The sequence below is a fragment of the Macaca thibetana genome, chromosome 14, assembly GCF_024542745.1.
Source record: "Macaca thibetana thibetana isolate TM-01 chromosome 14, ASM2454274v1, whole genome shotgun sequence".
Taxonomy (NCBI): domain Eukaryota; kingdom Metazoa; phylum Chordata; class Mammalia; order Primates; family Cercopithecidae; genus Macaca; species Macaca thibetana.
The window spans coordinates 60886299-60958387 of record NC_065591.1 but is presented as its reverse complement, the minus strand read 5'-3'; the positions used below and the strand labels follow the sequence as shown (position 1 = coordinate 60958387).

Genomic DNA, 72089 nt, shown 5'->3' with positions numbered 1-72089 from the left:
AATTTAAAGGATGGCTCCGTATCACATCCAAAGGACATTTGAGACTTCCTAATAATGGTTTTGCTTGCAGAATGTGTAGGGATTAGCTACATTTGAGTGGAGTGGCAAAGGGAGCACCAAAGAGATAGAGGATTGTCTACCACAAAGCTGAGAATGTCAGTGCGATATGATAGGAAATAGTAAACAGCAATGGAAGGCAGTATTGTTTCTCCCATAATTCTAATTATGGTTCAGGTCTGAGGGCCTCTTCTCTTAAGAGCTTCTCCTGAGACTAGCTTAGATGCACAGATTCTCCTATGACACCCAGTATAACTCTAACATTTTGTAATAACATGAGGACACATCCTTGAGGAGCATTCTTATTAACAAGTTTAACCTGTGTTTCTCTACTATTTCCAAAACCAGCTGCCTTTGGATAAATCTGATCCGTCCTCTTGTTGTTATTTAATGATGCAGAATTCTCATGTGACTATATTTGAATATTTCCTGTGATGAGGCACAGAAGAGAGTTAATTTAGTGAAATTTGTAAGTATTGCCAAATGGCTTCCAGCCTGAGAAGAAAATACAAATATGGGTATTGAGCACTTAAAATGGGGTAGTATGTTTTAACATGCTATGTCCTTAAATCCTCCTGGCAATGCAATTTTTGTTTATATAAATTATAATATACACAAACAATTTTTACAAGAAGTCAAATCACACATTGATGAATGTAACCTGAATCCTGTATACCTCACACCCAAATCAACTAAGAGAATAGGATTAGAACCTCAGAAATCCTGTCTACCTCATACTGCCTTCCCTATCCCACTTAGTGAAAATACTTTTTCTAATTAGCACAAAATAATTTGATCAAGTTTTGTATATTATACAAATGATAGCAATCATAATACACTATTTTGTCTTTACGAAAAAATAAGCACAGTTTGTGAGATTCCTCTATATTGTCCCTGAAGTTGTAGATTTTGTATTCTTATTGTCATATAGAATTTCACTATGGGAGTGTACCAAAATTCATTTAACCCATCCGATGGTGATGGACATTTAGATATTTCCAGTTTTAAGTTTTTCTACAAATCATCTTGCAGTAAGCATTCTAATTGATGAGTTCTGGTGATTGTATATTTATAGTTTTGTGTGAAATAGACCTGATGGTTATGCATATCTTTATCATTACAAGATATGCGAAAATTAGTTGGTCAAATTTATAACCTGCCAGTGGTGTACAAGGTTTCTAGTTGTTGTACATTCTCACCAATACTTCATATTCTTTATACTGTATGAATCCACTTAGATAAAGTACCTAATGTAGCAGAACACATAAAAGCAGAACAAAGAGCCATGGTTACCAGGAGCTAGGGGGAAAAAGAATGGGAAGTTACCATTCAATGGGCACAGAGTTTTATTCATGTAAGATAAAACAGTTTCAGAGATCTGCTATACAGTATGTTGCTTATAGTTAGCAATACTGTACATTTAAAAATATGTCAAGAGGATAGATCTCACACTAAAAACAGAATGTAATTGAATGGCATATTAAAAGTATTGAATAAAAAAATTACTTGCTTACTGTGACTTGTATATCCAGCAAAACTATATTTCAAAAAGAAGGTGAAGTAAAGACAATCCCCAGAGAACAATAACAGAATGTATGAAAACTAGGTGCTAGAATGACTGCTCTAGGAAATAACGAAGAAAAACTTTTAAGCTGAAGAAAATATGTCAATCAGAAACTTAAATATACAGAAAAAATTAATATAACTAGAAATGGTAAATATGTGGGTGAAATTAAAGAATGAATAAGTATATTCACTATGATATCCCAAGAAGGGAAAAAAAAGTAAGTTTTTTTTTTCACCAACGTACACTGAAACAATGGCTAAAGGAAATTCTTTTTTTTTTTTTTTTTTTTTTTTTTTTAAGTGAAAGCAAGCCTAATAAGAAAGTAAAGGAATAAAAGAATGGCTACTCAATAGGCAGAGCAGTCCCAAGGGCTGCTGGTTGGCTATTTTTATGGTTATTTCTTGATTTTATGCTAAACAAGGGGTGAATTATTCATGAATTTTCTAGGAAAGGGGTGAGCAGTTCCAGGAACTGAAGGTTCCTCTCCTTTTTAGATCATATAGGGTGACTTCCTAACATTGTTATGACATTTATAAACTGTCACAGTACTGGTGGAAGCGTCTTTTAGTAGCTAATACATTATAATTGGCACATAATGAGCAGTGAGGATGACCAGAGATCACTTTCATTGCCATACTGGTTTTGGTGGGATTTGGCTTGTTTCTTTACTGCATGTTGTTTTGTCAGCAAAGTCTTTGTGACCTGTATCTTGTGCTGACCTCCTGTCTCATCCTGTGACTGAGAATGCTTTAACCTCCTGGGAATGCAACCCAGTAGGTCTCAGCCTTATTTTACCCAGCCTCAATTCAAGATGGAGTCCATCTGGTTAAAATGCTTCTGACATATTTTCCCCCTCTCTTATACAAGGGCATCCTTAATTCTAAGGGTTTTAGAGGGAGGAAGACCCATCTTCTGTAATTCATTCAGGCTGAATAGGGGCAATGATATTTGTGCCTAGCTATTAGGGCCTCTTTTGTTCGGGGTAGAGAGGAGTTCAGTCAGAAACTATCAGTATTAGTATGTTGAGGGTCATTCATAACTTTGAGTTTGGAAAAAAAGGTGATATATGGAAGATCAATAAGTGTTCAATTTAAGAAATTTTTAGTAAGCTTATCCTGCATTCTTATGCAGAGTACAACAACAATATATTCCACAACAGTAAACAAAATAAGTAAAACTATCCCAAGTAAACAAAATTAGAAGGCTTTCCACGAACTAGGAAGTTGTTGAAACCAAGCTGATATGTGGTTGCTAGCTGATTTCAGTATGTGCCCAGAATTAGAATATTGATCCAGATTTTTCCATTACACATCTCTCTTGTTTCCTCTGAGCTGCAGCCAGAGATCACTGGATGATTCACATGAATAAGAAGTCAGTCTAAATTGCAGAAAATAACTGAAAAACAACTGATGAGACTAGAATCTAATAACAGGTGTGCCATAGTTTTTGAAACATAATTTTTGTTTCTCCATTCTCATTTTTTTTTGTTAAAAATATATAATAATATGACCACTTTATTTGCAAAAATAAACTTTAATCTTATACTTGGCCTGATTATTTGTATAAAGTGTAGCAAGAATAATTATTTTTTTATATAAGCTGTTTCTAAATTGGTTTTGATGGAACTATGTTCCATATAAGGAATCTCAGATAGGAATTTTTAAAACCAAGCCCAGCCATGGGTTTGCACTGTCAAATACCTATATGAGTTGAGTAAATTCCTCTCCCCTTGAGATCCCAAGATAATCTGGGGCTCCTGGGGCCTGTTAGAAAGTCACATTCTTTACACACCACAGGTCAGGAACCCCTTACAGAGACTGTGCAGACAAGGTATGTGGCCAGTTTTCCCAAGGGGCTTTTATTAGCTCTACAAGTCAAATTTGATTCCTTATGGCACTTATGCAAATAACTATAGTTCTGTAAGTTAAGAATATTCACACATTGTTTCCAAATTCTGGAGAAATCAGGTAGAAAAAGAAATAAATATGTTCCAAATTTCACTTACTGGAGTATACTCAATTGCTACAAGCTGTAAATAACTTAGGAAAAGTTTTCTTGGCTTTGAGAAACAAAATAAACAATCAACAACGTTTTAAGCAAAAGGTAAAAAAAAAAAAAAAAAAAAAAAAACCCAGAATACTTCAGACTCCTATTAGTTTAGTCCATGCAGTTAATTTCTGTTCTGCTTGATATTTATGAACATTCCAGATCTCCATGATAGTCATGAAAATTTTTTCCTTTATTCTAAAGTCACAAATAACAATTTTTTGAAAGTCATAGATTCAGTTTATGTCTTTAAAACATTTAGCAAACCTGGTATCTGACCTGCCTAGTTTAGACCAAATGTCTAAATTTTGAAGATATTTTTATTTTACCAATAATCTTTAAAACTGTTTTTATTTCTCAGCACTTACTAAAGTCACATGGACTAAAAGCATTACAGTTTTACTTTTTCTGACAAAATATTTGATTTAAGCACGTGCTATTTTAATCACCACTCTAAATATCACTCACACAACACATATAAATACACAGACAGAAGATCCAGTACTTGTAAGATTTTTAATTTGACAGTTTCTTAATTGGATTACTGGCTTTGGGGTGGAGCCCTTGAAGGAACAGGGCCAGTAAAGCATTCATTTTCTATTGCCTAATAAGCAGGCACAGCTGGAAGGCAAAAGAGGTCCCAAAAGTTAAGGGTCCCATTTTTATGCCAGATCCTGGATCCCCAAAAAGAGGGAATCAGCCCATCTCCCACAAGAGTCTTATCTCTCAGTGGGAGGTTGGGAAAATTGCCATACCCTCCATGTGGCCAAGAGTGTGATTCTCTAATCCAAATGTGCAAAGAGCTGGGTATCTCCCCATAACTGCCATTAGCTATCCCCAAGAGTATATTTCCTACCTAGTTGTTACACACCAAAGTTCTCTCATAATATGAGGTAATTTCTGATTCCCCACAAAAATCAAAAATGTCAGACAACACAATGCAAAACAGACCAGAGCCTTAGATTTTGAGAGGGATCTATCCATTTCTAACTCCTGGGGATTCATGAGGAAAACAGAGGTTTTTTCCAAAAACGGAGTTTGTGGCTCCTCCTCTGTTTTTCCCAAGGAATCCCAGACTGTTAGAGTTTGAATATTCGCTTTTAATTAGTTGACTCTTAACCATAGCAGTCTTTTTACCAGACTGTAGCCAGGTGAAATAGCCAATGTTTCTGGATTTGAACTTTACCAAAAGTAACCTCCAAAGTGCTCAGAGAAAGAAAAATTCAAGATGGGAAGTCAGCAGTTGTACATGGAGGGGAAGAGAATAAACAAATGGTAAAGGTCATGCAGATATCAAGCAAAAAAGAACTCATTCTCTAAGCCAGGAATTGAACATGAACTCAGTCAGTGTGAAAAGATAAAGCCTTAGCTACTGAACTATAACATTGGACAGTTTCTATTTCCCTTCCCAAAAGGATCCTAGATAAGTCAGTTTTGAGCTTTCAAAGGCTTTTAACTGCTTGAGATAGTACTTACAGCTTCCTATGACTTGAGCCCCCAAAACTTTTGTCCTCCAGATGGCAGAGACCAAGAGAAAGTACCATGTGGTTACAAGGTCAAGCTCCCAAGGACAGAACAAGATGAGAGGGAAACTTCACCCAGTTTCCCTTTACCACAGTAAAGTTTGTAACTGACCAATTTACTGGGCAGTCATGAACAGCAGGCTTACAGAAGTTCTAACCCCAAATTCTTTCCTATCACGCCCCTTTTTCTGACAGGGAGATATAGAAAGACAAACTCACAGTACAAAGTACACCAGATTTGCTACAGCTTAAGACTAGCCTGAAAAATCCCTTTTCCCATTAATCAAAACTTTACAGAGGAGATAAACAGTGATTTTTACCATTCACTCAACCAGTTTGCACAGAGAGAGGGAGGCCAGAACTCTAACTGGAAAGAAATTCTCACCCTTTTGCCAGCATACCAGGTTTCCAGGTTCTCTTTCTCTGAGCAGCCCTAATGACCTTGCTCATGCATCAAAGACCTGAGGGCCAAGCTGCAACATAAAGAAAAATAATCTTTTTTCATTTCATGGAAACACAGACAAAAGCCTCTCAATGTTGTAAGATGCTGCCCAACCAGTTGCATGGAGGACCCAAATTAACATTTTCTATTCCTACCAGAGCAAAATACATGTGAGAAAACATAGACATTAGCCACTCCACTTAACACTCAAAATCGAATTGGCAAGCCTCAAACTTGCCCCCAATTTTGCTCTGTCATCTTTAATCCATTCAAAGTGGGGTAGAATGATCTTCTGACCAGAAGTTTCAAAATGTGTTCTCTGGGCAAGATGAGAGTGGACATTGCCCTGAGTAACAGAAAAGATATGACACTGAATCAAAAGTTCAGGCACCCACTTGTCAGCCAATTGCCAGCCACTTGTCAGAATCTTTGGGGAAGAAAAGCTTCCCCATGTTCCATAATCCTGTATATGCCTAATCCTTTCACTCATAGCCATCAGCAAAGAGTGCAAGGCAGATTACTCCAAACAGAATAGTGGTTAACATCTTGTAATGCCAAATCCATTTTTAACCAAAAGGGATTTTTCTGAGAGGTGCCTCTAGGGCCCCTCAATATTAGAAAGGGCTCTAACCTTCTTAAGTTGGGCTTTGAATCCAAGTTCAGTCAAATGTTCTTGCCTTTTGTTAACAGGGGCCTTTAACCTTCTCTGTCCTAGGAGAGACTCTAACTCTCCCAAGATGATCCTCTAACCCAGTCCCATCTTTTACTCGGGTACCCCACCATTTACCCAAAGTCAGCCAGTTAGTGCTGCAGTCTATTTTCTTTGAGTCAGGAGTCTCCTAAATATTGTGCCTTCACGGTTAGCCAGGAAGATGTTACTGGAAAGGGGCCCTGATCCGGACACTAAGAGGGTTCTTGAACCTCACTCAAGAAAGAATTTGGGGTGAGTCCATAGAGTAAAGTGAAAGCAAGTTAATTAAAAAAGTGAAAGAATAAGAGAATGGCTACTCCACTTGCAGAGCAGCCAGCTAAGGAAAATTCTATAAACAAACAAATCGTAAAAAAGGAAACTCTGGGACTTCAGAAAGAAAGAACATGGTAAGCAAACAATGTGGCTAAATACAGAAGTCTTTTCTTCCCATCTTGAGTTTTCTAAATTATGTTGCATGGTGAAGAAAAATTTATAACAGTGCCTGATATAATTCTAAATGTATGTTAAAATATGGAAGACAATTATATTCTAAACGGGAAGAGGTAAACAAGATAATGGGAGGTAAGGTTTCTATACTTCATTTGAAATGATAAAGGTAGCCTTTGATACATTGAGTGTACATAATATAAAATATACAGCAAGAACTAATAAAGCTATGCAAATAGATATCTTTTGAATGTAACACATAAATCAAAACAGAATTATAAAAAAGTTCAATAACACACAGTAAGCCAGAAAAAATAAATGGAGGAATAAAAAAGCAGAGTGAAAAAATAGAAAGAAAAATAAAATGTTAGACTCAAGCCCTAACATATCAATATTTACATTAAATGTTAACGTGCTAAATACACCCATTAAAAGATAGAGATTCTCGGAGCAGATGAAAAACATGAACCATGTATATGATGCCTATAAGGCTCACTTCAAATATAATTATATAGTCAGTTTGAAAGTAAAATGATTGGAAAAAAAAAGATATATTATGCAAACAATAATCAAAGGAAGGCAGGAGTGATTATATTCATAAGAGAGTAGACTTCAGATAAAGAAAATTACCTGAGACTGAGAGGAAAGTTATGTAATAATTGTCAATCCACCAAGATAACTTCAGATAACACAATCTTAAATATATATAGATACATAACAATCTTAAATATACATGCACAAACAAGACAGGATAAAAACATGGGAAGCCAAAACAAATTGAATTAAAATGAGAAATTACGAAATCCACAGCTATAACTGGGGACTTTAAGTTATACAGAAAGTTAGCAATGATATATAAGAACTTATAACACAATCAATCAACATAATCTGAAAAACATTTCTAGAACATGCTACTTAACAAGAGGAGAGTATGTTTTTTTTCAAGTGCCCGTGGAACCTACCCCTAAACCTGTACTGAACAGTGAAAGAAACCCAAACTTTTAAAAATAATTTCAGAGTGTATTCTACACATAAAATGAAGTAAAACTGGAAATAAATATATTATTCATTACATATATAACATATATATAATGGTAGCATATATATATAATGAAAATCTCCAAACAATAGAAAACTAAACAGCACATTTCTAAATAATCTTTGGGTCAAAAAGGAATTCAAGGGATATTTTAAAAAATATATCGCCGGTCACAGTGGCTCATGCCTATAATTCCAGCATTCTGGGAGGGTGAGGCAGGTGGATCATCTGAGGTCAGAAGTTCGAGACCAGCCTTAACCGACATGGTAAAACCCTGTCTGTACTAAAAATTTAAAAAAAAAAAAAAACACTTAGCCGGGCATAGTGGCCCATGCCTGTAATCCCAACTGCTTGTGAGGTTGAGGTAGGAGAATCCCTTGAACCCGGGAGGTGGAGTTTGCTGTGAACCGAGATCATGCCACTGCATGCCAGCCTGGGCAGCAGAGTGAGACTGTCACAAAAAAAAATTATATTGAAGAAAAATGATAATTCAACATATCAAAACATGTGGGACACTGCTAAAGTATTACCAAGAGGGAAATTCATAAAATTAAATAATTATATTAGGACAATTAAAAGTCTCAGATCAGTAAGCTCAGCCACCACTTCAAGAGTATAGAAAAAGTCAGACTATAAACCCAAAGCAAGTAGAAAAAAGAAAACAACAAAGATAAGAGTGAAATCAATAAAATTGAAAACAGAAAAATAATAGAAAAAAATCAATAAGGCATGGAGCTGCTTCCTTGAAAAAATCAATAAAATGTATAATTTCTCACAATACAGTCATCTGTCTGATTGATTTAGAGATATGAAAAAGCCTTGGAATTGTGTAGATAGGATCAGTGGGACATACTGAGCATGAGAATTCCAAGTTCAGCTGTAACATATACAGTGTGATATCAGGCAAGTTTCTTACAATTTATGTGCATCAGTTTCTTTATCTATAAGGTGTAAAAATATTGGTGCCTAACACAATGGAGGTATTATGAGTGTTAATTTTTAAAATATGTAACACACAAGGAATAATTTCTGTCATGTAAGAAGTACTATATAAACGTTTGCTATTTTTGTTATGAAATAGATAAAGTAGTTCTGAATATAGCTTCCATTAAAGGAAAGTTTTCTGTCAATTGTGTGACATGGTTGGGGAAGGCGTGCTGTGTACACTATGCATATGCATTGATAAGCTTAGACTATGGAATATTATAAAATCATATGGATTTCTTATTTGTGTATGTTCGTGTGAAGTTAGAAGAGGGAATAGGTAGGATGGAGTTGACAAATTGAATTCTTCTGCAAACTATTCCTAGGGTTACACAGAGAGAATCAGGCTATTCTACATCCTATCAGAGAGCTAAGCACCTCATCTTTCCTTCCTTTTGTGTAATGAAGCTCAGAGTACCTAAGCCAAATACAAGAGGATGCAAGAATTTCAAACCTCTATCCTATGGTGATTCATCAATTACTTAGTGTTATTTGACCTCTAGATCTCACTACCTCAGTTATTTTTGGAGTGCTTTCCTCAATATTGTACAAGTCCTAGAGATACAAATTGAGAGAAAATCCCTCTGAAATTTCTGTATGTATAAAACTTAAAAATGTAGGAAGAGGTTTTTTTTATTGTGCTTTTCCTTAAAAAAAATTAAAAAAATAAAATTAAAACTTTCCCAAAGCCTTCCTCAAAGAGAAAACTATCATAAAATTTAGATATTTAACCCTTTTATGCCTATATCTAATAAAAGCTAGCTCTACCATGCCCAAATTAAGATTTTTAGCAAAATGATGTGATTTATTCCTAATTACGTCTATGCCCTAGATTTGACTTGCTTCAGGCTAATTGGGTGTTACAACTCTAGGGAATAGACTTTTCTTCCACTTAAGCAGGTCCCCGAGTTTCTCTGCATTGGTCATAAAATCCTAGTCCATCTTCAGCGGCTGTAAACCAGCTCTAGGTATACTGAAGATCACTACATATGACAAGTCTTACACAGGACCCCACAGTAAGTACACAGCTGGGGCCAGAGTCAGTCTTTTTAATCTTTGCAGAGATTTGGGAATGCCATATAGAAGAGTAAGCCTCAGCCATGATAGAGGCATCTACATAATGCTTCTTTAATGACTCTATAGAAATTATGAAATACACGTCATGTCATATTAATCTGAATACTGGAAAATTTTATAGAACCTATTACAACAAAATGTTAGATATTTCATTACCACTGTATCTTAATATGTAAAAATAAAAGTGTATTGCCACCAGCATTTTTAGAATGATATTTCTGTTAATTTATTGTTTCATCATATTTTATTTTATTAGATACTCTGGAGCTTTGTAATCCTTCCCAAAATTTTTTGAAGCTCAATGTTTAGCTTTTGTATTAGACATTGTAACTCTCCAGCTCTGTTGTTTTTTTATACATATTCATGCACATGTCTTTCCTAGCTTGCTGATACCTAATATCTGGTACTAGTTTCATGGTATTAGGTATCAAAGGCCCTCATTTAAATTTACCACATAAATATTAATTATCCCATTTTGCAAGAATATTAATTAGGCATTTCAATAGAATTTGATTCTTAACACAATCCAGAATCTAGAAATGAATTATTATATTTCATAGAATAGAGTCAAGAATTCTAGAGGCTAAGACTTTTGTTGAAGTTCATAGGGCCACACAGAACTGCATTTTCACCCAAAGTATTAGAATTTTTGCTGAACTGTGAGAATAATATATTTGCATGTGTGTCTTTCAATTGGAAATACTGGAATTGGAAACACACTTAGAGTCTCATATACACCTGCCAAGAAGTAATATTAATGTTTAGCAATCATCAATATATAAATATAATCCATTGTAAGAATAAATTGTACAGTTTTCTTCCAAGCAGTTTTTCATCATAAAAGATTTATCTTAAATTTTCCTGGTATTTCAAGCTAGATCATTGTATTTTCTAAGATAGATGCCACATGAATTTTTCTTTACTAATCTATTGAACAGTGGACCCTTATTTCATTGAAGAAAAATAATTGATTTACTATATTCTCCAGCAATTGAAATAATTTTTCTCTGCAGGTGATGTCCAATACTATTTTATGTTTGATTCATTTATCATTTAATACCTTTGCTAAATTTTTCTAAATATATGAATGTCTATTGTTTTTTATGGTTTTTGATAATTTTGCATGTTGTTTTATGAAATTTATGGTATTCTTTGTTACCTCTCACTCATTACCCAAAACATCACTCATATTCGTGCATCTTCTTTATGTGTTTATGATTGGTAATCTCTTATTTTTTGCAAGGTATTTACATTTAACTCCTTTGGTACAAATATACAGTTATATAGAATAAATAAAACCTAGTATCTGATAGATCAGTAGATTGACTAAAGTTAACAATAATCTATTGTACATTTCAAAATAGCTGGAATAGAATGATTTAAATGTTCCTTGCATCAAAGTATCACATGTACACTGAACATCTGTACATTTATTACATATTAATAAAAAAAGACAACTCCTTTGGTACAAATATACAGTTATATAGAATAAATAAAACCTAGTATCTGATAGATCAGTAGATTGACTAAAGTTAACAATAATCTATTGTACATTTCAAAATAGCTGGAATAGAATGATTTAAATGTTCCTTGCATCAAAGTATCACATGTACACTGAACATCTGTACATTTATTATGTATTAATAAAAAAGACATAAATAAATAATTCACAAAAAAAATCTATATTACTACTAGTTTTTGTTTACATATTTATTTAAAGAAATATATTTAAATATACTTTACCATAACTATACATTGTCATTTTCAATTAGAATTTCAAGCTTAGGTTTTGTGTTTGGCTTCATGCTAGTCACAAATACTATATTATCCTGTTAAAGTTTACTTACATCTTTTCTTTTTTTTTTCATTATTATTATTATTATACTTTAAGTTCTAGGGTACATGTGCATAACGTGCAGGTTTGTTACATATGTATACTTGTGCCATGTTGGTGTGCTGCACCCATCAACTCGTCATTTACATCAGGTATAAATCCTATGCAATCCCTCCCCCCTACCCCTTCCCCATAATAGGCCCCGGTGGGTGATGTCCCCCTTCCCGAGTCCAAGTGATCTCATTGTTCAGTTCCCACCTATGAGTGAGAATATGTGGTGTTTGGTTTTCTGTTCTTGTGATAGTTTGCTAAGAATGATGGTTTCCAGCTGCATCCATGTCCCTACAAAGGACACAAACTCATCCTTTTTTAATGGCTGCATAGTATTCCATGGTGTATATGTGCCACATTTTCTTAATCCAGTCTGTCACTGATGGACATTTGGGTTGATTCCAAGTCTTTGCTATTGTGAATAGTGCCGCAATGAACATACGTGTGCATGTGTCTTTATAGCAGCATGATTTATAATCCTTTGGGTATATACCCAGTAATGGGATGGCTGGGTCATATGGTACATCTAGTTCTAGATCCTTGAGGAATCGCCATACTGTTTTCCATAATGGTTGAACTAGTTCACAATCCCACCAACCTTGTAAAAGTGTTCCTATTTCTCCACATCCTCTCCAGCACCTGTTGTTTCCTGACCTTTTAATGATTACCATTCTAACTGGTGTGAGATGGTATCTCATTGTGGTTTTGATTTACATTTCTCTGATGGCCAGTGATGCTGAGCATTTTTTCATGTGTCTGTTGGCTGTATGAATGTCTTCTTTTGAGAAATGTCTGTTCATATCCTTTGCCCACTTTTTGATGGGGTTGTTTGTTTTTTTCTTGTAAATTTGTTTGAGTTCTTTGTAGGTTCTGGATATTAGCCCTTTGTCAGATGAGTAGATTGCAAAAATTTTCTCCCATTCTGTAGGTTGCCTGTTCACTCTGATGGTAGTTTCTTTTGCGGTGCAGAAGCTTTTTAGTTTAATGAGATCCCATTTGTCAATTTTGGCTTTTGCTGCCGTTGCTTTTGGTGTTTTAGACATGAAGTCTTTGCCCATGCCTGTGTCCTGAATGGTACTACCTAGGTTTTCCTCTAGGGTTTTTATGGTATTAGGTCTAACATTTAAGTCTCTAATCCATCTTGAATGAATTTTCGTATAAGGAGTAAGGAAAGGATCCAGTTTCAGCTTTCTACTTATGGCTAGCCAATTTTCCCAGCACCATTTATTAAATAGGAAATCCTTTCCCCATTTCTTGTTTCTCTCAGGTTTGTCAAAGATCGGATGGCTGTAGATGTGTGGTATTATTTCTGAGGACTCTGTTCTGTTCCATTGGTCTATATCTCTGTTTTGGTACCAGTACCATGCTGTTTTGGTTACTGTAGCCTTGTAGTATAGTTTGAAGTCAGATAGCGTGATGCCTCCAGCTTTGTTCTTTTGACTTAGGATTGTCTTGGAGATGCGGGCTCTTTTTTGGTTCCATATGAACTTTAAAGCAGTTTTTTCCAATTCTGTGAAGAAACTCATTGATAGCTTGATGGGGATGGCATTGAATCTATAAATTACCTTGGGCAGTATGGCCATTTTCACGATATTGATTCTTCCTATCCATGAGCATGGTATGTTCTTCCACTTGTTTGTGTCCTCTTTGATTTCACTGAGCAGTGGTTTGTAGTTCTCATTGAAGACGTCCTTTACATCCCTTGTAAGTTGGATTCCTAGGTATTTGATTCTCTTTGAAGCAATTGTGAATGGAAGTTCATTCATGATTTGGCTCTCTGTTTGTCTGTTACTGGTGTATAAGAATGCTTGTGATTTTTGCACATTAATTTTGTATCCTGAGATTTTGCTGAAGTTGCTTATCAGCTTACGGAGATTTTGGGCTGAGACAATGGGGTTTTCTAAATATACAATCATGTCATCTGCAAACAGGGACAATTTGACGTCTTCTTTTCCTAACTGAATACCCTTGATTTCTTTCTCTTGCCTGATTGCCCTAGCCAGAACTTCCAACACTATGTTGAATAGGAGTGGTGAGAGAGTGCATCCCTGTCTTGTGCCAGTTTTCAAAGGGAATTTTTCCAGTTTTTGCCCATTCAGTATGATATTGGCTGTGGGTTTGTCATAAATAGCTCTTATGATTTTGAGGTATGTTCCATCAATACCGAACTTATTGAGCGTTTTTAGCATGAAGGGCTGTTGAATTTTGTCAAAAGCCTTTTCTGCATCTATTGAGATAATCATGTGGTTCTTGTCTTTGGTCCTGTTTATATGCTGGATTATGTTTATTGATTTGCGAATGTTGAACCAGCCTTGCATCCCAGGGATGAAGCCCACTTGATCATGGTGGATAAGCTTTTTGATGTGTTGCTGAATCCGGTTTGCCAGTATTTTATTGAGGATTTTTGCATCGATGTTCATCAGGGATATTGGTCTAAAATTCTCTTTTTTTGTTGTGTCTCTGCCAGGCTTTGGTATCAGGATGATGTTGGCCTCATAAAATGAGTTAGGGAGGATTCCCTCTTTTTCTATTGATTGGAATAGTTTCAGAAGGAATGGTACCAGCTCCTCCTTGTACCTCTGGTAGAATTCACCTGTGAATCCATCTGGTCCTGGACTTTTTTTGGTTGGTAAGCTATTAATGTTGCCTCAATTTCAGAGCCTGCTATTGGTCTATTCAGGGATTCAACTTCTTCCTGGTTTAGACTTGGAAGAGTGTAAGTGTCCAGGAAATTATCTATTTCTTCTAGATTTTCTAGTTTATTTGCGTAGAGGTGTTTATAGTATTCTCTGATGGTAGTTTGTATTTCTGTGGGGTCGGTGGTGATATCCCCTTTATCATTTTTTATTGCATCTATTTGATTCTTCTCTCTTTTCTTCTTTATTAGTCTTGCTAGCCGTCTGTCAATTTTATTGATCTTTTCAAAAAACCAACTCCTGGATTCATTGATTTTTTTGGAGGGTTTTTTGTGTCTCTATCTCCTTCAGTTCTGCTCTGATCTTAGTTATTTCTTGCCTTCTGCTAGCTTTTGAATGCGTTTGCTCTTGCTTCCCTAGTTCTTTTCATTGTGATGTTAGAGTGTCATTTTTAGATCTTTCCTGCTTTCTCTTGTGGGCATTTAGTGCTATAAATTTCCCTCTACACACTGCTTTAAATGTGTCCCGGAGATTCTGGTATGTTGTATCTTTGTTCTCATTGGTTTCAAAGAACATCTTTATTTCTGCCTTCATTTCGTTATGTACCCAGTAGTCATTCAGGAGCAGGTTGTTCAGTTTCCATGTAGTTGAGTTTGTTAGTCCTGAGTTCTAGTTTGATTGCACTGTGGTCTGAGAGACAGTTTGTTATAATTTCTGTTCTTGTACATTTGCTGAGGAGTGCTTTACTTCCAATTATGTGGTCAATTTTGGAATAAGTGCGATGTGGTGCTGAGAAGAATGCATATTCTGTTGATTAGGAGTGGAGAGTTCTATAGATGTCTATTAGGTCTGCTTGCTGCAGAGATGATTTCAATTCCTGGATATCCTTGTTAACTTTCTGTCTCGTTGATCTGTGTAATGTTGAGAGTGGGGTTTTAAAGTCTCCCATTATTATTGTATGGGAGTCTAAGTCTCTTTGTAAGTCTCTAAGGACTTGCTTTATGAATCTGGGTGCTTCTGTATTGGGTGCATATATATTTAGGATAGTGAGCTCTTCCTGTTGAATTGATTCTTTTACCATTATGTAACGGCCTTCTTTGTCTCTTTTGATCTTTGATGGTTTAAAGTCTGTTTTATCAGAGACTAGTATTGCAACCCCTGCTTTTTTTTGTTCTCCATTTGCTTGGTAAATCTTCCTCCATCCCTTTATTTTGAGCCTATGTATGTCTCTGCGTGTGAGATGGGTCTCCTGAATACAGCAGACTGATGGGTCTTGACTCTTTATCCAGTTTGCCAGTCTGTGTCTTTTAATTGGAGCATTTAGTCCATTTACATTTAAGGTTAATATTGTTATGTGTGAACTTGATCCTTCCATTATGATATTAACTGGTAATTTTGCTCGTTAGTTGATGCAGTTTCTTCCTAGCCTCGATGGTCTTTACATTTTGGCATGTTTTTGCAAAGGCAGGTACTGGTTGTTCCTTTCCATGTTGAGTGCTTCCTTCAGGGTCTCTTGTAAGGCAGGTCTAGTGGTGACAAAATCTCTAAGCATTTGCTTATCTGTAAAGGATTTTATTTCTCCTTCACTTATGAAACTTAGTTTGGCTGGATATGAAATGCTGGGTTGAAAATTCTTTTCTTTAAGAGTGTTGAATATTGGCTCCCACTCTCTTGTGGCTTGGAGAGTTTCTGCCGAGAGATGTGCTGTTAGTCTGATGGGCTTCCCTTTGTGGGTAACCTGACCTTTCTCTCTGGCTGCCCTTAAGATTTTTTCCTTCCTTTCAACTTTGGTGAATCTGGCAATTATGTGTCTTGGAGTTGCTCTTCTCGAGGAGTATCTTTGTGGCATTCTCTGTATTTCCTGGATTTGAATGTTGGCCTGCCCTGCTAGGTTGGGGAAGCTCTCCTGGATGATATCCTGAAGAGTGTTTTCCAACTTAGTTCCATTTTCCCCCTCACTTTCAGGCACCCCAATCAGACATAGATTTGGTCTTTTTACATAATCCCATACTTCTTGCAGGCTTTGTTCATTTCTTTTTCTTCTTTTTTCTTTTGGTTTCTCTTCTCGCTTCATTTCGTTCATTTGATCCTCAATCGCTGATACTCTTTCTTCCAGTTGATCGAGTTGGTTACTGAAGCTTGTGCATTTGTCACGTATTTCTCGTGTCATGGTTTTCATCTCTTTCATTTCGTTTATGACCTTCTCTGCATTAATTACTCTAGCCATCAATTCTTCCACTTTTTTTTCAAGATTTTTAGTTTCTTTGCGCTGGGTACGTAATTCCTCCTTTAGCTCTGAGAAGTTTGATGGACTGAAGCCTTCTTCTCTCATCTCATCAAAGTCATTCTCTGTCCAGCTTTCATCCGTTGCTGGCGATGAGCTGCGCTCCTTTGCCGGGGGAGATGCGCTCTTATTTTTTGAATTTCCAGCTTTTCTGCCCTGCTTTTTCCCCATCTTTGTGGTTTTATCTGCCTCTGGTCTTTGATGATGGTGACATACTGATGGGGTTTTGGTGTAGTTGTCCTTCCTGTTTGATAGTTTTCCTTCTAACAGTCAGGACCCTCAGCTGTAGGTCTGTTGGAGATTGCTTGAGGTCCACTCCATACCCTGTTTGCCTGGGTGTCAGCAGCAGAGGCTGCAGAAGATAGAATATTGCTGAACAGCGAGTGTACCTTTCTGATTCTTGCTTTGGAGGCTTCCTCTCAGGGGTGTACTCCACCCTGTGAGGTGTGGGGTGTCAGACTGCCCCTAGTGGGGGATGTCTCCCAGTTAGGCTACTCAGGGGTCAGGGACCCACTTGAGCAGGCAGTCTGTCCCTTCTCAGATCTCAACCTCCGTGTTGGGATATCCACTGCTCTCTTCAAAGCTGTCAGACAGAGTCGTTTGTGTCTGCAGAGGTTTCTGCCACTTTTGTTGTTGTTTAGCTGTGCCCTGTCCCCAGAGGTGGAGTCAACAGGGACAGGCAGGTTTCCTTGAGCTGCTGTGAGCTCCACCCAGTTCGAGCTTCCCAGCGGCTTTGTTTACCTACTTAAGCCTCAGCAATGGCAGGCGCCCCTCCCCCAGCCTCGCTGCTGCCTTGCCGAGAGATCGCAGACTGCTGTGCTAGCAATGCGGGAGGCTCCGTGGGTGTGGGACCCTCCCGGCCAGGTGTGGGATATAATCTCCTGGTGTGCCTGTTTGCTTAAAGCGCAGTATTGGTGTGGGAGTTACCCAATTTTCCAGGTGTCGTGTGTCTCAGTTCCCCTGGCTAGGAAAAGGGATTCCCTTTCCCCTTGCGCTTCCCAGGTGAGGCAATGCCTCGCCCTGCTTCAGCTCTGGCTGGTCGGGCTGCAGCAGCTGACCAGCACCGATTGTCCGGCACTCCCTAGTGAGATGAACCCAGTACCTCAGTTGAAAGTGCAGAAATCACTGGTCTTCTGTGTTGCTTGCACTGGGAGTTGGAGACTGGAGCTGTTCCTATTCGGCCATCTTGCTCCGCCCTCCAATTTTATTTTTATTTGTCATTTTGTCTTGATGAGATATCCACCATTCTCCTCTACCCTTGATTGTTTCAACATGATTCTTTTTTCAATCCCTGCCTTCTTCCATTGCATTTTGTTTATTCATTTATTCATTCATTCATTCATTCATTCATTCATTCATTTTTGAGATGGAGTTTCACTCTTGTTGCCCAGGCTGTAGTGCAGTGGCATCATCTCGGCTCACCGCAACCTCTGCCTCCTGGGTTCAAGCGATTCTCCTACCTCAGCCTACTGAGTAGCTGGGACTACAGACAGGCGCCACCACGCCCTGTTAATTTTTGTGTTTTTAGTAGGGATGGAGTTTCACCATGTTAACCAGGATGGTCTTAATTTCTTGACCTCGTGATCCGCCTGCCTGGCCTCCCAAAGTCCTGGGATTACAGGTGTGAGCCACTGCCCCCGGCCTCCATTACATTTTTAATATGCTTATATGTCAGTAGCCCTAACCTCCTCATAAGCAATACAAGACTTATGGACATAAAACTGCTGATTTCTCCTTCAGTATTCATTCACATAATATAAATTGAGTGCTTATTAAGGGTCTGTCTCTTGGGGAAAAACAGTGACATAAATAACAACTATCCCACACCTTTAGGTTTCTATGGGAGATACGTATATCAACTCAGTGACCTGCACACTGATATATATTTTTCCTTCTTTGGGAAGTTAGACACAATATAGCATTACCCAAGCCACATTTTAATTAAACATTTAATTTTATGCTTAATTTAATTAAGCATTAAAAATCTGTAGAAACAATTTCATCAATTAACCTTATTTTGTTATAAGTAGTATAATATATTATTACCTAGAGTAAAGTGAATGTATCCACCAAGTCAACATAACATTGCCTCCTCTGTAGACTCTATAATTTTAGCAAACAACTTTTAAAAATAATTTTTTGCGTTTATATTGTATCTTTAATATTTTAAATACTTAAAAGGAAGGAAGTAATAGTGCAGAATAGTGCAAGTAAAACATTTCATGAAAATTTGTTCTGAATATTTTAATTCAAATAGTAACAAAAGATTATAGAAAGGAGGTGTCAGATATAGAGAGATTAGATATTAGGAGACCTTATGTCAAAGCATTGCTCTCAAAATCACTGATTTGCATGCATGTCTATGTTTGTGTGTGCATGTGCATGCATGTTTTTAACTTACTCCAGTCATCATGGCCATATGGCCATTAGACAGCTCCAAAAACCAAAAATATGTGCAAGTAGAAATAAGTAACACAAAACTATAACCAACTAAATTTACAGAACACTGGTATTTCCAAACCATATTAAACTCTTTCGTATTTGCATGGATTTACACACATTATTAGAATGCTTACACATCAATTACCTCACTATAAAATGGGTATACTAACTTAGCATATACATTTTAATAAAAAGTAAATAATATACATCAATACTTCATAAATGTTTAAGTACATGAATAAAAAATAGTTCACTTCTATATACTCTGTCATTAAATATCTTACCTAAAAAGTCTCCACGCATAAAAACCACTACTGTGAGTTTGTACATTAGGTCTCTAAAGCAACCAACTCGTTGACAAAGACAAACTTAGGAAACCAGGCTGCAATACCAATCACTTTCAACTTGTCCTGCTCCTGTGACTTACTGCATGGAAGCTCTTAAACAAGGTCCTGATTTTATAATGTCCTATACCTTAGATATGACAAAGTGGAAAAAATATGACCTACATTATAGAGTATTATAGATGATTAACTGAGTTATCACAGAGAATATACCAAATATCACATAGGATAATACATATCCAATAGATGTAAGTGACAGCATGAGATTAACCAGGCTGAGTCACACCTCAATATCATGATACTGGGTAATTATTTTCCCAATACTTTCATAGAGATTATTAGAAATACTAACATCAAATATTTTTCCTCTTAGTGGTGCTCCAGGAGCTCAGAGATTCCAACAGCTCTAAGTTCCAGGTCTCTGAGTTTATCCTGATGGGATTCCCTGGCATTCACAGCTGGCAGCACTGGCTCTCCCTGCCCCTGGCTCTGCTCTACTTCTTAGCTCTCAGTGCTAACATCCTTATCCTGATCATCATCAACAAAGAGGCAGCACTGCACCAGCCTATGTACTATTTCCTGGGGATCTTGGCTGCGGCAGACATGGGCCTGGCTACCACCATCATGCCTAGGATTTTGACCATCTTATGGTTCAATGCTAAGACCGTCACTCTCCCAGAGTGCTTTGCTCAGATGTATGCCATACATTGCTTTGTGGCCATGGAGCCAAGTACCTTTGTCTGCATGGCTATTGATAGATATGTAGCCATTTGTCAACCACTCCGGTATCCATCAGTCATCACTGAATCTTTTGTATTCAAAGCAACTGTGTTCATGGCACTGAGAAACAGCTTGAGTCTCATCTCAGTGTCTGTGTTGGCTGCCCAGAGGCATTACTGCTCCCGGAATCAAATTGAGCACTGTCTTTGTTCTAACCTTGGAGTCACTAGCCTATCTTGTGATGATCAAAAAATCAATAGCATTAACCAGGTCCTTCTGGCTTGGACACTCATGGGAAGCGACCTGGGTTTGATTATTTTATCATATGCTTTAATACTTCACTCTGTCCTGAAGCTGAATTCTCCAGAAACTGCATCCAAGGCCTTAAGTACCTGCACTTCCCACCTCATCTTAATCCTTTTCTTCTACACAGTCATCATTGTGATTTCCATTAGTCATAGTACAGGAATGAAAGTTCCCCTTATTCCAGTTCTACTCAATGTGCTACACAATGTCATTCCCCCTGCCCTGAACCCCATGGTGTATGCACTCAAGAACAAGAAACTCAGGCAAGGCTTATACAAAGTACTTAGACTGGAGTGAAGGGCACCCGATATGGAAAAGATATGCACTTTTTGAAAATTTTCTTCACATATTTTTGCATTATATTCCCCAATTGCTGCAAATGCAGAACAACATAGAAATAGCACAAAGAATTGGTGGCAACAACTGACACTTCAGAACAAAGGAGATGGAAGTAATATTTGAGATACTTGGGAGTCAAGCAAAAATCTTCATCACAAAGGGTAACAGTGATGTTATTTGTCTCAAGGAATTCAAAGAAAAGACTAGTGTAATCTATATTTCATGTTCTTATCCATTTGTCTTAGCTAGAACTTCCAAACACTGTTGAATAGAAGCAGTCAGAGCAGATAATGTGTCAATCTATTCCTTTTAATTTAAGAGCTTGATATTTTACATTTGATGTAATAATTGATAAAATAGGAGATACTTCTGCATTTTCATTATTTGCTTTATAATGTGTCTTATATTTTTAATTTGCAAAGGACTTGAATAGACATTTCTCTAAGATTATATGCAAACGTCCAAAAAACACATGAAAAGATGCTCAACATAACTAGTCATTAGTCATTAGGCAAATTCAATCCAAACCACAATAACACACCCTTTTGCCCCTTATATTATACATATAAATGTACTGCAAATTTATTTTTTGCAATAAAAGATTAGCAAGTGTTTGCAAGTATATGGATACCTTGAAATCCCAATACATTGTTTTTGGGAAGTAAAAATGGCACAGCCGTTGTGGAAGAGTTTGGCAATTACTCAGAAATTTCAGTGCCATTAACATATGACCCAGAACCCAACTGTTAGTAATATACCCAACATAATTGAAAACAAATGTTAATACAAAAACTTGTACACAAATGTTTACAGTAGCATTATTAGCCAAAAAGTAGAAACAACTTATATATCTATAAGCTGTTGTCTTAGTCTGTTTTGTGTTGTTACAATAGAATACCTAATACTGAGTTAGAAATATAGGTTTATTTAGCTCATAGTTCTGCAGGCAGGGTACTTCAAGGACATGTCCCTGGCTTCAAGTGAGGACTTTGGTGTTGCCTCATAACATGGCAGACAAGGTCAAAGGGAAAACAGACATGTGCAAAGAGACAAAACCCAACGGGCTTCCCAGCTTTATAACAACCCACTCTTATGACTAATCTGCCTCCCAGAGAACTGATCCAGTTATGTAACAGAGAAAACTCAGTAATTGCCACAAGAATAGCACCAAATCATTCATGAAGAATCCATCCCCGGGACCCAAACATCTCTTACTAAGTCCCACTTCCGAATCCCACTACAACGGGGATCAAATTTCAACCTGACTTTTGGAGGAGACAAGCAAACCCTATACACACCATAGCAGCTGCTGAATGGATAAACAAAATTAAGCACATCTATGTTAGGAATTATTATTTAAGAAAAAGTACCTATATGAGATGATAGATATACTAGTCAGCTTCACTATAATAATTATTTTGCTGTCTCTATCCCATAATCTCATGTTGTAAACTTCAAATATATATAGAATAAAACTTATCTTACAAAAGTTCAACTTGGTTGAATTAAAAATATGCAAATTTAACAAAATGATATGGAAAATTTTGTTAGTAAATAGGAAAAATAAAAAGAGAATAAATTCTCCCAACAACAAACAAAAATAAATAAAGTACTGGTACAATCTGCAGCACACATGAACTTTGAAAACATTATGCTTAGGTTAGTGAAGAAAGCCAAACACAAAAGGCTACCTAGTATCTGATTCCATTTGTATGATATCCAGAATAGGTTAAGTCTATAGAAAAAAAAAAAGCAAATTAGCTTTTAGTAGGGAATGGAGACTCCGGACAATAATGGGAGAGACCAACTAATGGTTATGAAGTTTCCTTTCAAGGTAATGGAAATATTGTGAAATTAGATAGTGGCAATGGTTGTACAGCATAATGAATGTAGTGAAAGTCACTCAATTGTATGTTTTCTTTTTTCATTTTATATAAAATTAGGGGGGACAACTGAATTTTTGGTACATGGATGTATATCCATGTGTATAGCCTGGCTGTGGTGAAGTCTGGGCTTGTAGTGTACCCATCACCAGAATAGTGTACATTGTACTTACTAAGGAATTTCTCATTCCTCACTCCCCTTCCATCCGTCCACCCCCAAATCTCCAATATTTATCCACTTCACACTCTATGCCTATGTGTACACATTAAGTAGTTCCCACTTAAAAGTAAGAACATGTGGTATTTGCTTTTCTGTTTCTTAGTTATTTCACTTAAAATAACAGCCTCATAATCTATGCATGTTGCTGCAAAAAACATTATTTCATTTGTTTTCATGACTGAGGAGTATTCCATTTTATATCATACCACATTTTCTTTATCCAGTCATCTATTGATGGATACAGGTTGATTCCATATCTTTCCCTGTTATAAACATACTAGTGCCAATATTTTTAAGTGTAATTATTTTAAATGCAATTATCTTCTTTTGGGTAGATACCCAGGAGTGGCATTGCTGGATGGAATGGTAGTTCTAGTTTTAGGTTTTTGAATATTTCCATACCATTTTCCATAGAGGTTATACTAACTTACATTCAATATGAAACAATATTAAAAACTGCTAAAATTATTATCTACATGTATATTTGTTATATAATTTTCTGTAAAACAAAAGAACATAGATGTCTGAGAACAGGAAAATACTTAAGGAAGTGTGTAAAATATAATGTGCTTTTATTTAATCATAATACTGAACAATCTTTTTTTGAATGTGCTTAATATAAACATTAACTGAAAATGATAGAATATTTGTTTTAAAATTGATGTTATCCAAACGTTTGTCAAAAGCATACATAGCAATTGTATATAAAAAAGTGTATCAGAAGTTACCTCTACATTATTATAGAATTAGGTTCTTAATATCTCTGTGATGATCTCATTTTTATTTTTACAATTAAAAAAGTAAACATTTTTCTTCTAATTAAAAACACATAAAATTAGATTAATTATTGTCTTTTATTATTGCACTTATTGACATCACCATTGTTATCTCAAATTAAGGCATCTATTTATTGCTAGTTCAATATTCATGTTTAATACGTCTGAACTTTTGATTAATTTTTACAATTCCATAATATTCATCACCAATCTTCCTTGGAAATAAATTTCTTGAAAACCGAGGCCCATGTTTTCTGATGCTTTTTTCATAGTTCCTAGACTAACTCTGAAAGTAAGAAGCACTCAATGATGTTACTTAACACATGAAAACATAAAAAAAGGAAGATACAAAAGTGTCTGTGTGAGCTATTAACACATTCTGTGCTTGCTTCCAATTTGTATGCCACAAGGCCTTAAGCAAAAAGAAACAACTCTGCAATCTTATTAATATCATAATTTTAAAAATAAAACATCTTGTGTTCTTTCTCATTTCCGCCCACATATACATGACCACACATAAGCACATGTACAGAAACATTCATAGGAAAGTACTCACCAGTTACTTATGTGGCATCATATAGGTGATGAGCATAGAGTGTTTTCACCCTTTTATCTCCTGTGAGCATTGTCTTAATTCCAACACTGTGACCCTAATTATATGAAATATCCCCTTGGGACATATAACACATAATTTTCTTTAAAGGCTTATATCAGTAGTAAAGGCATCAAGGGATTTTAATGTTGAGGGGAGTACATGTACATATATTGTAGGATTCTCAAGTGTTCTTTGACCAAGATTCTGAACATCTGGACCAAACTGCATTCAGCTCATTCTATTGGCATCTGGAAATTAGGTATTAAAGGACATAAAAAGGAGACAAGGGTAGTGACAGGATTTTTCTTGTTGTAGTTCATAGTAGATAAATTGGAGAGATGTTTTGCTAAAGTGTACGAAACTTTGAGTGTATACTATTGATTATTCTCAGAAATACAGATTTGATTTCATTCACTTAGTTTGAAGGCAGAAGTTTTGCAGACGTTTGTTTTGCAGAAAAATGTTTATTTCCCCAATTTTCAGGTTTTCATTCAGTGAAACTTTTCATGATGATTTTGAATATTTATAAATAAAACAAATAGGAATCATTGAAAATGATGAAAGTCAGGTGTGAATCAACCGATAGCATGGAGAAAAAATAGAAAACAGTTCTTACGGTCAGAGTTCTGCCATAATCAAATTTTTACCAGCCCTCCTCTTTTCACTTAGAATAAGAATCTAATTAACTGGCTTTATTCCTAGACAGACATAGTTGTGACTGTGTTCCATTGACTTTGGATAGCAAACATACTTGGATGAACCTATAGTCATTTTGAGAGAAGAGCATGGTCTGTAAAGATTGAGCACGGTCAAGTGAGAAAACAAAGTTACTATCTACAAAGATTAGGGTGAAAGTACACAACCGATGATATCAAAATCATACTTCATAAATGGTGGTATTTGTGTTTAATGTTATCACTTAATAGACCTACTCACTCTCACAGCATAATACAAATCTATTATTCTTGCAGAATTATAAAGTTATAGAGCATTAAAAACATTTTATAAGCTTCTATTTCTTGATGAGACTCATAACTTTTTTTTAAAATTGTGGCCCTTGGTTTCAAATTCTGATAATTGGGAACTCAGCATATTGGGGACTAGAAGGTATTATAATTTCCCTTTTTCATAAAATATTAAGCTGAATTATCTTTCTCTCATCACCAGCAATTATATAGGTTTGTGTAAATTTACATTGCCACAGCAGTCACATTGCCCAGCTGAGTTTCCAGCAAGTATAAATATCATTCTCAGAGGCAATTTATAGTACATTTCAAACAGACATCTTTCTCAACCAAAATCTCTTTCCCTTTGACCCTCTGGAAGCACAAATTAGAGAAATATAGAAAGTGGCATGTAAGAAAAAATGAAAATGTAGCTGCTGTATTAAAAGAAGAGAGAATTAACAAAGTAGAATACATTTTTGCTAACTTTTAAAAAAAGCATTTAAAATTTGTTTTGGAGAAAGCATTATATAACTTTTGCTTAGTGCTATATTATTTTGTATCAACAAGATCTTTAACTGAGATGCTTGTAAATGTAATCGAGATGAGAACTAATACTTCTCATGTAACAATAAAGTCAGTTTTAGTAATTAAAAATATATAAACAGGAAATGCAAGGGACATAAACAAGATATTTACGTGTTTCCCTTTTATAGTTACAGTTTTAATATATCTCTATATACAATATATAGATAATACATAGATATATATTAATATAAAGTATATTAAATATATAATGTGAGATATATATAACTGAATATATAATGTGATATATATAATGTAAGATAAACGTATAGTAAATACATATAAAGTGAGATACTATATATAACGTAGCATAATATATATTATATATATGACATGTTAACTAAATATATAATGTAAGGTAAATATAAAATGTGAGATAAAGGCAGCATAAGTCATCTCAAAGACATATTTTTTATTTTCAACATAGAGGTATCATTACTTTCTCTAATTTCTCTACTTGCTTCTGTTACACAGACACATAGAATTAGGAGTTGACTACTTAAGATTCCAGGGAGCCAAGCAAGATGGCCAAAAAGGAACAGTTCCAGTCTCTAACTTCCAGCACCAGTGAACAGAGGTCGGGTGATTTCTGAATTTTCAACTGAGGTACCAGGTTCATCTGACTAGGGAGTGCCAGACAATCAGTGCTGGTCAGCTGCTGCAGCCTGACCAGCAAGAGGTGAAGCAGGGTGAGGCATGGCTTCACCTGGGAAGTGCAGGGGAAAGGGAATTCCTTTTCCTAGCCAGGGGAACTGAGACACACTACACCTGGAAAATCAGGTAACTCCCACCCCAATACTGCCCTTTACAAAGGGTCTTAGCAAACGGCACCACCAGGAGATTATATCCCATACCTGGCTGGGAGGGTCCCACACCCACGGAGCCTCCCTCATTGCTAGCGCAGCAGTCTGTGATCTAATGGCAAGGCAGCAGCGAGGCTGGCGGAGGGGTGTTCACCATTGCTGAGGCTTAAGTAGGTAAACAAAGTTGCTGAGAAGCTCAAACTGGGTGGAGCCCACAGCAGCTCAAGGAGGCCTGCCTGTCTCTGTAGACTCCACCTCTGGGGACAGGGCACAGCTAAACAACAACAACAAAAAGCAGCAGAAACCTCTGCAGACGCAAACGACCCTGTCTGACAGCTTTGAAGAGAGCAGTGGATCTCCCAACATGGAGGTTGAGATCTGAGAATGGACAGACTGCCTGCTCAAGTGGGTCCCTGACCCCTGAGTAGCCTAACTGGGAGACATCCCCCACTAGATGCAGACCGACACCCCACACCTCACACGGTGGGGTACACCCCTGAGAGGAAGCTTCCAAAGCAAGAATCAGACAGGTACATTTGCTGTTCAGCAATATTCTATCTTCTGCAGCCTCTCCTGCTGATACCCAGGCAAACAGGATCTGGAGTGGACCTCAAGCAATCTCCAACAGACTGACAGCTGAGGGTCTGACTGTTAGAAGGAAAACTAACAAACAGGAAGGACACCCAGACCAAAAACCCCATCAGTATGTCACCATCTTCAAAGACCAGAGGCAGATAAAACCACAAAGATGGGGAAAAAGCAGGGCAGAAAAGCTGGAAATTCAAAAAATAAGAGCACATCTCACCCTCCAAAGGAATGCAGCTCATCGCCAGCAACAGATCAAAGATGGATGGAGAATGACTTTGACGAGTTGAGAGAAGAAGGCTTCAGTCCATCAAACTTCTCAGAGCTAAAGGAGGAATTATGTACCCAGCTCAAAGAAACTAAAAATCTTGAAAAAAGAATGGAAGAATGGATAACTATAATAATCAATGCAGAGAAGGTCATAAATGAACTGACAGAGATTAAAAACCATGACATGAGATATACGTGACAAATGCACAAGCTTCAATAACTGACTTGATCAACTGGAAGAAAGAGTATCAGTGATTGAGGATCGAATGAATGAAATGAAGCAAGAAGAGAAATCTAAAGAAAAAAGAGGAAAAAGAAATGAACAAAGCCTTCAAGAAATACGGGGTTATGTGAAAAGACCAAATCTACGTCTGATTGGGGTGCCTGAAAGTGAGGGGGAAAATGGAATCAAGTTGGAAGACACTCTTCAGGATATCATCCAGGAGAACTTCCCCAACCTAGTAAGGCAGGCCAACATTCAAATTCAGGAAATACAGAGAACGCCACAAAGATACTCCTCGAGAAGAGCAACTCCAAGACACATAATTGCCGATTCACCAAAGTTGAAAGGAAGGAAAAAATCTTAAGGGCAGCCAGAGAGAAAGGTCGGGTTACCCACAAAGGGAAGCCCATCAGACTAACAGCACATCTCTCGGCAGAAACTCTCCAAGCCAGAAGAGAGTGGGGGCCAATATTCAACATTCTTAAAGAAAAGAATTTTCAACCCAGCATTTCATATCCAGCCAAACTGAGTTTTATAAGTGAAGGAGAAATAAAATCCTTTACAGATAAGCAAATACTTAGGGATTTTGTCACCACTAGGCCTGCCTTACAAGAGACCCTGAAGGAAGCAGTCAACATGGAAAGGAACAATCGGTACCAGCCATTGCAAAAACATGCCAAAATGTAAAGACCATCGAGGCTAGGAAGAAACTACATCAACTAATGAGCAAAATTACCAGTTAATATCATAATGGAAGGATCAAGTTCACAGAGAAAAATATTAACTTTAAATGTAAATGGACTAAATTGTCCAATTAAAAGACACAGACTGGCAAACTGGATAAAGAGTCAAGACCCATCAGTTTGCTGTATTCAGGAGACCCATCTGACATGCAGAGACACACATAGGCTCAAAATAAAGGGATGGAGGAAGATCTACCAAACAAATGGAGAACAAAAAAAAAGCAGGGGTTGCAATCCTAGTTTCTGTTAAAACAGACTTTAAACCATCAAAGATCAAAAGAGACAAAGAAGGCCATTACATAATGGTAAAGGGATAAATTCAACAGGAAGAGCTAATTTTCCTAAATATATATGCACCCAATACAGGAGCACCCAGATTCATAAAGCAAGTCCTTAGAGACTTACAAAGAGACTTAGACTCCCATACAATAATAATGGGAGACTTCAACACCCCACTGTCAACATTACACAGATCAATGAGACAGAGAGTTAACAAGGATATCCAGGAATTGAACTCATCTCTTCACCAAGCAGACCTAATAGACATCTACAGAACTCTCCACTCCAAATCAACAGAATATAATTCTTCTCAGCACCACATCACACTTATTTCAAAATTGACCACATAATTGGAAGTAAAGAACTCCTCAGCAAATGTACAAGAACAGAAATTATAACAAACTGTCTCTCAGACCACAGTGCAATCAAACTAGAACTCAGGACTAAGAAACTCAATCAAAACCGCTCAACTACATGGAATCTGAACAACCTGCTCCTGAATGACTACTGGGTACATAACGAAATGAAGGCAGAAATAAAGATGTTCTTTGAAACCAATGAGAACAAAGATACAACATACCAGAATCTCTGGGACACATTTAAAGCAGTGCGTAGAGGGAAATTGATAGCACTAAATGCCCACAAGAGAAAGCTGGAAAGATGTAAAATTGACACTCTAACATCACAATGAAAAGAACTAGAGAAGCAAGAGCAAATACGTTCAAATCTAGTAGAAGGCAAGAAATAACTAAGATCAGAGCAGAACTGAAGGAGATAGAGATACAAAAAAACCCTCCAAAAAATCAATGAATCCAGGAGTTGGTTTTTTGAAAAGATCAACAAAATTGATAGACTGCTAACAAGACTAATAAAGAAGAAAGGAGAGAAGAATCAAATGGACACAATAAAAAATGAAAAAGGGGATATCACCACCCACCCCACAGAAAAACAAACTACCATCAGAGAATACTATAAATACCTCTACACAAATAAACTAGAAAATCTAGAAGAAATGGATAATTTCCTGGACACTTACACTCTTCCAAGACTAAACCAGGAAGAAGTTGAATCCCTGAATAGACCAACAGGAAGCTCTGAAATTGAGGCAATAATTAATAGCCTAACAACCAAATAAAGTCCAGGACCAGATGGATTCACAGCTGAATTCTACCAGAGGTACAAGGAGGAGCTGGTACCATTCCTTCTGAAACTATTCCAATCAATAGAAAAAGAGGGAATCCTCCCTAACTCATTTTATGAGGCCAACATCATCCTGATACCAAAGCCTGGCAGATACACAACAAAAAAAGAGAATTTTAGACCAATATCCCTGATGAACATCGATGCAAAAATCCTCAATAAAATACTGACAAACCGAATCCAGCAGCACATCAAAAAGCTTATCCACCATGATCAAGTGGGCTTCATCCCTGGGATGCAAGGCTGGTTCAGCATACGCAAATCAGTAAACATAATGCAGCATATAAACAGAACCAAAGACAAAAACCACATGATTATCTCAATAGATGCAGAAAAGGCCTTTGACAAAATTCAACAGCCCTTCATACTAAAAACGCTCAATAAATTCTGTATTAATGGAACGTATCTCAAAATAATAAGAGCTATTTATGACAAACCCATTGAAAACATTGAAAGAACATTTTCAAAACATTGAAAAAATGCCTGTGAGTATCAACAATGTATTTTAAAACAAAAAAAGTTTAAAATCTGTTCTTACCAAATGTGTACTATTCATTATTTCTTCCTGTCAATATTTACAATATTTACAATATTAAAGAATACTATAATGACATAGAAAATGTAAACTATATTGTGGGTTAAAATGATAGAATCTACAGTAACGGTAGTATTGGTATCGAGCTGGTAGAAATGTTCATCTTAATCCACATGATGATATAGCATAATGAGTCAAGGTAAATTAATGGATATTTATTTAGATAAATATGTTTATTCTGCTCTCTATATTTCAGTAACTTCTAAGTTTCAATCTTTATTTTCATACTTACCTTTTATTTGGAAACTATTTGTCAAATGGCTGATAAGGCTTGAATACTAGTTCAAACTTGGTCAGGTTTAGAAAGCTGTTTCAAATCTCTGAGTGATATGTGAAGATCAATTGGAAGGATGAGTACTTTCGTAGGAAACTCTTTGCCTCATTGAAGATATTATTGGTCTTCAGTGCTAACAGGTCTTTTTTCAGATACTTTAAATTATTACAGAAAAACAAAACAAAACAAAACACTGATCTACATACTGCATGAATGGCTTCCAGTGTTCTTAGAGTTGTGTGGTAGAAGGGTACTGGGGATCTCCCACTTAAAAGGGAATATTAGATTCAATCCTCCATTTCTTAGGAAACCTCATCTTTGGCCATTGTCATACCTGATGTATATGCATTCATAGTATTAGTTAAATTTTCTTCCCAGAATAAACTTTGAAATATCAGAAGGTGATATTTAGCATTGTTTAGAAGAGTGAATAAATCAAAGATAGCAAGTTGTTCCTTTTTCTGTTATTTTAACTATATCCTTGTTTTATTTCAGACATATGCTTTAATACTTCACTTAGTCCTGAAGCTGAATTCTCCAGAAGCTGCATCCAAGGCCTTAAGTACCTGCGCTTCCCACATCATCCTAATCCTTTTCTTCTACACAGTCATCATTGTGATTTCCATCACTCATAGTGCAGGAACGAGAGTTCATGTATGCGCTTAAGAACAAGGAGCTCAGGCAGGGCTTATATAAGGTGCTTAGGATGAGCATCAAGAGCACCTGACAGAGAGAGATGCTCTCTTTTGTTATTTCCTCATGTATTTATTCTTTATATTCACCAATAATTGCAAATGGCAGAAGGACTAAGGAACAGAGAGGCACAGTGGCAGCATTTCACGTGGCATAAGAAACTAGTGACGATAACAGAATATTACAAAAAACGAGGTGGACATATTATTTGAAAACTTTGGGGGTCAAGCAAAAATATTCACCACAAATTTTTTTTTTTTTTTTTTTTTTTTTTTTGAGACAGAGTCTCGCGCTGTTGCCCAGGCTGGAGTGCAGTGGCCGGATCTCAGCTCACTGCAAGCTCCGCCTCCCGGGTTTACGCCATTCTCCTGCCTCAGCCTCCCGAGTAACTGGGATTACAGGCGCCCGCCAACTCACCCGGCTAGTTTTTTGTATTTTTTTAGTAGAGACGGGGTTTCACCGTGTTCACCAGGATGGTCTCGATCTCCTGACCTCGTGATCCACCCGCCTCGGCCTCCCAAAGTGCTGGGATTACAGGCTTGAGCCACCGCGCCCGGCCTCACCACAAATATTTACATAGTGATGCCCATTTTCTCAAAGAGTCTTAGGGAAAGACAAGTGGAATACACATCTTAATTTTTCTGCTACCTGCCTTTCCTAGAACTTCCATCGGTCATGAATAGAAGTGGCAAAGCAGAAATTCTGCCAGTCTCTTCCTTATAATTAGAAAATTTAATTTATTTGCATGTGTTGAAATTTTGCTAGGTTAGGACTTACTTTTCCATTTTGCTATTTCCTTTCTGTCTTGTATATTAACAAATTTGAATAGACATTTTTCTAAAAAGTATGCAAATTGCCAACAAGTACACAAATTGCTTAACCTCATTAGTCTTTAGGCAATAGACAAATTCACGTCAAAGTCACAATATAATACCACAACTCCCTGTAATATGTTTTTTTTTTTTTAAAAAAAGAGAATTTGCACATATTAGCAAAGATGTGGATGCATTGGACCCTTATACATTGCGGCTAGAAATGGAAAATGGTATGGTAGCTGTGGGAAAAAATTTGGCAATTACTCAAAAACTTAAATACAATTACCATATGACTCAACTCCTAGGTGTGTACTCAAATTAATTGAAAACAGATGAGGTATTAAAACAAATTTTTCCAGGAATGTTTTTTACATCATTATTAACCAAAAAGTAGAAATGACGTATATATCCATCAATTGCTGAAAGGATAAGCAAAATAAAGTATACCCATAAAAGGAATTCTGTCACCAGAAGAAGTGAAGTATGGTACGTGTTGCCACATATACAACTGTTGAAATCATATTAAGTGAAAAAGTTAGATTCAGTTGCCCATCTCTTGTGTGATTCCATTTATATGAATACCCAAAATACTCCATAGAAACAGAAAGCAAATGAGTTGCTCTCAGAGCCAAGGGAGACAGGGTGATAAGGAGAGACTGACCAATGGTTACGGAGTTTTCTTTTAAGGCCATTAAAGTGTTCTGGGCTTACAAACAGGTGATGGTTGCACAGCATTGTAGCCATATTTAAAGCCACTCAATTGTACATTTAATTTTTTTATTTTTAACTTTTGTGGATGCATAGTAGGTATTTATTTATTTATTTGGTAAATGAGATACTTTGCTATAGGCACGCAGTGTGAAATAAGCACAGCATAGAGAAAGAGGTATCCATTCCTTCACGTCTTTATCCTTTGAGTGACAAACAATCCAATTCACTACTTAAGTTATTTAAAAATGTACAATTATTATTGATAATAGTCACTCTGTTGTGCTATCAAATAGTAAGTTTTATTCATTCTTTCTATTTTTGTGCCCATTCTTTCTATTTTTTTATTCATTCTTTCTAACTATTTTTTGTACCATCTCCACCTCCCATGCCCAGACCTTCACTACACTCCCCAGCCTCTGGTAACCATCCTTCTACTGTGTCCATGAATTCAATTGCTTTGATTTTAGATCCCACAACTAAGTAAGACTATGTGATGTTTGCCTTTCTGTGCCTGGCTTATATCACTTAACGTAATGATCTCCAGTTCTATCTATGTTGTTGCAAATGACTGGATCACATATTTTTTTTTTTTGTAGAATAGTACCCTGCTGTGTGTAGGTAACACACATTATTTTATTTATCCATTCATCTATTGATGATCAAAAGAAAGGAAATCAGTATATATTGAAGAGATATCTGCACTCCTATGTTTGTTGCAGCACCGTTTACAATAGCTAAGATTTAGAAGCAACCTAAGTGTCAACTGTATATTTTTAAAATGCCTAGAAAGGTTAATTTTATGTTACATAACTTCTATCACAAAAAAATGAAAAACTGTATTTAAACTGTTCTCTACATACATATTTGTTGCATTACTTCTTGTAAAATAAAAGTCCGTAGGTGTCTAAGAATAGGAAAATGGTTAAATAAATCATGTAAATATATTGGTGTATTTTTTTTTCACTAGAGTACTGCTGAATAACCATTCTTTGAGTGTGCTTGATATATAATGTCAATGGCAAATGACAGAATTTATGTTTAAATGTTGTGTTATCCCAACTTTCTGAAACACACATAGAAGTTGTGCATTAAGAAATGTATCAGAAGTTACTTTGGCATTATACAATTTAAAAGTTCTATTTACCTCTTTGTAAACTCATCTTCATTTTTCTAATTAATGAAGAAGTTGCGCAGCCATTACTTTATAATCTAACTAAATAAATATAAGCTTTGAACCATTCATTTGGGTTTAATATTGTGATTATTGACATCAATCTTACTATTTCAAAATTAGGTCATCTAATTATTCCTATTTTAATATTTTTGCATAATCACAAACTTTCGATGAATTTCTACAATGCCTTAATATTCATCATCAAACTGACTTAAAAATACACTTCTTACATACCAAGATCCATGTTTACTGGTGCATTTTTCAAAGTTTTTAGCCTGGATTAGAGATTAGTAAGCACTCAATAGTTTTTTAAATAGGCATATGAAGCCATAAATGAACAAAATAAAAATATGCATGTGTGTGTGAGTGATCAAAAAATTCTGTACTTAAGTGCTTTCAACTTGTGTCCCACAAAGCCTTACACAGAAATACAACTCTGCAATAAATGTTAGTATCATGAACTTTCAGCAAAAATAAAATAATGTTAACACTTGAATTTATTATCAATGTCTCTTATACCCATATTCCCACACAAAATTGCATATATAGACACATGCATATGAAGTTATTTATTATTTTTATATCATCACATAGATGGCAAGAATAGAAAGCTTCCACTCTTTTTCTTCCTTACAAAGGTGTTGGCTTCATTCCCACATCCACATCTGTGTGACCAAAGCTATGAAATATTTCTTTGAATACGTAATACACACTTTCCTTTAAAGGTTCAGTTCAATAGTACAGATAAAGAGGTTTAGAGGTTGACAGCCAGGCATGTGCTTATATTGTGGGATCATGATGGTTTTTTTACCAAAATCCTGAACCCTTGGACCAGATTGCATTCAGCTCACTGTTTTGACATCTGGAAATTAGGTATTAGAAGACATACAAAGCAAGGGCGGGGTAATAATAGGCTTCTTAAATCTAGTATTAGTAGAAGATAAATTGGAGAGAGGCATTGTTAAAGTGAACAGAGGATTTTAATGTATGCAAGTTAATTCTTATATAATCAGGAATTTTGCACCTAGTCCGAAGTGATAGGTTTACTTTTCCTGGAAAATGTTTACTTTCCCAACTCTCAGATTGGAATTCAGTGTAACTTTTCATGAGGATCATTTCTATCTATATTTTCTATAACTAAATAGGTATCATTGGTAGTAGTGGAATTCATATATAAATTACCCTCATAACAAGAGAAAAGATCTAGAAAATAGTTCCTAACTGTGATTAAAAAACTGTTCTTTCTCATCTGCCTTTCCCTTGGGCTTCATGAGAGTCTAATTTATGTTTCATTTCTTTATTATTATTATTATTATTATACTTGAAGTTCTAGGGTACATGTGCATAATGTGCAGGTTTGTTACATATGTATACTTGTGCCATGTTGGTGTGCTGCACCCATCAACTCGTCATTTACATCAGGTATAACTCCCAATGCAATCCTTACCCCCTGCCCCCTCCCAATGATAGGCCCCGGTGTGTGATGTTCCCCTTCCCAAGTCCAGGTGATCTCATTGTTCAGTTCCCACCTATGAGTGAGAATATGCGGTGTTTGGTTTTCTGTTCTTGTGACAGTTTGCTGAGAATGATGGTTTCCAGCTGCATCCATGTCCCTACAAAGGACACAAACTCATCCTTTTTGATGGCTGCATAGTATTCCATGGTGTATATGTGCCACATTTTCTTAATCCAGTCTGTCACTGATGGACATTTGGGTTGATTCCAAGTCTTTGCTATTGTGAATAGTGCCACAATGAACATACATGTGCATATGTCTTTATAGCAGCATGATCTATAATCCTTTGGGTATATACCCAGTAATGGGATGGCTGGGTCATATGGTACTTCTAGGTCTAGATCCTTGAGGAATCGCCATATTGTTTTCCATAATGGTTGAACTAGTTTACAATCCCACCAACAGTGTAAAGGTGTTCCTATTTCTCCACATCCTCTCCAGCACTTGTTGTTTCTTGACTTTTTAATGATCGCCATTCTAACTGGTGTGAGATGGTATCTCATTGTGGTTTTGATTTACATTTCTCTGATGGCCAGTGATGATGAGCATTGTTTCATGTGCCTGTTGGCTGTATGAATGTCTTCTTTTGAGAAATGTCTGTTCATATCCTTTGCCCACTTTTTGATGGGGTTGTTTGTGTTTTTCTTGTAAATTTGTTTGAGTTCTTTGTAGGTTCTGGATATTAGCCCTTTGTCAGATGAGTAGATTACAAAAATTTTCTCCCATTCTGTAGGTTGCCTGTTCACTCTAATGGCAGTTTCTTTTGCTGTGTAGAAGCTCTTTAGTTTAATTAGATCCCATTTGTGAATTTTGGCTTTTGCTGCCATTGCATTTGGTGTTTTAGACATGAAGTCTTTGCCCATGCCTATGTCCTGAATGGTACTACCTAGGTTTTCTTCTAGGGTTTTTATGGTATTAGGTCTAACATTTAAGTGTCTAATCCATCTTGAATGAATTTTCGTATAAGGAGTAAGGAAAGGATCCAGTTTCAGCTTTCTACTTATGGCTAGCCAATTTTCCCAGCACCATTTATTAAATAGGGAATCCTTTCCCCATTTCTTGTTTTTCTCAGGTTTGTCAAAGATCAGATGGCTGTAGATGTGTGGTATTATTTCTGAGGACTCTGTTCTGTTCCATTGGTCTAGATCTCTGTTTTGGTACCAGTACCATGCTGTTTTGGTTACTGTAGCCTTGTAGTATAATTTGAAGTCAGGTAGCATGATACCTCCAGCTTTGTTCTTTTGACTTAGGATCATCTTGGCAATGCGGGCTCTTTTTTGGATCCATATAAATTTTAAAGCAGTTTTTTTCAATTCTGTGAAGAAACTCATTGATAGCTTGATGGGGATGGCATTGAATCTATAAATTACCTTGGGCAGTATGGCCATTTTCATGATATTGATTCTTCCTATCCATGAGCATGGTATGTTCTTCCATTTGTTTGTGTCCTCTTTTATTTCACTGAGCAGTGGTTTGTAGTTCTCCTTGAAGAGGTCCTTTACATCCCTTGTAAGTTGGATTCCTAGGTATTTGATTCTCTTTGAAGCAATTGTGAATGGAAATTCATTCCTGATTTGGCTCTCTGTTTGTCTGTTACTGGTGTATAAGAATGCTTGTGATTTTTGCACATTAATTTTGTATCCTGAGACTTTGCTGAAGTTGCTTATCAGCTTAAGGAGATTTTGGGCTGAGACAATGGGGTTTTCTAAATATACAATCATGTCATCTGCAAACAAGGATAATTTGACTTCTTCTTTTCCTAACTGAATACCCTTGATTTCTTTCTCTTGCCTGATTGCCCTAGCCAGAACTTCCAACACTACGTTGAATAGGAGTGGTGAGAGAGGGCATCCCTCTCTTGTGCCAGTTTTCAAACGGAATGCTTCCAGTTTTTGGCCATTCAGTATGCTATTGGCTGTGGGTTTGTCATAAATAGCTCTTATGATTTTGAGATAGGTTCCATCAATACCGAATTTATTGAGCATTTTTAGCATGAAGGGCTGTTGAATTTTATCAAAGGCCTTTTCTGCATCTATTGAGATAATCATGTGGTTTTTGTCTTTGCTTCCATTTATATGCTGGATTACATTTATTGATTTGCGTATGTTGAACTAGCCTTGCATCCCAGGGATGAAGCCAACTTGATCATGGTGGATAAGCTTTTTGATGTGGTGATGGATCCAGTTTGCCAGTATTTTATTGAGGATTTTTGCATCGATGTTCATCAGGGATATTGGTCTAAAATTCTCTTTTTTTGTTGTGTCTCTGTCAGGCTTTGGTATCAGGATGATGTTGGCCTCATAAAATGAGTTAGGGAGGATTCCCTCTTTTTCTATTGATTGGAATAATTTCAGAAGGAATGGTACCAGCTCCTCCTTGTACTTCTGGTAGAATTCAGCTATGTATCTATCTTGTCCTGGACTTTTTTTTGGTTGTTAGGCTATTAATTATTGCCTCAATTTCAGAGTTTCCTATTGGTCTATTCGGGGATTCAGTTTCTTCCTGGTTTAGTCTTGGGAGAGTGTAAGTGTCCAGGAAATTATCCATTTCTTCTAGATTTTCTAGTTTATTTGCATAGAGGTGTTTATAGTATTCTCTGATGGTAGTTTGTATTTCTGTGAGGTCGGTGGTGATATCCCCTTTATCATTTTTTATTGCATCTATTTGATTCTTCTCTCTTTTCTTCTTTATTAGTCTTGCTAGTGGTCTATCAATTTTGTTGATCTTTTCAAAAACCCAACTCCTGGATTCATTGATTTTTTGGAGAGTTTTTTGTGTCTCTATCTCCTTCAGTTCTGCTCTGATCTTAGTTATTTCTTGCCTTCTGCTAGCTTTTGAATGTGTTTGCTTTTGCTTCTCTAGTTCTTTTCATTGTGATGTTAGAGTGTCAATTTTACATCTTTCCAGCTTTCTCTTGTGGGCATTTAGTGCTATAAATTTCCCTCTACACATTGCTTTAAATGTGTCCCAGAGATTCTGGTATGTTATATCTTTCTTCTCATTGGTTTCAAAGAACATCTTTATTTCTGCCTTCATTTCGTTGTGTACCCAGTAGTCATCAGGAGCAGGTTATTCAGTTTCCATGTAGTTGAGCGGTTTTGATTGAGTTTCTTAGTCCTGAGTTCTAGTTTGATTGCACTGTGGTCTGAGAGACAGTTTGTTATAATTTCTGTTCTTGTACATTTGCTGAGGAGTGCTTTACTTCCAATTATGTGGTCAATTTTGGAATAAGTGTGATGTGGTGCTGAGAAGAATGTATATTCTGTTGATTTGGAGTGGAGAGTTTTGTAGATGTCTATTAGGTCTGCTTGGTGAAGAGATGAGTTCAATTCCTGGATATCCTTGTTAACTCTCTGTCTCATTGATCTGTGTAATGTTGACAGTGGGGTGTTGAAGTCTCCCATTATTATTGTATGGGAGTCTAAGTCTCTTTGTAAGTCTCTAAGGACTTGCTTTATGAATCTGGGTGTTCCTGTTTTGGGTGCATATATATTTAGGATAATTAGCTCTTCCTGTTGAATTGATCCCTTTACCATTATGTAACGGCCTTCTTTTCTCTTTTGATCTTTGATAGTTTAAATTCTGTTTTATCAGAGACTAGGATTGCAACCCCTGCTATTTTTTGTTCTCCATTTTCTTGGTAGATCTTCCTCCATCCCTTTATTTTGAGCCTATGTGTATCTCTGCATGTCAGATGGGTCTTCTGAGTACAACAAACTGATGGGTCTTGACTCTTAATCCAGTTTGCTAGTCTGTGTCTTTTAATTGGACCATATAGTCCATTTACATTTAAGGTTAATATTGTTCTGTGTGAACTTAGTCCTGCCATTATGATATTAACTGGTTATTTTGCTCATTAGTTGATGCAGTTTCTTCCTAGCCTCGATGGTCTTTACATTTTGGCATGTTTTTGCAATGACTGGTACTGGTTGTTCCTTTCCATGTTTAGTGCTTCCTTCAGGGTCTCTTGTAAGGCAAGCCTGGTGGTGACAAAATCTCTAAGTATTTGCTTATCTGTAAAGGATTTTATTTCTCCTTTACTTATGAAACTTAGTTTGGCTGGATATGAAATTCTGGGTTGAAAAGTCTTTTCTTTAAGAATGTTGAATATTGGCCTCCACTCTCTTCTGGCTTGGAGAGTTTCTGCCGAGAGATCTGCTGTTAGTCTGATGGGCTTCCCTTTGTGGGTAACCTGACCTTTCTCTCTGGCTGCCCTTAAGATTTTTTCCTTCATTTCAACTTTGGTGAATCTGGCAATTATGTGTCTTGGAGTTTCTCTTCTCGAGGAGTATCTTCGTGGCGTTCTCTGTATTTCCTGAATTTGAATGTTGGCCTGCCCTACCAGGTTGGGGAAGTTCTCCTGGATAATATCCTGAAGAGTGTCTTCCAACTTGATTCCATTTTCCCCCTCACTTTCAGGTACCCCAATCAGACGTAGATTTGGTCTTTTTACGTAATCCCATACTTCTTGCAGGCTTTGTTCATTTCTTTTTCTTCTTTTTTCTTTAGATTTCTCTTCTCACTTCATTTCATTCATTTGATCCTCAATCGCTGATACTCTTTCTTCCAGTTGATTTTGTCGGTTACTGAAGCTTGTGCATCTGTCACGTATTTCTCGTGTCATGGTTTTCATCTCTGTCAGTTCATTTATGGCCTTCTCTGCATTAATTATTCTAGTTATCAATTCTTCCACTCTGTTTTCAAGATTTTTGGTTTCTTTGCACTGGGTACGTGATTCCTCCTTTAGCTCTGAGAAGTTTGATGGACTGAAGCCTTCTTCTCTCAACTCGTCAAAGTCATTGCCCGTCCAGCTTTGATCTGTTGCTGGTGATGATCTGCGTTCTTTTGCAGGGGGAGATGCACTCTTATTTTTTGAATTTCCAGCTTTTCTGCCCTGCTTTCCCCCCCTTTTTGTGGTTTTATCTGCCTCTGGTCTTTGATGATGGTGACGTACTGATGGGGTTTTGGTGTAGGTTTCCTTCCTGTTTGATAGTTTTCCTTCTAACAGTCAGGACCCTCAGCTGTATGTCTGTTGGAGATTGCTAGAGGTCCACTCCGGGCCCTCTTTGCCTGGGTATCAGCAGCAGAGGCTGCAGAAGATAGAATATTGCTGAACAGCGAGTGTACCTGTCTGATTCTTGCTTTGGAGGCTTCCTCTCAGGGGTGTACTCCATCGTGTGAGGTGTGGGGAGTCAGTCTGCCCCTAGTGGGGGATGTCTCCCATTTAGGCTACTCGGAGGTCAGGGACCCACTTGAGCAGGCAGTCTGTCCATTCTCAGATCTCAACCTCCGTGTTGGGAGATCCACTGCTCTCTTCAAAACTGTCAGACAGAGTCGTTTGCATCTGCAGAGGTTTCTGCTGCTTTTGTTGTTGTTGTTTAGCTGTGCCCTGTCCCCAGAGGTGGAGTCTACAGAGACAGCCAGTCCTCCTTTAACTGCTGTGAGCTCCACTCAGTTTGAGCTTCCCAGCTGCTTTGTTTACCTACTTAAGCCTCAGCAGTGGTGGGCACCCCTCTCCCAGCCTCGATGCTGCCTTGCAGTTAGATCACAGACTGCTGTGCTAGCTGTTAGGGAGGCTCTGTGGACGTGGGACCCTCCTGGCCAGGTGTGGGATATAATCTCCTGGTGTGCCCGTTTGCTAAGACCCTTTGTAAAGAGCAGTATTGGGGTGGGAGTTACCTGATTTTCCAGGTGTTGTGTTTCTCAGTTCCCCTGGCTAGGAAAAGGGATTCCCTTTCCCCTTGCGCTTCCCAGGTGAGGTGATGCCTCGCCCTGCTTCAGCTCTTGCTAGTCGGGCTGCAGCAGCTGACCAGCATCGATTGTCTGGCACACCCCACTGGGATGAACCCAGTACCTCAGTTGAAAATGCAGAAATCACCTGTCTTCTGTGTTGCTCGCACTGGGAGCTGGAGACTGGAGCTGTTCCTATTCGACTATCTTCTATGTTTCATTTCTATAGACTTAGTTGTGACTGTGTTTCATCCATTTAAGATGGCAAACTGACTTGGATGAGCCTGCCATGTTACTGATGAAGAATATGGGCTGTAAAGACTGAGGATGGCCAAGTGAGGAAATGAACTTATTGTCTCTGGGTTTGAGGTGAGAATAGAGAACAGATGATATGAAAGTTGTCATTTGTAACAGGTAATATCCATGTGCCAATATTACTACTTCAAGATACTCAAAACAAAATATGGGTTCATTTTACAGATAAATTGAGTTATGATGTGGTAAAATCAGTTTAATTTTGTTTTAAAAAGTTGTAGTTGCTTTGTGGTTAATATCACATACTTAGCATTGATATGGGAGGTGAGCAGGGAAATGGTAGGTTGAGAAGGGCTGGGTCCCTGGTGAGGGCTTCATCCTCGACCTGTGCCCATGGACCAAAGTGAGAACAGGCACTCCTCTTTGTGCACCAAAATGTTGTATTAACCAAGACCACTCTGACCCTCTATGCCCTCATCCTGTGCCATTAAAACCTGATACCCTAGGGGGCACACGCACAAGCAGCTGGACGTCCAGAGAAACAGAAAAGCACACTTACAGACACCAGCAGGTGAGATGATGTGAAATTCTGTCAGGGGCAGTCAGAGGAGAGTTCAGCTGCTGGGCTCCAGGTGTAGACCACCTTCCTACTCCATCTCCCTTCTGGCTCCCCATCCACCTCACTGGGAGCTACCTCCACCACTCAATAATACCTTGCAGCCATCCTCCAAGCCCATGTGTGATCCAATTTTTCCAGTATACTAGGGCAAGAACCCAGGATACAGAAAACCCTCTGTCCTTGCGATAAGGCAGAGGGTCTAATTGAGCAGATTACAAGTGCACTGTAACACACGTACACTGGGGCCTCAGGAGCTGTAAACACTCAACTCTAGACACTGCCATGGGGTCGGAGCCCAAAAAACGCTCCCCACGTCCTGCCGTCTGGATGTTCCCTCTAGGGGTTTGAGGAGGAGGGCATCGAAGAAGCGAGCCACACCCCGGTCCCACGCCCTGGGAAGGTTAGGAAACTTCTCCCATTTCAGTATCACCTTAGATTTTTAATTGAGAGACTCCTAAAAGTATGAGACCTATACTGCTCATGTAACAATAAAGCCATTTTTAGTAATTAAAAGTATAAACATAAAAAGGACACAGGACGGAGATAAATAGGTTATTTGCATCATATATAGGAGCTATATTCTTTGGAATAGAGCTCAGGTCATCTCAGAGATATGTTTTCTGTTCTCAAGTTGTGAGTATTCCTTCCTTAATTTTTTTACTTGCTTCTGTCACAAGAACACATAGGATTAAGAGGTGATTGATTGTATTCAGAAGAAGTGAATAATGATCTTATTTTATTAAGAATTTGATATACACTAGTCAAATATCAAAAATACATTTTAAAGTCTAACTTATTTTTACAGTGATCAATTATATAATTGTGTGTATGTATGTGTGTAGATAAATATATATGTAAATATACATATACCTGACTTTTTACAGTTTTGTTTCCTTAATTTAAAAGAAATGTTCAAATTATAATGTTATATGCAAAAATAAAGTACAAATTTATGAACCTGACAAAAAGAAACTTGATGACAAATTTGGTATTCAAAGAAACCCATTGTTATATTGTAAACTATATTTCTTTTGTTCATAATACAAATTACAAGGCTTTTTATGAGCTTTGAAATTATTATCGTTAAGTCTATATCAGTGTTGCTAAGTAGAGATCAACAAATAAGCTGTGCGTAAGTGGATTTCCCATTTTTCATTTTTCTACTATGGACTAATAAAGTGTGGAAAACAGTTTCAGTGTTTTCTGTTATTTTGCTTGTGGAAAATTGTTTCAGATCTGGAGGTGACACAATTTGGCAAAATCAGCCTTAATTGCATCATGTCAAGCATTTCATTTATTGTTTCTCAAAAGTGATTTTGATTCAACAGTTACTTTCTTTGTTTTTTTTTACTTTGATATTAGTATTTCCTCCAAAATCTGGGGATATGTTTTTGCTATCATTGTAAGGTTTCTGTTTCCTGGAAAAAATTTACACATCATTTATGTATGATTTTCTTTGTAAATCTTTTATGGTGCATATATATGTATAATCACTGCGAAATATGATCAATGTGAATTATAGTTTAAATAATTTACCTTCATCGACCAAACCAAAACATTTGTTTTTCCTCTCATCTTACGTTTTTTTGCCTCTTCAAAAATTCAAAGAAAATTTCAAAATTTTCTTTGTTCTCTGTTTTATGAGAAGATTTTCATTAGAAATTATAATTTTCTGGTGGTTTATGAGGTAGATATTTTAGTTCTGTTTCTACTGTTTCTATTTTATTTTGTTCATGCTTTCCAAGAAATAATATTTAGATAGCAATGTAATAATTATTAAAGTTTATTATGAAATTTCATTCATTCATTTATTCAATCATTTATCTGTTCATTCATTTCAAAATATTTATTTACATCTGATATGTGCACAGTGTCTTGCTACATGCTGCAAATGTAAATATAAATCGAATCTGTCTGAATATTAAGGGTTGTGTTAAATTGTGGCTGATATAAGACTATGAGTAGGTTTTTATGTTATCATAATGGTAAAATAATGAGAGATTGATTCCATAAACAAATGTGTTTCTTACATAGAAGCCTGCCACTTGTGCTGGTTAGGCTAATGCTAGCATCTGGTGTTTATTATTTTTAGTCTCTTCTTAATTGACAAGTATGTATTAATCCTATACATGTTGTTTTAAAATATGTATACATTTTGGAATGACCAAATCAACCTAATTAACATATGCATTGCCTCATATACTTTTTCTTTTCTTTCTTTTTTTTTTCGCTGAGAACACTTAAAACACAATATATTGTTAATAACCATAGTCACCTGTTGTACAATAGATTTCTCCCACTTAACTGAAATTTTGTAAACTTTCACTAACATCTTCCAGACCCTTTCTTCTGCCCAGGCCTGCTATTTTTCTATTTATGTCATATTAATAGGGTTTACAGGGTTACTTTCTTTCCTCTCCAAGATAAGATTGTTTCTTCTGAGGAAAGCGATGATTGGAATTAGATTTGGTGGTGAGGTGGTGGGTGACGACACACAATAACGTACGATACAGAACTACAAAATCAGAATGTATCAGTGTCATGTAAGTAGGAGACAGGAAACAGCAACAAAAGAGAATGCTGATCTGGCAGACTACTAATCATACTTCAGATCTAGAGCACTTGCCTTTTCTTCTTAGAAAAGTTTCCTCATCACCCTTTGCTTAGTTGCCAGTTCTATCTACTTCTGTGTGAGTCTAAGATGTTGTGATAACACAAGAAGAGAGTCTCGAAGAGCACTATTAATAACATATTCACTCTATGTTGCTTTGTTATTTCCAGAAGTTGCTTTCTACATTATCTAATCTATTTTCATTCAGTGTGAATATATAAAGTATTCATAAAAAGTTTTTGCTTATATGACTTTCATCTATAAATATTAACCATATTCAAAATTAAGAAACTTTAAAAGTGTTTGTTAATTCATTATAAAATAATGATAATACATTCATTACATGTCACATAAAACAAATTTTATAAGAATTAATGATTTTTCAAAACATTACTGAGAATAATATTATTTTACGTTTTTATAAGTATTTAATGCCCAACTCAGTAGGCAACAGCTATATTATGTGATCTGCTTTTGCGCACAATTTGTTGAAATACATTGCTTTGTTTAATGTGTATGAGAAAATATGACCTCATATGGCTATACAGTTGGAAAAGAAATGACTTGGGTTTTTAAAATATTTTTCAAATAACTTTGGATCTTATTTTTTGATACTATACCCACAATCAACAATAAACTTTCCCAAACATTAGCTGCAATGTAGAATCTGAAGCCACATCAGTGAACTTTTTATACTCTGTTGCATTAGATTTCATTGGTCTATCTTGCATTTGAATTAATCATTACTCATGTATCATTTTGTACCACCAAGTATTTCTCATTTGGAAATACCATCTCACTAACATACAGATCTTTCAAATGTTGACATCATTTATTATACAATATTATCAGACATCATTAGGACTCCAAAATTTCTTTATAAATTAGTAAGAGAATGAAACTGAAAAAGGCAAATAATGTCTTAATATTACTAGGAAAATTGTTATGACTTCATATGTCTACACAAATGAACATGAAGCCCTCAACAATCCATGGATAACACCTCAACAACTGTTGCATTAGATATTCCAGAGGTCAAAGTGGAGGTAACAAGAGATTAATCACTAATGAGCAGTGAGCTAGGAAAGAGATATACAACTTAGAGATTATAGTGGAGAAAGTATATTCAAGACTTTTTCACACACCCAGTAGTTGTGAGCTTTATTTACGTATTAAGGTATGAGTATTCTTAATAGGCTATTTTATTCAATAGAGAAAATGTCATAAAACTAGTAAATAACTGATCAAAAATAAATCAATATTCAAATATGGTATGTGTTTTGAGTCATATTCTCCATGTATTATTTTTGAGGCCTAACACATATATGTATTCTTTATTTCCTGAGTAAATTGGCCCACAGATCTTTTTATAATATATCATTTATTAAAGGCCATTTTCAATAAATCCATGAATGCTATTTTTACCTGTATATTATCAGCATAATTCTTTTTCTTTTTTTTTTTTTTTTTGAGACGGTTTCACTCTTGTTGCCCAGGCTGGAGTGTGATGTCACAATCTTGGCTCAATGCAATCTCCACTTCCTGGATTCAAGTGATTCTCCTGCTTAAGCCTCCTGAGTAACTGGGGTTGCAGGCACCCATAACCACACCCAGCTAAGTTTTTGTATTTTTTAGTAGAAATGGGGTTTCATCGTCTTGGTCAGGCTGGTCTCGAACTCCTGACCTCAGGTGATCCACCTGCCTCGCCCTCCCAAAGTGCTGGGATTACAGGCATGAGCCACTGTGCCTGGCCCAGCATAATCTTTTATTCAACCATGAGCAAATATGTACCTGTTTTTAATACCTCTTCTGTTATATTTGCTGATTTACGAAAATTTTAAGAGAATAGGTACATAAATATTTCATTATAAAGGTTTTTATAAAAGAATACCTTTAGCTGGAAGGAATTATACCACCAGGCAAGAAATAGCCTTGATGAAGAAAGAAACATAACTCTTTGTCTCCCTAGTAAATAGGGTTTTTTTTTTTTTTTTCATGATTTATATTCTGGTTTAAATGCCAACTCTCTGTGACTTTCTTATTCTCTCAAAGTTAGAGGATCATTTTCTGTGCTGTTTTAGCACTCATGCAAACTCTCTTATAATGCTCCTCTAAACTATAGTCTAAATGAATGCATATTTGTCTACTTGAGAGATTAAATTTTCATTTACTCTTTTATTCATCTCCTACTAAAATGTTCCAGTTAACATAATCATTCCTTTTCTTTTTTAGTTTGAATTGACTATTTGACTCTATTACCCTGCCTTCCATTAAGACGATTAGCATAGCACTGAATTCAACACATTTTTATTAATATTTCACCCCTTAGCTAGACTGTGGACTTCTTTATAATAAGGAGAATGTTTATATTTTTCTAATGGTTAATATCTAACATAAGGCCTAACTAATGTAACTAATGTAGACTCATTCATCTAGTTATTTAATGAATATTTGTTTTATTTATACCTTTGAGTTGCATTTTGTCAGAGCCTGAAATACAAAGACAAATACATACCTAGTGCTTTCAAATACAGCATGTTGTAGTATAGAATGAACAGATATGTAAACAAATAAACTTATTATAAGTGTGTTGTGATAATATAGTGTGTGTGACAACCAGGAAGAGGTAATGATAAGTTCTATTTTAAGCTTTTGCTGAGTTGATAAAAACATTCAAAAATACGGGAAATGAAATAACTAACAAATGAAGCATGAATGAATCAATGAATTAATCAATCACTTCACCAATTGGTTGACATTTAACTGGGAAAGTCACACCATATACCAACTAGCTCCTGCATTGACTTCTGGAGTACTCAAGCCTTGAGGTAAATAAGACTTTCTTGTCCATTTTAATATACAAATAAAAATATTTCTTAAAATTAATTCATAAACCTAATTTTAGCTTCAAAGACTGACTGGGCTGGAAAGTCTTCTATAGGAAAGATTAGCAACATAGACAAGACACTTAAGGACTCATTCAAAGGTTAAGAATATATCCTAGATGAATAAACTAGATAAAAGTTGTGTGAATTCATACCAATGACTTGATTAAAACAGGCAATGTAATTTTTGTCTTCCTGTGCCTGGCTTATTTCATTTAACACACTAATTTCCAGCTTCAACCATGATGCTGCAAGTTACAGAATTTCATCATTTTTTTTTTATGATGGCATAACATTCTTTTGCGTATATATGCCACATTTTCTTTATCCACTTATCTGTTGATGGACACAGGTTGATTTCATACTTTGGTTCTTGTGAACAATGTTGCAAAAAACATGGGAGCACAGGTATCTGGTATCTTTTCAATATGTTGTTTTTCTTTTTTTGGATATATACTGCTGTTCTCACTTATATGAGGGAGCTAAAAAGGTGGATCTCAAGGAGATAGAGAAGAGACTGGTGGTTACCAAATGCTGGGGATGGTGGGAGGAAGAAAGGATGAAAAGAGGCTAATTAATAGGTACTAAAATACAGTTAAAAAGAACAAGACATAGTAGAGCATGAGCATAGCATGAGCACACCAGACTCCACACCTGTAAATCCATGAAAAAACAGTACAGTGGGGTAACTGTAGTTAGCAATAATTTATTATATGTTTCAAAATAGCTCAAAGAGAATTTGAATGTTTCCAATACAAAGAAAAAATAAATGTTTGAGGTGATGGATATTCTAATTACCTTGATTTAATTATTAGACATTTCATGCATATATCAAAATATTATGTGTATCTCCCAAATGTGTAAAACTATTATGTATCAATTTAAAAAATTTAGAAAATAACACATCATTAAAAAAACCCACAATTCTACTTTTTACTTCTATGAATTGAACTAGTTTTAGCCATTCCATAAGGTTTATATATTTTAAAACATTATGTTATATATGAAATATTTAACTTTATGGGTCAATTTAAATAAATTGAATTAAATTTATTTTTTAAAAATTAGACAATATATTAAGGGACAAATAGACAACAATTAAGGGAAAGGCACTGAGATATGCATCCAGAATGGGCTATAAATTTCCCCAAAACAGTTTCAGAAAACATAGAGTGGGAGAGATAATAGAAAATGTGTGATGTGACACATGAATAAATGTAAAATATCACACGTAAGGTTTTTCTTTGTTCTTTTTCATTTATCTTTGTTCCATCTGAATTAAGTAGTCTTATATCAACCTGCAGCCTTATCACCCTGGAAGAACTTTATGACACTCTCTCATATCTGTTTTGTCTTTACTCCATAAACAATAGGGTTTACAGTTGGGGGAAGAAGAAGATAAAGATTAGCCACAATGACGTGAAGAGAAGGGGGAATTTTGTGCCCCCCAAAACGGTGGGTAAAGAAAGTGAAGAATGCTGGAACATAGGTGATGATGATGGCAGATATATGAGCAGTGCAGGTGCTGAAAGCCTTCTGTCGAGCATCTGATGAAGAGAAGCTGATCACTGCCTTGACGATCATAGTGTAAGACAAAGATATACAACAAATGTCAAACACTCCAATCAGGAGAGCAACCATTAGACCATAGATTACATTGACCTTGATGCTGGCACAAGATAGCTTTACCACAGACATGTGGTCGCAGTATGTATGGGAGATGATATTGCTTTGGCAGAACGGCAAATGCTTGACCAAGAATGGGAAAGGAATCATCAACAATACTCCCCTCAGGAAGGTGGCAAGCCCAGCCTTGGCAATAATAAGGTTGGTGAGTGTGGTAGCATAACGCAAAGGGTAGCAAATAGCTATATAGCGGTCCAGAGCCATGAGCATGAGCACACCAGACTCCACACCTGTAAACCCATGAACAAAGAACATCTGGGCCAAGCAAGCATTGAAATTAATTTCTTTGAGACTGAACCAGAAGATGCAGAGTGCATTGGGTAGAGTGGTTGTGCAGGTGAGGAGGTCAGTGAGGGAGATCATGGCCAAAAAGAAATACATTGGATGATGTAAGGATTCCTCATAATAAATGAGGTACACAAGACCAAGATTCCCCACAAGGGAGATGATGTACATTGTGCAGAGTGGGAAGGAGATCCATACATGTACTCTTTCCAGATCAGGTATTCCATTAAGAATAAAAGATGTGGGGGCCACATATGAATTGTTGGAAACAAGCATAATGAATTAAATAGAGGCATTCTATTTCTCCAGAAGTTTCATCCTGAAGAGAAGGAATTATGAAACAAATTTCACTCAAATTTTCCCTGCAAATATGAACTCAAATTTAGAATAAAATTAAGTTTATAATGGCACCAACGATTACAAATAATAGTGACTGAAAATATACAATGTATTGAATAATACTATATTCCAGATAACATTTTAAAAGTTTCATAAACAGTCTAAATGTAATACTATAGCCATAAGTAAAAAGTTGTATTTATTTTTACCACCAAATAGAAGTAGAAACTGGGGCACAGAAAGATTGAATAATATTAAATGCCACACAACTAGATTCAGGAACAGAAACAGCATTCATATATGACTTCAACACCCATGCAGTCTTTTTACTGTGCATCATGGCTTCACAGAAGACATATCCTATGACAGCATGTGAAGCATGATCCAAAATTTCTTCAGTAAATTAATGTTGTGTGCCAATACACAATAGGAAGATTATGGTTATTTCTACCAAATAGGACATTATTCACATTTCAGTTTTTTCTATACTAACTGTGTGACTTGATAAGCTTTATGTTACTCTCCAAGCCTCAGTTGCTCATCTTTAATGGGAAGCAGGTGATACCTACCTCAAAGAGTTCTGAAAAATAATCAGAAATTTCTTTATTCCTAGGTTAATATTCTGATGGATTAGATATGCTGATTATTCAAAATGCAGGTATAAATATAAATGGATATAAAATACAGGAATAATGACCATAAATGCCAATCTGATTTGATTGTTCCAAGAAAGAAGAAGAAAGAAACCTCTTTTTCTCAAGTACCCTATAATCCTCCAATGTCATTGAGATTATCTATTTTCTTTCCATATCTTCTTTTTAATATAATTCTCAAGAAGCATATTATCTAGACTCTCCCTTTATTCTCTTTTTGGGAAATGTTTTTATTCTTATGACTTCAAGTATAACCAACATGAAGATAATGTTCAGATAATTACTTGTATAAATAAGTTATGCCACAGCTGTTGAGTCCTTCTAAATGCATGATGAATATTTTCATCAGAAATATCCATAAAATTCTACATTTACTATGTCTAAAACTACACTTATCGCTTCAATCTCTACCTGTGCCTAAAATGGACTTTACCTCTAAGTTCTGTCTTTTGGATAATAGTGTCATTATCTACTACATTACCTAAACTAGTATATTTATGATCTTCCCTGGTATTTCTCCACCTCATCTTGGATATAATTCATTTACAGTTCAAAGGGTCCAAATTGTTACTCCACCCAGGTCACATCAGCATATCTATTTTCTGTAGTTTATCTTCAGAAAAAAACGTTTAATTCAGAAAATTTCTAATATCCGCTCTTCCTCTCTAACACCACTTTTGGTGTAAAGATCACCTAGCCACATCTGTCTATTTCTTGAAATTGTCTCTTCAGTAATTCGTAAGTGAAATTTTTCCTGTAGTACAATTTTGAAGTGTTTTAATCCACTGCTTAATAATCTTCAATGTATTTCCATTACTTTGAGAACAGGGCTCAAATTCCTTGGATGATGTTCAATAAAAGGAAATTTAGGTCTTATCTTTTCTTTCCTGTTTTATTTCTTTCAATTTTCTAACAACTCATAAGTATCCTGGCTTAAACAATGCATTATATGGTCAATGTAGTCTAGTATTTCGGGTTTAAATACTTGCCAATCCCCCCCCAAATACATATACTTAAGTCTAAGTTGACATTTCTCAATGTCCTTCATTTATTTGCAAATATCTCTGCAAAGTAAAGAATAAATATTACAGCTGAAGTAAATTAGAGACTAGAAAAACAATAGAAAAGATTGACAAAAATAAGAGTAGCTTTCCTGAAAACAAAAAACAAAAGTTAACAAACATTTAGCTAGATTAACTGAGGGGAAAAAAAGAGAAAACTCAAATAAATAAAATGAAAATGAAAAAGGAGACATTACAACTGATACAACAGACATACAAAGGATCATAAGAGACTACTATGAACAATTATACACCAATAAATTGAATAATGTAGGAAAAAATGGATTATTTGACTCTGTAACATACCAAGACTGAAAGACAGATGAAACAGGAAAGAAAGCCCAGAAAAAAATTTTCAACTAAGGTGCCAAGAACACACAATCAGGAAAGACAGTGTCTTCAATAAATGGTGTTGGGAAAACTGAATATCTACACTCAGAAGAACAAAATTAGACCCTTATCTCATACCACATATAAAAATCAACTTAAAATAGATTAAAGACTTAAATGTCTGATGCTTATCTTAATAACACTGAGATAGGATGTTACTTTCTTTGAAGAAGACTGTGGTTTCCAGAGTCCAGAATGAGCTATTGCCATTAAATACCCTGATTTAGACACAGGATGTTTAACTTGCTTAATCAAGGCTATTAGCGATTAACTCAGAATGAAACATAGGTTTCCTTAGATCAGAATTTCACATATGTTCCATTAAACCAAATCCCTTATAAATGCAATTAATGCAGAAGTTGTGGACTAGCACGTAGTAGTTCAGTGATTTATTTTCCCATTTGTTTGATTTTGTATTTGTTTTCCTATTTCTTTGTTTTCCCTGTGGGAACTTGAGGCTTCATGATTCTAATGTGTGACCTCTAATGCTCCTGCTTCTTACAATTTCTTCCTTGTCCAGCATTCCAGTCATTTTTCAGGTAAATAGCAAAAAAGTTGTGTGGGATGATTTATATTTTTTTCTTTCAAAGGAGAAGGTAATTTGGTTATGAGTACTATGTGGACTTACCCTGAGCCTACCCTACTTCTTTATTCTTGCTTGTGGTTCTGGGGAAGTAAAAAAGTCAACAGAATATAGGCATACATTTGAGGTATAATAATAACAAGATGGCATATCACATCAAGATATGCTGCAACATATCACCTCGTGTCAATCACAATTGCTTGTCCATCCTTGATGACAATGAGTTCCGTTACCTGACGTAGGTGTCCACGCCTCCAGTAAGGGTGGAGTGATTGATCCTATCACTGTTGCATCCTGTGCGGTCTCCTCATCCCACTCTGGGCAGCCATTTGACACAAAGTATATGTAGCATCCATGGTTACCTCTGGCTGTTTACAACAGATAACAGGCTCCTTTGAATTATCACTTTATCCTAACCTCCAGAAAATTTGGATGAATCAGGAACTGCTTAAAAGTTAGGAAAGCCAAGGAGACTTGCTTTTTCACTTCCTTTTAATTTCCACGCTATGCTTCTCTAGTGACGGCTTGAAACAGCATTTTCTCAAGGAATTTAGGAACCAGTACACAGAATAAAATCCTATCAGGCATCAAATGACCTATCCTTGATACCCTGGAGAGGAATGTCAGCATAAAGCTGGATCCAGAAAAGAGACTTCTAGATTCTCTTATGCTATTTCATCTTTTCTGGTTTTGCTCTAAAATGTTTTCCCGGAAATGTCCAATCAACCTTTTAGTGACACAAAATGCTGTAATTGAATGTGAATGTCTCAAGTGTATGGACTCTAAATTAAATTGAATATATTTCATTTGTAAAATTAAAAAAATACATATATTATCTACTCTATTTGTGCCAGGCAATGTATCCTTTGGCACTTAGCAGAAGGACTTTATCTGTCTCTACTCTGGGGCTTTTAAGTTTACCTTGCATATATATAGCAGATTTGCATACCAACTCCAATATTTATCCACATGCCTAGACAAAAAAAAAAGTAGTAGTAGTACTACTTGATTGTCTATATTTACCTGTTTAATATATTTACTTATTTAATATTTGAATTAACTTGTGAATTTAATCACATTCTTATAATGCATCTGCTAATTATTATCTAATCACTATCTCAAGACTCTTTGTTCAATAGCTTGCCAAAGATACAGAATTTTGTGCTCTTTACACTAAATACTGGTGAGGCACAACCCCATCTCTCTTAAACCAAACAAGAATCATTATTTGGAGTTTACCTTTCTTCCTCTCTGCTACCCTCATATTTTCTCCATTTTTATGACGATGATAACTTGGACACCAGTGCTCAATTTATATTTATCCTGTCTCCTTACTGACCTGTGAACTCTTTTATTCTATGGGCCAAATTTGCCACCTATTTTATCCCATAAATAAGGACAGTACCCAGCTTAAAAAAGAATATTCAACAAATTGGAGTTGTATTGACTGACTCCAAGTTGTATGACCCAACTGAAGAAAAGGGAGTGACTGGGAAAGGATGGGCTAGTAACTTGAAGGGAAAAGTTTGTAACTGTTTGTTTTTTCCTGATTTAAGAGATAGTAAAGTTCTTACTGTCTAATTCTCTGACTCTGGCATTGCAGCACATATTTAAAAAATAAATAAATAAATAAATAAATAAATAAATAAATAAAAGGAGAGGAGTTCCTTACACTCTAAAGGAGCTTTTGAAGGCATCTAACTTGTACCTTGTACACCAAGAACACATATACCTTATAAGTACTATCTCTGCTTTGAATGTGGAATGAACATACTCTTCCTAATTTTCTCAGACTAAGAAATCATCACCAACATTTTCTGTAAGTCAGTGTCTTTGATCCTTATGGTGACACAAACTGGCTAGAACAAGACAAGTCTTTGTCACACAGTAATGTCTGGAAGGCAGAAATCTCTTACCCACAATGTAGCTCCTGATGAGAAGTGATGTGAAAGGTGCTCATGCCAGGGAGAGGGCCCAGGAATGCATATGATGGTGGGACCCTGGCTTCAGCTCATAGAGTTTGGGTCAGAAGTGCTTAATCCAGTCGAGTTCCCACAGGAAACAGGCATAATCTCATATGCTCAAGAGTCTCGGTGTGAAACTGGGCTTCAGAGACCCCAGAGACCACAGAGCCCTAAGGGAAAGATTCGTATATGTGAGGGAAAAAGCTTCTGCGACTACAGCTGGGCTCCAAAAAGGAGCAGTCTGGAAAGCAAATCCCATGCCACAGCTATCCCACCATTACGACTAGAAGTTGGCAGTTCGTATCTAAGGCAATTAAAAATAAATAAAAGATGTTCATGAGTGTGAAATCATAAATGTGTTGTTATTTATTATTGTGAATTCTAAAATAGTAAATTCCTATTAGTTGAAAAAGAGAAAAAAGTAACAATAAAGGCACTTCTGAATAGTACATACTTCAGATACTGGGAAACACTTGTTATTAGGGTTTTGTGTGTTTTTATTTCCAGGTATGTATACATTTTTTTCTGAAAAAATCACAATTTTCAGAATATTCATAGTTCAGAGGATATTTTATCACAATTTCTTTCATTTAAAAATATGTCATGAATATTTCACTCTTTGACTCCTCTACAATATGAATATCAAAGTCAGCAAAGCTACTTTATGGCTGTAAACTTTCCTTTACGTATTTTTAAAATTTAAAAGATTGAGTTAATTTCCAATATGTTACAACTTTATGGTGAACACTGACACAACCATGATTAATTCTTTTGGAAAATTTATAGACCTGAATAGATATTGAGTAAAAAATATGCTAATTTTAAAGCTTTTATATTGCTAGACTTCTTTTCCCCCCACAAAGATTGTACCAAAACTCTGTACTTTATGCTCTTGAACACAATCCAAGTATATGTGCCACCTTATACAGTAAGATTCTCTATGAGTAACTGGTCTCCCCCAACTGTAGGTGCCAGATAATAGAAAGTAAAATAGAACAGGCTATAAGTAGATGTAAGTGGGACCAGCCTTACCCATAATCAGAAGTGAGGGTCATTGTTACATTGGATTTCTTGGTGTGCTGAAATTACAATTTAACTTCCCAATAAATTACCTTTCTGAGATTGAAGATTTTCTCCACTTAACTTTCAGTAATTTTAGGGCCAGGTGCGGTGGCTCACACCTGTAATCCCAGCACTTTGGGAGGCTGAGGCGGGCAGATGGCTTAAGGTCAGGAGTTTGGGACCAGCCTGGCCAACATGGTGAAAGCTCATATCTACTAAAAATACAAAACTTAGCAGGGTGTGGTGGCGGGCACCGTAATCCCAGCTACTCGGAAGGCTGAAGCAGGAGAATTGCTTGAATCTGGGAGGCAGAGGTTGCAGTGAGCCACGATTGCACCATTGCACTGTAGCCTAGGTGACAGAGCGAGACACTATCTCCAAACAAACAAACAAACAAAAAACAAATTTAGTGATTTTGATAAGCATTGTAGTTTCTCGGCCTCCACTTTTTAAATATGAAGAAACAAGTTATCAGTAACTGAATCACTTTCCTTAATTATTGATTCAAGAAAATTAAAACAAAGATGCAGTTATGAGTTAAAATAAAGCAGAGGACTATCTGTATTCCTCCTGACAACTGTGTCAATAGGTGAATGGATAAAGAAAACATCATATGTATACAATAAAATATTATTTAACCTTACAAAGAAATAAATTCTACCACTTGTAAAAACATGGATGAACGTGGAAAACATTATACTAAGTGAAATAAGCTGGAAAACATTATACTAAGTGAAATAAGCTGGGCATAGAAAGAGAAATACTTCATTATCTCACTTACATGTAGAATTTTTAAAAAGCCAAATTCACAGAAACAGAGAGAAGGGTGGAAACAGATTAGAAGCGTGTTGGGGTAGTGAGGGAAATGAGGAGATGTTGGCCAAAGATATAAGCTTACAGTTATCAAATGAGTAAGTTATAAAGACTTAATGTGCAGCATGGTGACTAGAGTTAATAATAATGCATTGTATATTGAAATTTGCATAACAAGTAGATCACACATCCTCACAGTTGTGTGTCCGGGTCTGAGTATTCTATCAACAACTCTTCTAGGTATTTTGGCATTTTTTGGTATTTCTTAAAAATCACATTTCGAATTTGGTTTTAAAAAAATATTTTATAGTGGTTGGGATAAATTATTCTTTGTTTTAGCAGTTTTCTTTTTTAATAGCAATCTTAAAGTCAGACATTTGACATCCTGAGGAGATGACCTATATCATTACTTTTATGTTTTACATTGCTTTGCCTTTTTTGTGTCCTTTTGGTGAGATTTTCACAACTTTATATATTTTTTCTTGGATATTTTTGCTACCATTCCTTTTTCTCTGTTATAAATGTTATTTTCTAATTGTCTATAACTTCTTTCCTTTTTTGATTGGTCCAAAATATTCTCAGATCTCTGAAAAAATATTGGTACTGGAAATATACTTCAAGAATAATGAAGATGATGATACTGAACTAATGAAGAAGAAAATATAGTCTCTACTTTGTTGTAAAGTGATTAGTATTCATATTCAACACTCATAAAATTATTTATATAATTATAGTAATTCAAATACTATTTATTAGTTTTAAGTTATTACAATCATAAACAAATCAAAAAGATTTCTAGAATTAATGCAAGTGGTAATTATAACAGAAGATTAAAGATATAACTAACATTGATGTTTTATACGTGTGTGTGGTTATATACATACACATATACATATAAAATATTTTGAAGGAGAGGGCAGATGACAGATACAGATAGTTATTAAATTAAATCTTCACTGTGGGTAGAGTAGTTGGTAATCTTATTAAAGATTAAACACAGTTTGGAGTAAAAGAAATAACCACCAAAAAGAAGAACAATAAAAACATACACATACACAAACAAGATTTTTAAGAGGCCATCACTAAAAAGGGACTAGACGGAGGACATTTTCAAAAGGAAAGTTTAAGTTTTTTACGATGATCTTGTTTTATTATGATTTGTACAAATATGCACGTATTATTTACGTTAAATTTAAAGTACTTCTGAAAGAAAAGAAAGTATATATACTTTTTAAACTATAGACAGTTGGCATAGGAAACAAGAAAGAAATGTCTCACAGCTTAGGGAGGTCAGCGTGTGTGCTCAAGCGATATTATTTTAAATAAAAATGTTGTTTAAACGTAGTATATATGCAAAAAGAGCACATTTTACAAACAATAGGCTCATGAAATATCACTAAATTGATACACCCTGCAACTACCATCCAGGTCAAGAACTAATCAATGGTGGTACCTCAGAAGCACCCCTCATTATCTGGTTTCTCATTCTCAAAGTTAAACATTATCTGAATAAATTAGTTTGGCCTACTTCTGAACTGCACATAAATGAAATACATAATATGTGCCTTTATGTCTTTCACCTAATACTATATTTGAATAGACCACAATTATTTATTTATGTTGTCTAACGTTGATGGACATTGGTATGATTGCCAGCTTCTAGGTATTACAGGCATGCTTCAATTTACAACTTTAGAAGTTTTCTGGTGAACATATGTATGGGTTGCTACTGTATATACAGCTGACAAACTTGGAGTAGAAGTAGAATAAACTCTAAGTGATTTTGGCAGGAAAATGATGAGCTAAGTAAGTTAGGACAGACATAAATGAACACGGCTCATGTTTTGCCGTAGATTTAAATTTTTAAAAAAGTTTCACTCCAGTGTTAGTGATCCAACCACTGTGCTGCAAATTTGTGTAGACTGTCATTTAGGAGAGAAGATTATGTCTGTGAAGATTAAATGCAGTGAACTTCGAAGTCCTCTATAGTAAAAAGGCTTTAAAGAACATAGAATAGCATAAGAAAGGGTATTTACCTATTTGATCATGATGGTACCCTTTCCAAAGATGCAGAGTAACCCGAGTCTCATAAAAATATTCCTGTGGCCAGATTTCTGGTGTCATTTAAAGAGCTCCCTATTGACTTGGTGATCTCAACCTGGCTAAGAAAATTCTAACATCTCAGAAGACTTTAAAAGTTATGAGAATTGTCTTTTCCCTTAAGAAAGAACCTAATGACACTTTCTCATATTTGCTTGGTTTTCACCCCATACACAATGGGGTTCATTGTGGGAGGCATTAGTAGGTAGAGATTAGCCATAATAATAAGTATGTGGGGAGGAATGGTGTGTCCCCCGAAATGGTGTATAAAGAAGGTAAAGAAGGCTGGAACATAGGTGATGACTATGGCAGAGATGTGGGCAGTGCAGGTGCTGAAGGCCTTCTGTCAGGCATCTGCTGATGATAGACTCACAACTGTTTGAAGAATCATAGTGTAGGAGATTGTAATGCACAGGATATCAAAGTCTCCAATCAACAGGGCAACCATCAAACCATAGATGGCATTAACCCTAACATTACCACAAGATATCTTGGCCACAGACATGTGGTCACAGTAGGTGTGGGGTATGTCGTTGCCCCTGCAGTACGGCAGTTGCTTGGTAAGGAAAGAGAAAGGGATAACAAGCATCACACCCCTAAGAAAAGTGAGGAAACCAGCTTTAGCAATGACTGAATTAGTGAGGATGGTGGCATAACGCAGAGGGAAGCAGATGGCCACATAGCAGTCCAGGGCCATGAGCATGAGCACTCCAGACTCCATCCCTGTGAAGGTGTGCACAAAGAACATCTGGGTGAGGCAGCCTTTGAAATCAATCTCCTTGAGATTAAACCACTATATGAAGAGAATGTTGGGAAGGGTGCTGGTGCATATGAGCACATCTGCGAAGGAAAGAAGGGCTAGGAAGGCATACATAGGTCTGTGTAAGGCCTCATCGGAGTAGATGAGGTACATAAGGCCAAAGTTCCCTGTAATAGCAATGCTGTACATGGTGCACAGCAGGAAGGAGATCCACAAATGCACGTCTTCCAAACCAGGGATGCCATTTAGGATGAATGAAGCTGGAGTTAGGCTGTTGCCATTTAGAAATGACATAATAACTGCTGGAAGTTCATTGTATAGCAGTTATAGTATTGCCTCTGTGAACAGGGGGGAACAAAAAAAGAACAATTTCAGGGAGTGACAGACCAGCAGTCTTCTTTCCCATAATGGCTATTTTGTTTTTCTTGTAGATCAATGACTATATTTGTTCTCTTATGTTTAATATGTGATATATACTCTGTCTGGGTCTGTGCCTTAAGCATTAGGTGTTGACAGGAAGAACTGAGTCTAGTCAGTATGTTTGGACCTGAATATCTAGGGTCTTTTGTTATCATGTAGTCCATTCTCCAGGCCAATGTTAGCCATGAACTGAACAACTCTGTGGTCAAGAATTGATTAAATATTTGCTCTATTCTAGGTGCTCACCATCTTAGAGATGTCCATTGTATTCTGAAATGTTAACAGACTTCAGTAGTTCCTATAGGCTTACCTTTCAAATTAAATCTGTTCTACCTAATGGACATACTGACAATATTTTCAATCTAGTTTTAGCCCAAACTACTCCCTTTTGGTTTGCAGAAAATGTAAATAGAGAAAAATATGAATCATCCCCTTGCAGTTTTCTTGAAGCAAAATCATAGACTGATCTTAAAGGCAAATAATAATAACAATCCACTTTCTAATATCATCAAAAGGCCATTTATTTTATACGTACCATGTAAATAGATGATGAAAGATCATTAGAAATGCAAGAACTTATATGAATCCAATGCTTTCCTAAGATTACAGTCTAGTCTAATGGACTCTAGAGTCAGTTCAATGAAAATAAGATACTTATCATCCTAAACAAAATAAATTGACATTCCCTTTGGAAAGAACATAGTGCTTTATATTCTACCCACATCAAAACTTCAGCCCTAGAATCAAATATTTTTGAGGCTTAAAATAAAGAATATTTTTATCAAATATTTTTGAGGCTATGTAATCACCAAAACTAAGTTTCTTTTGTATACAGAAGATGTTCAATACGTTTTTCAAGGCCCACAGAAAAACAGACAGTGGTAGAACAAGGACCAACAAAACATTTCTGAATAGTAAAGGAGAGAATAGTTGGTGTGATAGCATGTTGTGAGAAAATAAGAACCAACTCAAAGTCATGACCATATGATAGATGAAAATAGGCTTCACAGGTCTGAAGAAGTGGGCTATATCGGCAGGAATGTGTTGAATAAAATTTTTAAAAAGGAGCAAGTTGTGTGATGGGGGCATATTCCCATATAGAAGGGTATTGGAGGAAAACTAAGTAGGCTTTCTGATTTAAACATATCAATATTTATATTTATAGTTCCTCCTTGACATATTGGAGGTGACCCACCTGTCACTTCAGGGATGTCACTATTGAAAATTTAAAGTTGTGTAAAACTGGCTATCCTTTTTTCATATGTGTCTTTTATAAAATTTTTATATCCTTATTTTATGAAATATTAGGCCTGAATAAATGAACTTTTTGTCACTTTTTGAATTGAGATATAATTCATATAACATTAGTATCATGTGAAATAGAGGCAACTCACTGAAAAGAAGAGAAGACAAGACACAGAAAAGTGTCTTGGAACACAGGAATAAGGCTGTCATCTCTCTTTTTATTCAGATCACAGAAGAAATTCTTTTCTCTCAGAAATGCTGCTTTTAGCTTTCACAACCAGCAGGAATAAATAGAATACTTCCTGCAAAGATTATGTTTCAGTAATTGAAATGTGAATAATTTATCCAAAGTGAAAATGGAACATACAAGCCAGTTTGTCTGCTGCACCATTTAAAAGTTAGGAGAATAACTCTTCTGACAACTCTCTTATTCATCCTCATTTCTCAGCTACTGTAATCTGCACCCATCCATTTAATAAGAAGAAAGCAATCTCAATTCAGAGATCTGCTCACCCTAATGATCAGTGATGTTGAACTTTTTCTCATATGATTGTTGGCTACATATATGTTTTCTTTTGAGAAGTGTCCGTTAATATCCTTTTCCCACGTTTTAATACGGTTGTTTGTTTTTTCTTCTAAATTTAAGTTCCCTACATATCCAGATATATATCTGACCTTTGTCAGATACATAGTTTGCAAAAGTGTTCTCTCATCTTGTAGGTTATCTGTTTACTCTGTTGATAGTTTCTTTTGCTGTGCAGAACTCCCATTGGAGGGAGAGAATCAGGAAAAATATCTAATGGATACTAGTCTTAATACCTGGGTGATGAAATAATCTGTACAACAAACCCCCATGACATATGTTAACTTATGTAACAAACTTCTAAATTCTGCACATGTAACCCTGAACTTAAAATAAAAGCTTAAACAAAAGTAAATCTGCTTACCCTGAAAACTACCGGAGTTCCTCAAGAAACTGAAGACCCATCCATGGATCAAGTCATATTTATGTCTATGTGATCCTCTTGGTCCTGAAGGAGAAATATAATACTTACATTGAGATCTTGGGAGACTAGTGGAGGAGGAAACATTTCTATTATCTGTCTATATGTGTGTGTGCGCATGCAGGCATGTGTGTATGTTGTGGGTGTTTTATATTTTGAAGTTGAGTAATGGAAAAAACTTGGTTGTTACCGTCTCTACTGTAGTCTCAGAAGAGAAGTGATTTCCCCAGTGAGTGCATTTGTGTATGTGTGTATGTTTAGAATATGAACAAAAGAGAATTAAAAATCAGGTATATCTGGGTCCTAAGGATACTGCCTAAGCCAGTGGGAGCTGTCTTCTGAACTATTTTGACGTCATTATAGTCTGGGACTCCTAGGGACATAATTTTTTATAGGTGCAGCAGAGATACATATGTCTGAAACTACTTGGAGTATTATAATTAAATCTTTTTGAGAGGCAGACCTGCCTCTTTTTTCAAAACCTAGCACAATGTCATGCACAAAATTAGTACTGAAAAAGATGTTTTTAAAGAAAACTTAAGTCATTCTGGTATGCAAACAATTGAGTTGTATATGTGACCTTTTATTTCATGTCTCCAATATATTTGCTTATTATTTATAACATTTTTATGAACATTATTTGGAATTATCTAAACATATTTTTCACCCTGTGAAAAATGAGTAATTTGTTTATTTCTTTCCTTTTGTATGATTTTTTCTTGACTTATTGCACTGGTTAAGATCTTCTTTCTATGCAATGTTCACCAAGAGTAGCAATAATGAGTATCTTTGCTTCATTACTAAGGACTGGGTATAATGATACCTACTGAAGGTAATGAAATTTAGTTCCAAATGATTATATGAAGACATTGACTAATGGTACAGTGCAGAAGCATAGCTATGCCATAATAAAAATTAATATATTTCACTTAACAATGCCCTCTAGGTTCATCTATGTTGTTGCTCATGACAGAATTTCCTGATTTTGTTAAAGCCAAATAGTATTCCATTGTGTATATATTCCACATTTTAAAACCCATTGATGGACACATTTTGACTATTGCAAATAATACTGCAATGAACACAAGGTTTCAGACATCTCATTAACATATTGGTTTCAATTTCTTTGAGCATATACCCAGTGAGATTGCTGGATCATATGGTAATTCCATTTTTGATTTTTTGAGGAACCTCTATACTGTTTTCTAAAAGAACTATACTAATTTAAATTGCCAACAACAGTGTATAATGCTTCACTTTTCTCAACATTTTCATCAACAGCTCTTATCTTTCATCCTTTTGATAATAGCCAATGTAACAGATGTGAGGTGATGTATTAAAGTTTTAATTTGCATTTCTCTAAAGATTCGTGATGTTGAGCATTTCCTCACATATTTTTTGGCCATTAGTATGTCTTCTTTTGAGAAATTTTTATTCAAGTCATTTCTCTACTTTTTATAGGGTTTTTATTTTTTTTGCAATTGAGTAGTTTGAATTCCTTGTTTAGTTTTGATATTAACCCTTATCCAGCATATGATTTGTGAATTTTTTTCCAATCTGAGAGTTATCTCTCTGTTAGTATTTTTGGCTATACAGAAGCATTTTAATGTAATCCAATCTAAATTCTTTATTTTTGCTTTTGTTGCCTGGTGCTTTTGGGGTCATAGCCATTAAATTTTTACCCAAACCAACGTCATGGAACTTTTCTCCTGTGTTTTCTTTTATTAATTTTGCAGTTTCAAGTTTTATATTTGAATCTTTAATTTATTTTGAGTTGCTTCTTGTATAAGAGATAAGCTAAGGGTTCATTTATATTTTTCTGTATGTGAATATCAGTTTTTCCCAATACCATTTATTGAAGACAGGCCCTTTTCTTTTTAAATGTGTGGGTTTGCTTCTGGGATCTCTATCCTATTCTGGGATCTCTATCCATTGGTCAAGGTATCTGTTTTTATGCCAGTACCATACTGTTCTGATTACTATAGCTTTGCAATATATTTTGAAATTCTTTAGTGTGGTGCCTCCAGCTTTATTCTTTTTGGTCAATATTACTTTGGCTAATCAAGGTCTTTTATGGTTCCACAGAAATTTTAAGATTTTTTTTCCATTTCTGTGAAGAATGACATTGGAATTTTTATAGAGATTGCATTGAATCTGCTGATCGCTTTGGGCATTATAAACATTTTAAGAATATTAATTCTTCCAGTCCATGAACACGAGATATCATTCCATTTATTTATGTCATCTTCAATTTCTCTTTTTTAACTTTTATTTTAGATTTGGTGGTACATGTGAAGGTTTGTTACCTAGGTAAATTCATGTCATGGGGGTTTGTTGTACAGATTATTTCATCATCCAGGTATTAACCCTGGACCCAATAGTTCTTTTCTGTTTCTCTCCCTCCTCCCATTCTACCCCCAAATAGATCCAAGTGTCTGTTGTTTCCTTCTTTGTGTTTATAATTCTCATCATTTAGCTCCCACTTATAAGTGTGAAGATGTGGTACTCAGTTTTATGTTCCTGTGTTAGTTTGCTAAGGGTAATGGCCTCCAGCTTCATTCATATTCTCACAAAAGACATAAGCTCATTTTGTATGGCTGCATAGTATTCCATGGTATATATGTACCACATTTTGTTTATCCAATCTGTTATTGATGGGCATTTAGGTTGATTCTATGTCTTTGCTATTGTGAATAGTGCTGCAATGAACATTCACGTGCATGTGTCTTTATAGTAGAATGATTTATATTCCTCTGAGTATATGCCCAGTAACAGGATTACTGGGTCAAATGGAAGTTCTGCTTTTAACTTTTTGAAGAATCACCATACTGCTTTCCACAACTGTTGAATTAATTTACATTCCCACCAACAGTGTTCTCTTTTATCCACAACCTTTCTAATATCTGTTTTTTTTTTTTTTAAATGTTTTAGTAATAGCCATTCTGACTGGTGTGAGATGGTATCTCTTTATAGTTTTGATTTACATTTCTCTAATAATCAATAATACTGAGCTTCTTTCATATGCTTGTTGGCCACGTGTATGTCTTCTTTTGAGAAGTGTCTGTTCCTGTCCTTTGCCCCCTTTTTAACGTTTTTTTTTTTTTTTTTTTTTGTATATTTGTCTAAGTTCCTTATAGATGCTGGATATTAGACCTTTGTCAGATGCATAGTTTGCAGAAATGTTCTCCCGTTCTGTAGGTTGTCTGTTTACTCTGTTGATAATTTCTTTCTCTGTGCAGAAACTCAAGTTTAATCAGATCCCACTTGTCAATTTTTGTTTTTGTTGCAGTTGCTTTTGTCGTCTTTGTCATGAAATCTTTGTCCACTCCTATGTCCAGGATAGAATTGCCTAGGTTGTCTTCCAGAGATTTTATAGTTTTGGCTTTCACATTTAAATCTTTAATCCATCTTGAATTGATTTTTGTGTATGGTGTAAGGAAGAGATCCAGCTTTAGTTTTCTGCATTGGGCTAGCCAGTTATCTATTCTAGTACCATTTATTAAATAGGGAATCTTTTTCCCATTGTGTGTTTTGTCAGCTTTGTCAAAGATCAGTTGGTTGTAGGTGTGTGGCCTTATTTCTAAGCTCTCTATTCTGTTCTATGGTCTACTTGATATGGTCAATCTTTTTAATTTTAAATATACAAGCGTGCTTAGTGGTAACTCATGATTTTGCTTTGCATTTCTCAGATGAATAATGATGTTAAGATCTTTTTGTGTTCTTATTTGTCTCCTGAATGTCTTCCTGAGTGAAGTGTTCTTTCAAATATTTTGCCATTTCAATTTGTTGTTTGTATTATTACTATTGAAAATATTCTTGACGTTGTTTGGACAAAAAGCATTAGTAACGTATATTTATTGGTAGTTTTTTCCCTCAAGTTTCTAATTTGCCCTCTCATGTTATATATTTTTAATTGTGTCTTTCAAAGAGCAGTGATTTTTAATTTTAGTAATGTGTATCTCAACCAATTTTTATGTTATGGCTTGCACATTTTTTTTCCTGGTCGAGAAACATTTGCCCATACCAACATCATGAACATATCCTCTTAACTTTTTCATCTAGAGACTCTGTAATTTTAGCTTCTAGTGTAATTATATGCTTCACATTAAGGTAATTATTGTGTATGGAGTAAGAGAAGGGTAGTGATTCACTTGTCCCTAGAGATGAACATTTATTCCAGCACAACTTGTTGAAAATACTATTCTTATCATTACATACTTTAACCCCTTTGTTGAAAATCAGTTGACCATATATGTGTGAGTCTATTTCTGAATTCTCTTTTCTGCTTCATTTATTTATATTTCTAATTTTATACTATTACTATATTTTACTGATTGTCATAGCATTATAATACATTTTAAAATTAGTTAGTGTAAGCACTCTCAATTTGGTCCTTCTTTGAAAAGATTCTTCGGATATCCTTTGTCCTTTGCATTTCCATAGATAATTTAGAATTAATTGTTTAATTTCTATAAAACCTTCCTTGGATTTTTATGAAGACAGTATTGAATCTATAGATCAATCTGAGATTCCACAAACTGCACTCATAGGATGGCAAACTTAATTTATAAGTGTTGTATGTATTCTCACTGCTACACTGGCCAGCCACTCTCCTGTCTCTCTCCCTTTCCTTGGGCCTCCCTATTCCTTCAGGCACAACAATATTGAAATTAGGTCAATAAATGACCCTGCAGTGGTCACTAAGTATATAGTGAAAGGAAGAATCACATATCTCTCACTTTAAATTTAAAAAGAAACTATAAATGATTAAATTTAATGAGGAAGGCATGACAAAAGCTGAAATAGACCAAAAGCCAGTCCTCTTATGCCAAACAGTTATTTAAGTTGAGAATAGAAAAGTTCTTGAAGGAAGTTAAAGAGATACTGTAATGAATACATAGATGACAAGAAAGCAAAACAGCCTAATTGCTGATATGAAGAAAGTTTAAGTGGTCTAGATAGAAGACCAAACCAGCCATGACATTCCCCTTAAGCCAAAACCTAATCTAAGGCAAGACACTAACTATTTTAATTCTTTGAAGCCTGATAAAGGTAAGGATGTTGCAAAAGAAAAGTTTAAGTTAGCAGAAGTTGGTTCTTGAGGGAGAGAAGCCATCTCCATAACACGAAGTGCAAGTGCTGACGTAGAACCTGTAGCAAGTTATCCAGAAGATCCCACAATCATCGATAAAAGTGGATTCACTAAACAACAGATTTTCAATGTAGATGAAACAGCCATATATATATATATATATATATATATATATATATATATTTTTTTTTTTTTTTTTTTTTGAGACAGAATTTCACTGTTGTCGCCCAGGCTGGAGTGCAGTGGCGCGATCTTGGCCCACTGCAACCTCTGCCTCTCCGGTTCAAGTGATTCTACTGCTTCAGCCTCCCCAGTAGTTGGAATTACAGGCTCCCTCACCACGTCTGGCTAATTTTTTGTGTTTTTAGTAGAGACAGGGTTTTACCACGTTGGCTAGACTGCTCTCAAATTCCTGACCGCAAGTGATCCACTCACCTTGTCCTCCCAAAGTGCTGGGATTACAGACATGAGCCACCACATCTGACCAAAACAGCCTTCTTTTGGAAGAGCATGGCATCATAGAGAGGATAAGTCAATGCCTGTCTTCAAAACTTCAAAGAACAGGCTGACTACCTTGTTAGGGGCTAATGCAGCTGGTGACTTTAAGTTGAGACCAATGCTCATTTACCAATCCTCAAATCCTAGGGCCCTTAATAATTATTCTAACTCTATGTTGTTTTTGCTCTATAAGTAGAACATCAAAGCCTGGATGATAGTACGTATGTTTAGATTATGGTTTATTGAATATTTTAAGCCCACTGTTGAAACCTACTGCTCAAGAAAAATGGATTCCTTTCAAAATATACCTGCTCATTGACAATGTGCCTGGTGACTCAAGAGCTCTAATGGAAATGTACAAGGAGATTAATTTATTTCAAGCCTGCTCCATACCACATCCATTCTGCAGCACATGGAACAAGAAGCAATTGTTACTTTCAAGTCTTTTTTATTTAAGAAATACATTTTGTAAGACTATAACTGCCATAGATGGTAATTGTTCTGATGTGCATGTGCAAAGTCAATTGAAAACCTTCTAGAAAGGATTCACCATATTAGATGCCATTGAGAACACTTATAATTCATGGGATGAGGTCAAAATATCAACATTAACAGGGGTTTGAAATAAGTTAATTCTAACCCTTACAAATGACTTTGAGGGAGTCAAGACTTTACTGCAATCTTGTGATAAAATGTGAATCAACGTGGAGTTGTTTTTGTGGATGAGCAAAGAAAATGGTCCCTTGAGATGGAATCTACTCTTGGTGAAGATGTTGTGAACATTGTTGAAATGACAAAAAAGGATTTTGAATATTACCTAGATTTAGTTGAGAAAGCAGTAGTATGGTTTGAGAGAATTAACTCTAATTTTGAAAGCAGCTTCACTGTGGGTAAAATGCTATCAAACAGCATCACATACCATTGACAAATCTTTCATGAAAATAAGAGTCAATCAATGGGGTAACATTTATTGTCCTGTTTTAAGAAATTGCCACAACCACTCCCACCTTCAGCAACCACCGCCCTAACCAGTCAATAGCAATCAAAGACCCCCCACCAGCAAAAAGATTATGGCTCATGGAAAGCTCAGATAATCACTAGCACTTTTTAGCAATAGCATGTTTTTAAAAAGGTCTATATATTTTTTAGGCATAATGCTATTGTACACTTAATAGACCATAATATAGTGTAAATATACATTTTATATGCACTGAGAAACCAAAAATTCATGTGACTCACATTATTGTAGTGGTCTGAAACTAAATTTGTGTTATGTCTAAGGTATTCCTGTATTATAAGCAGATAAATAGACTTCATTTTAATTTCTCACACTTATTCACTATTTTTTATAAGTATATTATTATAAATGCATAGCATTTATAAGCAGGTATATCTGCTTAATACAGTTTTAATCCAGAAAACAAACAAAAAGAAAAAATATCTTAAGTAAGGATATTTTTCAAAGATTTTCTTACTTGAGGAACTTTGTAACCGAGTCTAGGACTTGAAGCATTACCTAGCATCTGATAGCTTACTATTTATTTAAGTATTATTTTAAAAATGCTATTAATTTTGTAACTCAGCGAGTTTTAAAAGAAAAGCTGACCTCTGTGTTTTTCATTTATTAACTATCTGCTCTGGAATAAAGCTAGAAACCACCATATTGTTAATAATTGAGGACTCACTCTGGGCTGAAGCTTTATGGCATAAAGTTTGTTTTATGTGTTTCGGTAAGCAAGCTGGCTCACTGCAAAAGAAAAAAGGATCTACATTTGTGGGGATTTTGTCCATTGTAGCTGCTTGTGCTGGAAGAAAGATGTACCATTACATCATATTACTCTTTACTGTTTTCACCTCTCTGTAGACTGCATTCATTCTACAAACCCAAGGTATTAAATTGTGGTCCTGATGTTCTTTGATTCCTTTCCAGATATCTGTCTACTTTGAGAAGAATTTCAGTCCCAGCCTTTGATGCTTCCTTAAATTTGATCAAGATGTACTAATGGGGATTACAACAGAAAAGAACGCTGTATTTCTACTGAGGTAAAGGGGAGCAGTGCTGGAGAGACAGTGCATTTAACAGTGTTAACCTTTCAAATAAAGACACAACTCAGCCTTATTGCAGAATATATATTTTAATGAGCCCCTAGCATACCAGATTCTGAAATTGTTTACTCAGTGTTTTTGAGAAAGCTTTAAAATACCCACACGGCACGTGAATAAATATTTGAAATGTTATGAAACTGGAATAGAACTGCAAATTCCAGGTTTATGATTCAATGGACGCTAGACACTTCACATGTCCCATCAATAATAAAATTTGAGAATCTTTTTTCAGCATAGACATATTCTAAATATAGATCTATTTTCAACAAAGGTAAATTCATCTCCTTTTCAGAGACCTATGGGACATCTATCTATAAAGCCCCAAAGAACTTTTTTACCTTGGCTTGGAAAATCCCCAGAGAAGATATTAAGTTTGTTATATAGGGTTCCTCATCAATATTGTGCAATTGTTTCTGAGTAATATCAGTCATGAACTGGAATTTAAAGACATCTGGCACCAGGGTGAGTTTGGATGAAAATGGTTCAGATAAAAAGAAAATAAATATTTAAATGCACAAAATTGCTACTATATAGGAGGGATTTAAGTGAGAGAGCAGTTGAATAAGGAAGTTCTGAATTACTTCACTCTTTAGAATTTTGAAACCAAGGAGGTTTCTTGGTTTCTTCTCCCTTGAGGAGGGAGAAGAGGGAGAAAATTAAATATAATTTAGGTGCTGAAAGAAGGGGATTCCATGAGGCTTACATGACAAGGCCCAAAGAGATGCAGGCAAGCGTATTTCTATACAATAATAGAAAAACTTATTTGCCCTCCATAGATAGTGGAGTATTCCTTACAAAGCAGTAACATCTCTACCACTGAAAATGAATTAGTGTAAGAGTTAGGATGGAGGGTGGGAGGACGGAGAAGATTAGAAAAGATAGCTAATGGGTACTAGACTTAATATCTGCATGATGAAATAATCTCCACAACCAACCCCCATAACAAAAATTTACCTATGGAACAAACCTTCACTTGTGTCCCTGAACTTAAAAGTGAAAAAAAAAAAAAATCTTGGAAGAAATTCTAGTGATCATGTAGCCCAAGTCCTTGACAACATTAATGACATATGCCATTTTCCCACTGCTTGATACATCAGAGGGCGGTGATTCCATTATCTTACTAGAAAATTTTACCCGTGTGAATGGGCAACATTACTTGAAGCCAAATTTACACTTCTGTAACATTTTTCTGTTTATAATGTGTTTATTTTGGGGGTATGCAAAATAATGCAAAAGATAATTTGCATGCATCTACTACATGTACTCTTCCCAATTCTAAATATCTCCAATTTCATTAATTTTTAGTTTTTGTAGGTAAGATTAAGGACATCTTGAAATCATGTCCTCCTAATACATTTTTATTTTTCAAAGTTTATTGTGACACTAATTTATTAACGTATTTATATATAAGCAGGAGGACCATCCAAAAGGGAGATTTCAGAATTTATTCATCCATCCATTCATTATGCAGCTTGGGATGAACATAGCAGGCATTGATACTGCAAGTAGAAATATCTTTAATTGTACATGTTTGTTAAGCTTGAGAAAACTTCAGTAGGTATGGATGGACTGAGAGAATGAGAATTAGAATAGGGGGAGATACATTCAGATATTTAAAAGAGTCCTAATTGTGTATGATTTTGTAAACAAATGTAAGGACGTTGGTGTTTGCTCTGAGTGAGACGGAAGTATACAGGAGATTTTAAGGGATGGCTAGACATAATTTTATTTTCACTTATTTTGCAGAGCAATATAATGATAATAATGCTAACAATAATTGTAATAGTATTATGCATTTTTCTTATTATGTTCCAGGTTGTGCTGAAAAATTACAGGGTTTACTTTACTTAACATTTGAAGTATTTTACCATAAAGCAAAATGCTCTTAAAAAAATCAGTTCTTTTTTATTGTTTTCTAGAAGGTTTTACTTTTATCTTTTTTATATATTGAGATTATTTATACAGCAACACTTGAAAAGATTTCCACTGATTAATGCTTAAAAAAAACTCTGTAGAAAACTCTAGAGTAGACTGAAAAAGGGAAACTGTGCCACTATTTGTACCGTCGTCTTCACCAAAATCAAAAAATGCTTTTTATGATGTATGGAGACATTCTTCATGTGTGTTTCAGTGGACACTCCTGGCAGATCTAAAAAACCGAGAAAGCTCATTTTTGGAAAGTGACCTAAAGAGTGTCATTGAAGTGAATTTTAAG

The 72089-nt window shown here is 35.7% G+C and overlaps 2 protein-coding genes and 1 pseudogene across 2 annotated transcripts; 1 reads left to right on the top strand and 2 right to left on the bottom strand.

The window, feature by feature from the left end:
- Positions 1-19833: 19833 nt before the first annotated feature.
- LOC126936471 (putative olfactory receptor 56B2) lies at positions 19834-20787 on the top strand (the record flags this gene model as incomplete). The annotated part of the gene is made up of 1 exon (XM_050759249.1): positions 19834-20787. A coding segment is annotated over one exon (954 nt), but the record flags the coding sequence as incomplete, so codon positions are not given.
- A 28364-nt stretch (positions 20788-49151) lies between these two features.
- Positions 49152-50060, bottom strand: LOC126935196 (olfactory receptor 52N5). The gene has a single exon (XM_050756397.1). It carries the CDS (start codon positions 50058-50060, stop codon positions 49152-49154), a length of 909 nt encoding a protein of 302 aa, XP_050612354.1.
- Positions 50061-58840: 8780 nt separating this feature from the next.
- On the bottom strand, positions 58841-59803 carry LOC126935130 (olfactory receptor 52N1-like; annotated as a pseudogene).
- Between the last annotated feature and the right edge of the window lie 12286 nt (positions 59804-72089).

Coding starts and splice junctions, on each gene's coding strand:
- LOC126935196 (XM_050756397.1), bottom strand. CDS start 50,060: ATGCTTGTTTCCAACAATTCATATGTGGCCCCCACATCTTTTATTCTT.